The sequence below is a fragment of the Nicotiana sylvestris genome, chromosome 3, assembly GCF_000393655.2.
Source record: "Nicotiana sylvestris chromosome 3, ASM39365v2, whole genome shotgun sequence".
Taxonomy (NCBI): Eukaryota; Viridiplantae; Streptophyta; class Magnoliopsida; order Solanales; family Solanaceae; genus Nicotiana; species Nicotiana sylvestris.
Window position 1 is genome coordinate 217,397,860 of NC_091059.1, and position 72,089 is coordinate 217,469,948.

At 35.8% G+C, this 72,089-nt stretch overlaps 4 protein-coding genes and 1 long non-coding RNA gene across 5 annotated transcripts in view; 2 read left to right on the forward strand and 3 right to left on the reverse strand.

Annotated features, from left to right (window-relative positions):
* The first annotated feature begins 5,048 nt into the window (after window positions 1-5,048).
* LOC104213386 (probable xyloglucan 6-xylosyltransferase 5) lies at window positions 5,049-8,392 on the forward strand. The gene is made up of 2 exons (XM_009762883.2): window positions 5,049-6,748; window positions 7,929-8,392. Exon 1 carries the CDS (start codon window positions 5,351-5,353, stop codon window positions 6,710-6,712), a length of 1,362 nt encoding a protein of 453 aa, XP_009761185.1. The 5' UTR covers window positions 5,049-5,350; the 3' UTR covers window positions 6,713-6,748; window positions 7,929-8,392.
* A 785-nt stretch (window positions 8,393-9,177) lies between these two features.
* On the reverse strand, window positions 9,178-10,339 carry LOC104213385 (uncharacterized). Its single transcript, XM_009762882.2, has 2 exons — window positions 9,607-10,339; window positions 9,178-9,493 (listed from the first exon to the last, which is right to left on the reverse strand). Exons 1-2 carry the CDS (start codon window positions 10,255-10,257, stop codon window positions 9,410-9,412), a joined length of 735 nt encoding a protein of 244 aa, XP_009761184.1. The 5' UTR covers window positions 10,258-10,339; the 3' UTR covers window positions 9,178-9,409.
* A 6,878-nt stretch (window positions 10,340-17,217) lies between these two features.
* LOC138888682 (uncharacterized) lies at window positions 17,218-19,269 on the reverse strand. The gene is made up of 4 exons (XM_070170587.1): window positions 18,686-19,269; window positions 17,907-18,460; window positions 17,572-17,726; window positions 17,218-17,523 (listed from the first exon to the last, which is right to left on the reverse strand). Exons 1-4 carry the CDS (start codon window positions 19,267-19,269, stop codon window positions 17,218-17,220), a joined length of 1,599 nt encoding a protein of 532 aa, XP_070026688.1.
* Window positions 19,270-50,036: 30,767 nt separating this feature from the next.
* LOC104211599 (uncharacterized) lies at window positions 50,037-50,584 on the reverse strand. The gene is made up of 3 exons (XR_707187.2): window positions 50,500-50,584; window positions 50,343-50,412; window positions 50,037-50,264 (listed from the first exon to the last, which is right to left on the reverse strand). It is a non-coding gene; the product is annotated as an uncharacterized lncRNA (long non-coding RNA).
* An 8,433-nt stretch (window positions 50,585-59,017) lies between these two features.
* LOC104211655 (probable receptor-like protein kinase At5g61350) overlaps window positions 59,018-72,089 on the forward strand; it is a 14,566-nt gene continuing 1,494 nt past the window's right edge. The window contains exons 1-19 of the mRNA XM_070170588.1: window positions 59,018-59,223; window positions 59,343-59,444; window positions 60,887-60,969; window positions 61,138-61,222; window positions 61,312-61,398; window positions 61,768-61,829; window positions 61,959-62,140; window positions 62,255-62,315; window positions 62,666-62,843; window positions 63,358-63,396; window positions 63,483-63,544; window positions 63,662-63,698; window positions 64,244-64,293; window positions 64,866-64,935; window positions 65,398-65,470; window positions 65,947-66,023; window positions 66,108-66,176; window positions 67,659-67,711; window positions 70,831-72,089. The exon at window positions 70,831-72,089 is cut by the window's right edge and continues 1,494 nt beyond it. Of these exons, the coding sequence (XP_070026689.1) occupies window positions 59,143-59,223; window positions 59,343-59,444; window positions 60,887-60,969; window positions 61,138-61,222; window positions 61,312-61,398; window positions 61,768-61,829; window positions 61,959-62,140; window positions 62,255-62,315; window positions 62,666-62,843; window positions 63,358-63,396; window positions 63,483-63,544; window positions 63,662-63,698; window positions 64,244-64,293; window positions 64,866-64,935; window positions 65,398-65,470; window positions 65,947-66,023; window positions 66,108-66,176; window positions 67,659-67,711; window positions 70,831-72,089 (2,710 nt within the window). The 5' untranslated portion in view covers window positions 59,018-59,142. The remainder of the gene's footprint in view (window positions 59,224-59,342; window positions 59,445-60,886; window positions 60,970-61,137; window positions 61,223-61,311; window positions 61,399-61,767; window positions 61,830-61,958; window positions 62,141-62,254; window positions 62,316-62,665; window positions 62,844-63,357; window positions 63,397-63,482; window positions 63,545-63,661; window positions 63,699-64,243; window positions 64,294-64,865; window positions 64,936-65,397; window positions 65,471-65,946; window positions 66,024-66,107; window positions 66,177-67,658; window positions 67,712-70,830) is intronic.

Below are 72,089 nucleotides of genomic sequence, written 5' to 3' on the forward strand. Positions count from 1 at the left end.
TATAAATAACTATGTACATCCCAATATTTTTTTTGTAAGTTCTTAATGAGGCATATTATCTTACATGGACATCCAAGGGGAAGTGTTATGAATAGTTTGTACATTGGATGCTACATTGGATGTCCATGTTGGGAATAACTTAAAGATTAAATCTCCTACTTTATATCCATCCTCTTTACTTTTTATGCCTATAAAAGGCCATGTAATTGCAATGGAAAGATACACCAAAGTGAAAGAAGAAAACACTCCTCCCTTCTTTCTATCTCTTCTTATTTACATTTTACTATATTGCTTTTATTTTATAACAAAATAATTGTTTTAAAGATTGAATTTTCTTTCAAATAGTAATTAACAGGAATATAGGTAACAAATCGGCCACTCAGGATAATTCAACATATTATAAGACATTATTTTTTATTTATTTTAAGTTACTACTAAGCAATACTTATTAATATAGAGTTAATTGTAATTGCTTTTTTCATCACATGATTGTGTAAATATTTCATATTTTGTAATTCACAGAACTTAAGTTCATTTTAAATAATTTAGGGATTATTAATCTCAGTATTATAACTAAAAGATTGTAATCTCAATATAACTTCATCTGCGAATCAAACGAGCCTGAATAGTGTAAAGAAATATATGAAGATTTTCCATTAATAGATTAGAAAACCCCCCTTACAAATTCTTAAAGGTTAGGTTACTCCTTGCTTTTACGAAAGAGGTTTATTTTGTACCATCCGGAGGCTATATAGATTGGAATCCGAAGCGTTAAGAGCGAAAAGGTTGGTGTGACCACAGCTACAACTACTGGCGCTTGAAAACAGGGTGAAATTCAAAAGTAGCCAGATTTACAAGTGGTAATTGAAAAATAACCATAGTTTCAAAAGTAATCGAAATTTAGTCACTTTTCATGTAAAGATAAATCTGAATGAAAACACTATTCAATATTCGAAATATATTTCAGCATAATAACTGGAGTTCCAACATAATATACTGGTCCAGTATTATATGCTGGAAGTTCATACACAGGTGCTTCAATCTCCAGTATATTATGCTGGAACTTTCCGTGTGTTGGAGTTCCAGCATAATATGCTAGAAGTTCATACAGAGGTGCATCAATCTCCAGTATATTATGATGGAACTTTCCGTGTTGCAGCAAAATAATGGCTATTTTTAATGACTTTGCAAACGCTAGTTATTTTTAAATTATCAGTCCGAAAACTGACTAGCCCGTGCTATTTTCACTTGAAAACATTATACTTTGACTTGATATAAGGTTGTACACATCTCTTGCTAAGCTGTCTTGTGGACCCGAATCAGCCCAAGTATCATACATCGGCTGTTGGACCCACCTACAATCACTAATGTAACCACTTTTAATCTTACTACTATTCAGGTGCTATTTTGTAAAGATTTATCTACCGGCTAGGTCGCTATCGAATTAAGACATGGGAAAGAAAAAAAATTAACACATGAAATTTTGGTTTTAGATAATTCTGTAAATTAGAAACAAATTGGTGGTTTTGAGATTATTATTCCTGTAAAATAGAAAGTACAAGCACTTTGTAAAAATGATTGTAGGAGATGTTTTCAATTAGGGATGTTCATTCGGATCGGATATCCGAAATCCGAACCGATCCATTCAATTTTGGATTTTGGATTTTGGATTTCGGATTTCGGATTTCGGATTTCGGATTGTGTTTATTAAAATTTCGGATTTCGGATTGGATTCGGATTGGTATATTTTAATCCGATCCGATCCGAAATTCGAAATTATTAGGGCATATATAAATACTACATTTTAATTTCGGATAATCAGTACTTCATTTACATCAACCTCCAAGTTATTACCTTTACAATTGTTAGACTTAGCTATATTGGCACTATAGTACTCTCATAATTGCATAAACATGAATTTTTCTTAATGTATTGCCTCTTTTACAAAGAAAATATACATATTAGTTTAACTTTGAGGCATAATAATATGATCCGAAATCCGATCCGATCCAAACTTTAAAATCCGATATAATTCGGATCGGATTCGGATTGTATTTTTTAGAATTCGAAATCCGAAATTCGAATCTGAAATGTGCTAAATCCGATCCGATCCGATCCGTGCACAACCATATTTTCAATTGCGCATTCACAGGTTTTAAATGTTTTCTTTAAGTAGTATAGTAGTACGAGAACAGTGTTTTCTAATTACTGCGTTCCAGGTGGTCCTTGTTGTCCTATAACTTTTTATATAAAATGGTGAAGTACAAGTACACACATATTTTTCAAACCTACCTTCACCTTTATTTGGCAAGAGTTTAATGATTATTTCCTTTTGTCGAGAGAGTGGTCAACATGACTGCAATATATCCACAAAGATTTTTTATTAAGGGACGTTAAAATATAAAGAATTTAATATACAAACATGTTAAGGTAATTCATTACCGTATATATATATATATATATATATATATATATATATATATTTTACCTTATTTGCACGGTATAATATTCTAATGAAAAGAGTGTAATTGTAACCCGTCGGAAAATGGTGGCTCCGCCACTAAATTCATCGCTTAAAGCACCAACAAAAAAAAAATCATAGTACTAACTAAAATTAAGTACGCTAATCAATGAATTATATTATCACTACTATTATCATCAATCTAAGTACTTCTAGGATCGCCGTAATGAGAGTTAAATAATTCCATCTGATCTTACCTTTTAGGTCATAACTGCAGTATAATTATTTACTTTCGATTAATTGACTTTTGGCACCAATTTTACAGTATATATAATATGAGGCCAATCTTGCTGCGAGAACTTGTTTTCTTTCTTCCATTAGCTATAAGTCTATCACCAGTGGCGAAGCCAGAAAATTTAATAAGGGTGTTTGAAGATGTTCAAAAATCTATTTTTAATCAATAACAAGTACTACTAATTTTTACCTTATACGTAATATAATTTTTCGACGAACGGTGATCGGTTGACCATCCTTCACTTCCTTTGGCTTATGCTTTCTCCAATATATTAGTGTGATGTGATATCAGACTATTTATTGTCAAAAAGAAAATTTTAAGAATCTCGACAGTTAACGTGCATAAAAACAATATTATTTTTTTTGTACTTGGATGGGATCTAAATGGTAGTTTGGGCACATCGCACATGGTAAATGAGGCAGGCCGCCGGCAAGATCTAAATGAATATGAGGGTTCATCAAGTTCTAGAGCTAATATCTCCGAGCCTACAAGTATTTTCGACGCAAATAATTAATTTATTTGTAAAAATTTATTAAAATTATAACAAACAAATATGAATCCATAAATATTGAACTTATAGAACTTAAATTATGGATCGAACTTCTGTTTTGTTGATGATTTAATTGCCGAAAGCTGCGATCTTTCATTACAAGGTATTAAAATCAGACGTAAATCGTAATAACATAACAAAGACAACGAATCACTATTTTTGATTGAATCACATTATTAATGAGCCTTATGAGTATTATATGATTGTTAGATTGAGAGCTTTTTAGTTTTTCCTCTACTAGTAAAGCTCCTCTTGATAATTGTGACTCTGAACGACTAACATTTGAAATTCTATGTTTCTCTCATTCTTAAAGGGCCGTTTGGTCATACAATTTTTTCACTTTTTAAAAAAAAATTACTTTATTCGAAATCAACATTTGATCATGAAATTTTCAATTTTCACTTGAAAATAAATTTTGAAATTTTTCGAAAATTTGAAAGATTCTAAAATATTGTTTTTTAAAATTTCACTTCAAATCACTTGCAAAAATTCAAAAACAACCCAAAAATATATTCATGTTCAATCACAACCTGTTTGGACATAAGAATTTTTTCATTTTTTTTCGAAAAATTTTCACTTTTTTTTGAAATTAGTGTTTGGCTATAAAATTTCCAATTTTCACTTGAAGATGAATTTTGGAATATTTTGAAAATTTGAAAAACCTCAAAAAGCTGTTTTTCAAAACTTTCACTCAGATCACTCACTAAAATTCAAAAACAACGCAAAACTATATTCATGTCCAAACACAACTCTAATTTTCAAATATCATTTTTACTTTTTTTTGGGAATTTTATAATTCTTATGTCCAAACGCCCACTAACTTTCATATACCATTTTCACTTGAAATAAAAAAAAAATCCAAATTTTATAATTGGTATGTCCAAATGCCCACTTAGTTTCGTCAGAATAGGTCAAAAGTGCTTCTATTCTCAAAATGGCAATGTGTCCAATAGCACTTTGTCACTTCCTTTCAACTTGTCACACAAAATTCAAAAGAGAGAAAAGATAAGTAGAAAAGAGGTAGGACTTCTTTCGTCATTTGAAAAACGTGGAGGGGTGAAATCGGTATTTGAGCAAACTTGAAAGGAGACTGGTATGACTGTTTTTAAATGTTAGTTGAACAAATGGGAGGAAGAAGAACATGGGCTTCATAATAACGCGTTAAATCCAGCCCGCAAACAGCGGGATTTTTGTAAAATATTCACCTTACTTCATCAAACCACGGGTGGGGTCTGGTGAGGGTAATATGTACGCAGACCTTACCCCTACCCTGAAGGGTAGAGAGACTGTTTGCAGGAAACCCTCGGCTCAAAAAAGCAACAGAGGCCGATATATTAATACCATAAAAATGCATAATAAAATAACCGCAATATAAGAGATATTAAATACAGAATACGAAATACAAAATATATGGCTGGTATAGTAAAACTAGCAGGTAAAGCCCTACATCAATAGACGACCAATGACATTCTTAGTCTAACTCCTAACTGGCTAGTCTCACTCTATTGTGCTGTAAAAATATTCACAACTTTCCCCTAACCTACAACCTTAATGCTCGACCTCCATAATCCCCCGTCAAGGGTCATGTCCTCAGTAATCCTAAGTCGCGTCATGTCCTGTCTGATCACCTCTCCCCAGTACTTCTTAGGTCGCCCTCTACCTCTCCGCGTGTCCACCACAGTCACTCGCTCACAACTCCTCTAGCTTACTTTATCAAACTATAAACAAAACTCATAGCAGACAAAAGCTAAATTAAGGAAATAAATCATTACAGTACTATATTATTATAGTACTAATAATACTCAAATATATTTACTGTAGTTTACTTCACCAGAAAACTACAGTCCATCGTCGGTGCTTGTCTCTTCCATTCGTTCTTCTTCCCATCTGTCGTCTATTCTATTCTTTTCTCTCTTTCTCACGTAATTACACGCATTTGACTCCCATGGTACTATCTTTTCCTCTCCTGTAAAACCCCCAATTTCTTCTTCTTGACAGAAAGAGGAGCTGAAATTGGGCGCTCCATTTAGCGGCGCCATACATAATGGGTCCAGACAGCAGTTTCACAGCACAGAAAAGAGGTGGTGGAGCACTACCTACCACCGCCACTCCCAACGGCGGTCGGCCCAGTTCCGTCTTACCTCGCGGCCGACAGATCCAACGTACTTTCAACAATATTAAGATAACTATTCTTTGCGGCTTCGTCACTATCCTTGTCTTACGTGGCACCATTGGTTTCGGAAACCTTGCATCCTCCGGAAGTGATGCTGAGAATGCGAATCTTATTGAGGAGACTAACCGGATCCTCGACGAGATCCGATCGGACGCGGACCTGGATGACCCGGATGACCCCTCCGATACTTTTTTCCACCATAATTCAACCTACAGTTTAGGCCCGAAGATTACTACTTGGGATGCCGACCGCAAATTCTGGCTTCAGAAAAACCCTGATTTCCCTAATTTTATCCATGGTAAGCCTCGTGTTTTGCTAGTAACTGGCTCTCCCCCAAACCCTTGTGATAATCCAATTGGGGATCATTACTTGTTGAAGGTTATAAAGAACAAAATTGATTATTGTAGGATCCATGGGATTGAAATCGTTTATAACTTAGCTCATTTGGAAAAGGAAATGGCTGGGTACTGGGCTAAATTGCCCTTGATTCGTAAGCTAATGTTGTCTCACCCTGAAGTAGAATGGATTTGGTGGATGGACAGTGATGCCTTATTCACTGATATGGTTTTTGAGATCCCTTTTTCAAAGTACAATGATCACAATCTTGTTATTCATGGCTACCCTGATCTATTGTTTGATCAGAAATCATGGATTGCATTGAACACTGGTAGTTTTCTAATTAGGAATTGCCAGTGGTCTCTTGATTTGTTGGATGTGTGGGCGCCAATGGGGCCTAAAGGTCCTGTTCGTGAAGAAGCCGGCAAGGTTTTGACGGCTAATTTAAAGGGTAGACCAGCATTTGAAGCGGATGACCAGTCTGCGTTAATATACTTGCTGATGTCACAGAAGGATCAGTGGATGGACCAGGTGTTCATAGAGAATTCTTACTATCTACATGGATATTGGGCAGGGTTAGTTGATAGGTATGAGGAGATGATTGAGAAATACCATCCAGGTTTGGGGGATGAGAGATGGCCATTTGTGACACATTTTGTGGGATGCAAGCCATGTGGGAGTTATGGAGATTACCCTGTTGAGAGGTGCATGAAAAGTATGGAGAGGGCTTTCAATTTTGCAGATAATCAAGTGCTTAAGTTGTATGGGTTTAGACATAAGGGCTTGTTGAGCCCTAACATCAAAAGGATTAGGAATGAAACTGATAATCCGCTGCAGTATGTAGATCAGTTAGATCTTCGACATGCAAAGCATGAGAGCACAGGACCTCAGACCTAGTGACTTCACCATCTTTCTGCACAGAAGAATCTGCAGGTATAAGAGATATCATTCTGGTTTCTTGAATTTGTTGGTTAGGTCTGTAATGGACTCTGAATTGTAAACACGTCATAGCTTTTAGTTTTCTCATTAGTTTATTGTTTACCATCACCATTGAATTGTTAATGCTCCGTTGCTATGGTTCATTTCTTTTCTTTCAAAGACTTTTTTGTGAGTGGAAGCCCCTATCTTCATTAGATTGTTGAGCTTAATACATGAAAACTCCTATTTGGCTTGTTAGTTGAATGTCCGACATTAGCTTTTATGCTGTGTATACTGTTTTTCTGTAGGGCTTTACCATCTAGTTAAAAGGGTGTTAATTGGCATAACTCTAGCTCTACATTCTAGCAGGGACTCTTTGCAAAGATATTAGACCTTTTAGCTTAGCCTGCATCTTTAGGCCATAAAAGAAAAAGAGGAAAATGTGTTGAAACGTAATTTCTGTAGAATATGCTTGTCGTTTGATGTCGGACATATACTTGTTGGTTTTTTTCTCTTTTGAAACTCTACCATGTTTAAGAGTTGGGTAGTACATCAAGACATCCACCAGAAAGTCTCGGGGTTTAGCTTTCTAATCCAACTCACCTTGTAGTAGTCACCGTAACATCGTGCTGATTAAAGTATTTCCTTTGATATACAAATAGAGAGGCGGCGTATGTGTCTTGGATATCATTGTTCATCTAGCAGAATGGTCTAATCATGTGTGAAAATCTATGCAATGATGTTCTCACGGTCACTTATTTAATAAATAAAGGGTTTACATGCATAGTTGATTTCCTCTATTTGCTGTCCAAATAATATATGTGAGGAATTTCTAGTGAATGTAAAACCACAGATTGGTTGGGATGATGTAGGTTTTAAGACATTGCATATTTGATATTCACTGTCATGCAAAAAGAGACTGAATATACTGCAAGTTGCACCAACTGTTGAAGCTAACCTGAAATCTGTGTGTAGACTTCCTATTCCAAAGTCATTCTCCTGCGGGATGATTTAAAGAAGCATTGTGCATCAGGGAAAAAAACAATGCCTTCTCAAATAAAAAGAAGCATTGTGCATCACATCTAACAATTGAATATCATTATTTACATACTCTATTTGTCCTCCATGTTTAAATATTTTCCAGAGTTTCTTGACCCTTTTTCCTTCCATAATAAGTATTTCTGATCTTCTGCAGGGTGCAACTAAGGTTTTGATCTGTCTTGGATGAGAATGGCACTCTTGGAATGAGGTGCGAGTGCTTCATCTGGTTGTTATACTTGGCTGGTGAAGCCTTGCATCATGGGGATTAAATATGCCTTTTATTTGTTCTCCCAAGGAGGAAGTTTGTGTTAGTTTTATTTATTTAGCAACATTTTAGTTTCTGAGAAAGATGACGTTTGAGCTGTATGAAATGATGTACTTGGAAAGGAACAGCTGGAATCAAATAGAATGAATAGAATTTGTCTAGATAGAGCTTCAACATAAGTTACTCATTCTTAACCTCCAGGACTAGGAGGTTTAAGATGTGATCACACTTGTATAATTGCAATTCTTGGTTGTTTTTAGAATTTATGATTTTTTGGGTATGTCAAAGTCGATCATAAAGAAGTTATTTGAACTTGGAAATGAACCAGTATCAATACATCTTTCATTCTTCAATCTTCAGTCTCTTTGTGAAAGTTTGATCGGTCCCATTATATTGATAACTTGTCCAAGCATATGATTGTTTGAGGGCCATGAAAACAGTGCATGTCTTTCTATAAGCTCTGCACAAATTATCATTTACAATGCCATTACATAAAATCGTTGAAGCAAGCTATTCACAGAGATCATCCAGCCAATATGATTTTATGATTCTATCATACATCTTGCAGTTGATAGATGTTTGACTAATGAACAGCAAATCTCTTTCAATTTTTCCTCCATCATGGTCGGGAATTCAGAACATTTAGTTACTGATGATGATCTCTAATAAGATAGTTAGAAATGAGACATTTCCATGTAGTACTTTTTACGTGTCTCAGTTATATTTGGGGAAAACAGAGAGTGGAGGGAAGGAAAATAACTGAAAAATCAAATCACCACCTGACATTTGAAACTACTGAATTTGACACCGAAGAACCAAATTGAGGCCATTCACTTTGGGATAGATGCTTTTTCTTTGCTGGTGGTGGTGTAGGATTCCCTTTAACAAATGGATTCGCGGTAAAAAAAATTCTTCCTTGTTGTTTCTTCAAGCTTGAAAGGAATGGATAAGCATAGGCTTTTTAGTGAATGCAGACCGCTGCTTATAGATATGAGATCAATGACTTGTTTTGGTCGTAGGTGTTATTTCATATCTCTGGATAACAGGACCCCCTAAGCCTAATTAGTAGTCACGTCGTTTGCATATCTGTAAACTTTATAAGATTCAAAGATCTTAAATGAAAGCGAGCAGGAGTATCTGGACAAACAATGAAGCTTCTATTCTACCATTTTATAGATAATTTGTAACAACTGCGCTCCAAACTACAGTACAGTATATGTCAATGGATTTCGGCCATCCTCATAAATGCCAATCATCATTCTACAGAAAGCGCAGTCCATTTGAGCATGATGAGTGTGTGCCTATCATGACTAGAGTAGGTAATGACCATTATCCCTCGACTGCACAATACTACATACTACTAATTTCAGCTAATTCTTGGACAGATTACCTTTGTGCATAGCCACCAATACCTGATTCATCTCTGCTATTTGACTTAAAAGTTGATTTATCCTCTGCACAAGAAAAACAAGCGAGAATTATAAACTCAATAATGTAGGTAAAACCGATTGTAAAACTTTTTAACATGGGAATTTTTGCAAACACAAGAAGGCCAAAATTAACAGACCTCATCTTTCTCTGTAATGGTGCGTCTCAGCTGTTCGCCACTCTGTCTTGTAACCAATCTCCGTCTCAAACGAAAATACGCAAACAACACAAACATTGCCGCTACTCCATAAGGGGAGAGCATACTCGTAACAGCCCTTCGAGCTGAAGTGAAAAACCAGCGAAACATAGCAATGCCGTTGACTCTAGAAAACAGCACTTGCAGTCCCAAATTCCACCATTTTCCTCCATAACCATCTACTCTGGCTGGGGGTCGAGGACTACCTGGTACAGATTTTGGCGGATCCACGGCATTAGCATCTGAGGCGGTAAATGAGTAGGACGAATCATCGTTATCTCGATTGGAAGGTGAAAATGAGGATGACGATGACGACGACAGCGACGGGGATGACGGGAACGGCGGCGACGATGATTGGCTATGAGTTTTCCCAACGAAATTTGTGGATATGTAAAGGTTCTCGTGGTTGACCGGAGGAAAGACGGCGAATTCGCCGGCAATTTTATGGATTGAGAAGTCTCGGATCGCGACCAGAGAGCGAGTGGCTGGTGGTGGATCGGAAAGAGATTGCGAATTCCTTATACGTTCCCATTTCTTAAGCTTTTCAAGCTGGGCTTCCGTTATTGCGGCTTCTCCTTCTTCTACATCCGCCATCACACCATTACAGGCGCGCTTCACTAATCACTGACGGCCACTTTCCATTTTCCAATGGGAAGGAGTAGAGTGCAGTGCACTACTTCCAAATTTTAACTGGACATTCCATGGCCCAATATGTTCGGCTTCGGTTGAATTCCCTATTTCTTTTCTGGCCCGACCCGAAACTAACTGAAATGAAAATCTTTGCAATTTTTTAGCAACTAGTTTTATTTAAAAAAAAAAAAAATCCTTTAAGGGATCATTATAGAGAAATTTTCAGAAATCACTATTGTTTAGTGGCAATTAACTTCAGATAGCTATTATTTAGTTGTTACGATAATGTATTTGTTGTATTCATGCTACTGGATTCATGAATACAGTGGCAAAAGTCGCCTAAACAACAGGGGGTTACAGTTGTACGTGACTGTATTCACATATATTCACGTCATGTATTCATGAATACAGTAACAATAATCACCTTAAAAATAGGTCTGTCCGGATGTCTAATAACGGAAAGAGGATCAATTAGCGTGATATACTCCTAATATAATTCAACAAAATCAATTCTAACACGCCTCATTATCAACCCAATTAATTAGAATAATTTTTCAGACGCTAAACACAAAAAATAGAGCGTTGCATATTCAATTTCAACATAACACAATCTACAGTTCAGAGGTTCAGTCAATTTTTTTCTGATATAGTTCGAGGTTTTGATTTGACCGTCATTAATAGGAACTTTTTCAATTGTAATCAACCTACTGCATGTATTCAGTTGTATATAACTATTGTATTTAGTGTGTTTTCATATTTATTTTTTTACTGTTGCATTCGTTAAATTCAATGTTTGTATTTACTGCATTCACTATTTTATATTCGGTGTATTCAGATGTATTTGTATTAACAGTATTTTAGTTATGAAGAAATTACATCATATATCAGTTGGGCCATACAGCCCATTCGAAAATAACCCATATTTGAAGCCCTTACCTGGTTTAGCCCAGGTTGTATATGTTATGAAATTTAGTTTTCATCTGGTAGCCCACAACTTAAAACAACGGTTTTAATATTTTAAATTTCAATTTCTCTGTTTTTTTTCACTCTCTTCCTCACGCTTTTTTTAGAGACGAAGGTAACCGACCTCCATTGTGGGGTTCAAGTACTTTTTCGAGCTTTCACTCTTATTTTCAGGTAATTTTCGTTTCATTTTATGCTTTTACCACAGTTTTGGTTTTGAATTTTGTTTTAATTTTAATTTTTTTGCTTTTCTGATTATGCCTATTTTCTTTACAATGTTGTTGTATTTTTCGTTTGATTTTGTGTTCCTTCTATCTTCATTCTGGGCTTAAAGTTGATTTTTCGGTTTGCATGCTTTGTTATTTTAACTTTTAGAATAAAATTTTTTATTTTTTGAATTTTGTTACAATTTGGGAAAATTGGCCTCTGCTTTGTGTTCATGACCTTTATTTTTGGTTTGATTTTTGTGTTTTCCTTCACTTGTTTTCACTTTTGTTAAAGCTTCGTTTGTTTGTTTTATTGTAGAAAAATACGTTCAAAAATACCTGTTTCTAAAAGCAAAATGAAGGTTGCTGGAAAAGGCGTTAAGTTCGATTATGCGAAAAGATTGAGGGACTTGCCCTCAAGCCCTGATTCTGAAGCTAATGTGCATGTCCAGGCCCCAGATGATGATGATTTTGAGTCTCTTGCTCCTCCTAAAAACTCGCAACAAGAGAGCAGTCGAATGACTCGTTCGCAAACGAGGAATACTACCACTCCAGTTAAATCATCGAGGAACTTGCCCTCAACCCCTGCTTCTGAAGCGAATACGCATGTCTAGGCTCCAGATGATGATGATTTTGAGTCTCCTGCTCCTACAAAAAAGTTGCAACAAGAGAGTAGTCGAATGACTCGTTTGCAAATGAGTAATACTCCTACTCCGGTTAACATCATTAGAATAAGGAGTAAGAAATGTGGGAGACCTGAAAAATCAAAAGAAATGCTGAAAGTTGATTTGGTTAATGAAGATGATGTAGGCCCCAGTGTTAAACCGAAAAGGAGAAAGATCAAGGACGATGGTGACAGTGGTCTTGATTGCATATCGAAAGAACAAAGGTTTGCTATTCGCTGCAAATTGAATGAGAGAAAAGCTAAGCTGAAGGTATTCCCTGTGTTGTTATTAATTTTATACATGCTTGTACAATTTCATACAAAGTTATACAGCTGTTTATACATCTTTATACAAGTATTGCTACACTGATTTATACATATTTATACAATATTTTAGTATAGTTTTTGTTCCTGATCTATTTCTTGTTATTTTTTCATATGCAAGATTGGGGACTTCTATATACAACCAGTTGATTATTTCCACAACAGGATTAGTTCCCATACCAAGACTGATATTGTGAGCATTTTGAAGCAATGTTTGATTGACACGCAGCTTCAAATGTTCCGCGCTATTTGTTTTGGGTACTTCTTGGACCTCCCTCAATTAAAAATTAAAAATCAACTTATTCATTGTATACTATTGAGGGAAGTCGTCCCAGGACGGGAAAGGGAGTTGTGGGTGAAAATTAATGGTTGTTTGCTGCGTTTTGGCATTGGAGAGTTTGCTGTTATCACTAGTTTGAAGTGTGTAGAAGACGACGCCACTTTTTATGACAAACCATATGTTAATAGGTTGCTAAAAGAGTATTTCTCAGGAGATGGAAAAGGGCTATAACGAGGGGACAGCTTCTTGATTGCTTCAAGAAAAAAGACTGGAAGTCGGACGAAGATGCGTTCAAGATGGCCTTGATGGTGTTTGTCCATCATTTTATATTCTCAGATGCAAATAATCATGGTATCAACAAAGATGATTTTGATATCATTGAAAGTGGTCAATATCAGACGTATGCTTGGGGAAAAAAGTCATTTGAAGATATTTTAAAGACAATGAGGGACAGACAGTGTGACTATTTGACAATGCATAGGCTTGGAGGTTTGGCACTTGCATTACAAATATGGTTTTTTGAGTGTTGCTCTACGGTTGACAAGCATCTAGGTGTTCGCGTTAGCACAAATGTGTCACGCATTCTTAATTGGAAAGTCACTGAAACTCCAACATATGCGGATTTGACTGGCGGGGTGATCATGTATAGTATCGACAAGGTAAACATTTTGTACTATAATATTTCTTCATATATGATTTCAGTTTTTCTGTAAGTATGTATATTTATGAATATGTCACAATTTCTTTTTTCTACTATTATAATCTAGTTTTTCTTCTTGTAGTTGAACTATAGGAACATTTCCCCTACTCGTGAAGAGATGTCAACTCTGAATATCAACACGCTTTTTGAAGTAATGCCGATGATGTTGCATCAGGGGAGGTGCCTGCCTTTCACACTAATGATTCTATCGTTGCATCTCCACATTGTCCTCAGAATATGGAGCAACAGTCTAAACGACCTTATCCTCAGAATACGGAGCAACAGTCTAAACGACCTTTTCCTCAGAATATGGATCGACAGCCTAACCCGAGTTATGATCCTTTGGTGCGCATTGATCTGTTGAATGCTGAAGTTGAGAAGTTGAGGAGTGCTGTTGGAAAGGTACTGGAGCTTTAGCTTTTCTGTAGTTTATCGGTACTTTTTGTATATATATGATTTTTTGGTTATAAACATGGTTGTTGATTTACTTTTGCTGTTTTTGTTTTTTTTGTTATAGTTGACTGATACAGTTACGACACTCAACAATTATGTAGTTTCTTCCTTTAAAAAAAATGTTCAGTTTTCTGAATATGAAGGAAACCAAGCAAACGAGGGAGGATGTTACTGATTCTAAGGTAATTTTTTACTGATAAAACCAAATCACTCAACAGTTATGCCTTCTCTGAATCATCACTCAACATGTCTTCTCTTTCTATTATTTTTTATTAGATTCGTCAGTGCGTGTCTGATGACAATACATCTGGTCTCGGTGAATTTGATGGCTATCAATATGATGTTGTTCCTGACTTTGTCGATCAAGTGAATCAAGATAACGTGCTAGCTGATGAGGGAGTTACTGATGGTGTTGACTATGGTATTCGTTCTGCATTTTATCTTTTTTTGTCTGATTTTTCATTTCTTCATTTTGAAAGTTTTTTATTATTGGTTTTCTCTGTCTAAGGGGCAGCAGGTGATGTCAAGGGTGACACATTTTGGGATGACATTGGCGATGAAGATTTAGCTGCGCTACAGATATCCCAAATTGTGCTTCACAAACCATCCATCATAGACGTGGAAGATGATTACATTTCTCCTGAATAGTCAGTTCGATAGAAAATACCAGGAAAATATGCCAAATCTCCATATTTGCCAGTTTTTTATTCGGGGGCATCATGATCGGCGCACAAGCTCATTTTTTATATCAAGCATCCTTTCAGGATCAAAATTGATGATTTTGATCCATTGTCGCCATTGGCTAAAGAGTTTTGCGCATTTGTTGATAATGGGATAGATACGAGGCGAAGGTATCTTTACTTTCTTTAATCTTTTATGTTCTGATTTTATACTTGTCAATGAAGGTAGTTCTGATTACTTTTTATTTTTTGTGATTTGAAGTGCCAAAAATATATATATCGATGAAGTAAATAAGCTTGCAGAAGCTTTTACTTTTGGCTCGTGTCATGTGACCACGAAGGATTGGCTCCACTCACTTGCGTATTATGGTCGACCTTTGATTGACACGATATTTAATAACTTTATGTTCTAATGCCTTTTTTTATTTGTTGCATATCTTTATTGTTTGAGACCCCCATAGTGTATACATAGCTTTGTATAATTATAGTATAATATTGTATAACCTTGTATAAATATGTATACCTATATATAATAATATATAAATTTCTATATTTAAAAAATCTGGTAGTGATGGTTGTTCTGTTTTATTTCTTGTCTCAGCACTTGGATGTCCACTTTTATTATTTGAGGAAGAGGAGAAAATATGGGCTGAGTGTTGCCATGCGGTTTACTACAACCGACTTTGCCTTTGGTAATAAAATCAACTCCATGTATAAAGATTTCAAAGTGAATCAAGATCCTTTAGTGATTCCTGAAGGGCATGAGATAGAAGAGTACATTAGAGGATATTATTGTGATGCAAATGTACAGTGGCACACTGTTGACCACGTCTTATTCCATATCTATGTGAAGCGCGGAAAAGCAAAATTGGGTCATTGGGTTTTGGGGTTGTTTACGTTCATAGATAGGTGCATCCACATCTATGACTCTAACCGTGGAGCTATTAATGATAGACTTGCTTTGGATGCTGCATTACCTTATGCAATTCTGATACCTTACTTCTTGAAAAGTTCTGATTTTTATGTCGAGAAGAAGGGTATTGATTGGAACAATGGTGCTTATACCGATAAATCCCATTCTGATGTTTTGCAGATTAATCTGGTTAATAATGTGCCCCAACAGATCAAATGGTAGGTTTATCTCAATTGTTTTACTATTTTACTATTAGTGTACCTATTTGAATCTGATTTGTTTCTTTTTAATTACAGTGATTGTGGTGCTTTTGTTGGTGGCTTTGCTGAGTATTTCATCCTTGGTAAGGAAATTCGAAAATATAATTTTGACATTGAGACACTTCGCACCAAGTGTGGATCTCTGTTGTGGGATTATGGAAGGAAAAAACAACAGTCCGGTGCAATTAGTGGTGATGAAATCACAGGGAGACTTTTCAGGAAGAGGAATAGGGGACGACCGAGAAAGTAGTTCTGTTTTTTCCATTTTACTGTAGTTTTTCTATGTATCAGGAGTTGTTGCTTAGTTTTATCTAAGTACTATTCTGCTACTTGTGAGATAACCTTAAAGGATATTATAGATATTTTTATTTTTGTGTAATTTGTGGTAGTCATTACACATTGTGGCTGTGAATGAATTACATTTTAATGAATATTACAGTTGCTTTTGTCCTTTAACAAAGTATGTATTTTTATTATGGTTGCAGTTTTGTTAATGTAGCCGAGTTTATACATATGTATATAATAATATACATAGTTATACAAATTTATACAAACTTATACTCTCATTTATACATCTGTATACATATAATACCATTGATTGTTTGCAGTTCTATTTTATATTTGTACAATCTATCAATATATTTAGCACCATTAAAAACAGCAAGACACTATTATTGGATAATCAAAACATGTAGAATGAAACATCTCAATTGCTTGTGAAACTTAACTACTCAACATTTGTAACTCTATTATTTGTGAAACTTAACTACTCAACATGGCAACAAATGTAATATGAAGTGTTATGTTTCCAACTATTTATTTTGGTCGATTCCTACATGTTTTTCTATTGTGACCACCTTGTCCACATATAGAACATGATAACGCCCTCTTAGTCTCTTTCTCTGAAGCAGGTTTGAGTCTTTCCTTTCTTGGCCTTCCTGCATTCCTTCTCCCTTTAGGTGGTAGGACCACATCTTCCAGCACCTCTATTGAGATTACCCATAAACTCTCATCTGGCATCGGATTCACTGGAAATTCATAAGTTCTAAGGAGTATATCCTTCTTGTAGTAAAAAGACCAATACTGGCCAAGTTTCAGCTGTTGGTTCTTCAAAAACCGCCCAAGCATGCGGACATGGAAGTTCTATCCATTTGAAATTTTCCGCAACTGCATGTTCCCTCTTCAAGGTACACTATGTTTCACCTTACCCCTTCAAACACAGTATATAACTGCTCCGTAGCAGGCCTTACCTGCAAAAGTTTTTTTTTTAAAAAAAGTTAAAGAACATTATACATTATTATACATAGTTATACATCCTTAGACAGATAGTAAAATGCAAGTCAACAGTGCCAAGCATCATTATATTTGATTCATTTTATCGTCATTTGCTCCGATGCAATCAGATTTTCCCGAAGGAGTTTGTTGTACTTTTCGCCAAGCTCTGTAGATGTCTCCATTGCATTTTTTCTATTTTTGTTGTTTCACTGTTGTAGCAAATTTGTCATGTACTCCAGCAATTGCATTACTGGTAACTCTTTAGCATTCGTGTTTGCTGCATTAATTGACTCTGCAATATTGGAAGTCATTACCATCGACCTTTTTACTTTGGAATATGCCCTAGACCACCTTTCGTAGCCAATTTTGAACAAGTAAAGCTGCAACCTCGGATCAATTTTGCACATCTCTGTCATATGGTACTCAAACTTCTCTATCGTGGAAGCTCTAGCCAAAGCAAAGAAGATATCCTTCAACTGTTTGTGATGTTTCTTGAATGTGCGCTTTGCATGCTGTCACAAGTGAAACATGCAAATACAATGTGGTACTTATGGGTACACAGCTTTTGTGGCATTGAAGATGCTTTCGTTTCTATCTGAAACTATACACATCCCTTCCCTAACACCAAAAGTACCCTTTATCTGGACAAAGAACCACTCCCAAGATTTGTTATTCTCTGAATCTACAATTGCATATGCAAGTGGAGGGATTTTTCCTATTTATACAAAATAGATATTAGGATTCAGACAATTATACAAATCTTATACACAATTATACAACTTTATACAAACTGCAAATTTTATAAAAACAGCAGCTGTGAAATCCTATACACTTTTATACATGAAACTACAACTTTATACAAATTGCAGAAACAAGGTAGATGCAGTCAACTCACCAGCTCCATCCCGTGTGCAAGCAATCAATATGGTACCCTTATATGCTGCTTTAAGGAAACTTCCGTCAACAACCATTATCGGTCTGCAATGCTCCCAGCCCTTGATAGGTGCATATAGCGAAACATATGCATAAAGAAAGTATCCATCTTCTGATTTGTGTAACTTTGTAACCGTTCCTGTATTTGTATGCTCCAACATATAAAAATACTTCGACAACTCCTTATATGAATCAATCGGACTCCCTCTTATCATTGTCGTTGCTATCTCTTTAGCTCTCCATGCTTTCATGTAGCTCACTTCAATCCCATGTTGCTTTTGTATGTCCTCTATTATATCATTTGCGGTGTAAACTTTTTTGGGATTAACATACTTGTCCTTGACTATACTAGCAATTACACCCAAAGTAGCTTGACGTTGTGTTAAGTATCTTTCACCATAGCCGCATGTGTGATTATTATTGTAACTTCTCACTTTGAATATGTTTGCGTTGAAAACGACAGAAGAAGATTTGAAGCTCCAAGCACAATTGTCATCCACACATATAAGGTGATACCTAGGATTAAAGATTATTCAACTTCTAAATACACTTGTATACAAAAACATAACTAGATATATACTAATTTTAATACCTATATACAAATATATACTACTTTATACATATTTATACACACACACACACACACACACACATATATATATATATATATATATATATATATATATATATATATATATATATATATATATATATATATATAATATACAATTATTGACATACTTTGTTGCGCTTGATCTCTTCATCTTGAATTGGAACCTCTCGCGTACATCCAAGTTCTTCATCACATTCATAACTGTCTCTTTATCTTTATAAACTTGATCATCCTCAACAAATTCGTTCAACATATTATCTATTATACCCATGTTTTCACTAAGTTTCGTGTTTTCAATCAATTCGATATCAGGCATAATCTCAGTGCTATCAATTGTGGATACATCTATAGAATTGGAACTTGTAGCAACCAAACAACTGGAACTTGTAGAAACCAAACGATTATCATAAATCTCTTTCACTGTCACAAACAAGGGGTATTCAGTGAAATTCAAGTTTTTCTTCTTTAATTCGATATACACCTTAACACCTGTATCGTTGTAAATCAGGATCGATGGCAAACCATCATTTGGGAGAAAGTTAATCTCTATTGTGTTTAACTCAGTATCGATCCTAATCTGTTCCGAAATAGCTGCAACTAAATTGTTGTAGTTGAATGTCGACTCGATTATTACACAATCGCTGACGAAATTGATAAACTTGTTTTCTTCCCATTCACCGCTATGAAGAACGTAAACTGGAAAAAGCTCCATCGAACAAAAAGTTGAAATCAAAATTGCAGCAAAAATGAAAATTGCACTGATTTGCAGGGAAAAAAATTAACTTTTCGTGTTTGATTTGCTGTTAATTCGAGATGAAGAAGAATTTATAGGGTTTTTGAAGATGCATTGATCGCAAGATCTCGTTTTTGTAGATTTGGGGAAGAAGAATGGAAAGAATGAGAGAAAATCTCACTAAAAGATACAAAATCCCGCTTCTGACTCCCAAGAAACTGAAACAACGCCCTTTTTATCGGATATGGGCCTCTTATTTTTGTGCTACTCAATTGTAAATTGAAATATGGGCTATAAAGTTGAAAAGGAGGCAGCCTAGTTGTTTTAATATGAAATTTTCCCTTTAGTTATTCCTAATACATATTATTACCGCTGTATTCAGTATATTTCATTGGTTGTATTGTATTCAGTTTATTTTGTTGTATTGCACTATATTTTAAAATTAAATATATTCACTATTTATATTTTGTTTTATTTCAATGTTTGTATTTAGTGTATTTCAATTTTTATATCATGTATTCATGCATATTGTATGTACTCCATGTATTCATGGACCAATACATATTTTGTACATATGTCCAAAACTTATGTTTATCCGTTTGATGTAGATTGTACCATCGACTGAACACTTACGCATAGTGAATGGTAAAAGAAGGCATTACACTAAAATGTTGTTAATATAACTATATTTGATTACATTATTTTTAGCACTTTTAAAAAATAGTAAAATTAAAATGGATTCATGTATCATTAGAATTTGAATACAAAAGTATATTAAAATAATGAATGTGTCATGATCCCGGTTCGCCCTCCGTGAACCATCGTGACGGCACCTAGTCTCTACGATTAGGTAAGCCTAAATTGCGGAAGAAAACCAAATTTGCAAAAATAAAATAATTTAAAACATAAATAATATAATAAAACAGTGTTTTAAAGTGCCGCTCGGCATACAAAATATAACTCTCAAATCTAATATATATCTCTCCCAAATCCCGGAACCCATGAATCACAAGTTAAGGATCACGACACGGTACTCTAACTCCAGAATATCTAACAAGGAAAAGAAATACAGAAGGACAAATGTTTAAAAGCTAGAATAGAAAGGGACTTCTCAGTCTGCGGACGCGGCAGATATACCTCGAAGTCGCTGGAGCAGTCGCCTCGCCTCAAGGGTGATAGGACTGAGTCGTAGTACCTGGATCTGCACATGAAAAACATGTGCAGAAAGGGCATGAGTACACCACAGCGGTACTCAGTAAGTGCCAAGCCTAACCTCGGTCGGGTAGTGATGAGGAAGGTCAGGGCCCTACTAAGATAAAATAATGAATATAAGACATGATAGTATAAGATAAGCAGTACAGTTGAAAAATAACGATAAGAATTTAATACAGGAAAACAAGAAATTCAATAACTGAAACAGAGGCGAAAACAATCACAAGGAAATAACCGAGGATCTCTTAGTACCCTCAATATATGCCAGTGATCTCTTGGTATCCCGAAGATCTCTCGGTATCCTCAATATATGCTAGGGATCTCTTGGTATCCCGATGATCTCTCGTTATCCTCAATATATGCTAGGGATCTCTTGGTATCCCGAGGATCTCTTGGTATCTTCAATATAAGTGTCGGGGATCTCTCGGTATCCCGCACCTTAGTTCAAATCATAAATACGTAGAGGGGATCTCCTGGAATACCGTTCCGTAGTCCCAAAGTAAAACACACAGCAACAACACAAGAATACTCAATTAAACTCAATTTCATATCAAGTAAACAAGTAATTCTAATTTAACATGCTTCACCTAGGCAGTTTAAGCAAATAAACAGTTAAGTCAATTAGACATACTTTTTCTCAGTAACAGCAGATTTAAATTGCAAGTAAAATGAAACAGGAAAAGGAACACAGTTGAAATTACTTAAAGAAAACCGAAATTTCAACAATTAGCTCAAGTACGCCCTCGTCACCCACGTACAAGGCATTTCAAATATCAAATATACCGAATCCTGAGGGGAAGGTCCCCCATACAAGGTTAGACAAGCCACTTACCTCGAACCGACTCAAAACCAACCTGAAACCACGCTATTGCCACGAGTTCTCGACTCTAAATGGCTCAAATCTATTCAATTTAATCGCATAATGTAAATAACACTTCAAATAACTGATTCTACAAAGATATTCTAAGCTAATGCGCGAATTTTGAAAAAATGACCAAAACGCCCCTCGGGCCCACGTCTTGAAATCGGGTAAAATTTATATTTTCAGAATCCTCACACTCTCCCGAGTTTATGCATACCAAAATTATCCAAATCTAAGGTCAAATTCCTAATCAAAAGTCAAATTCTAGGTCTAAGAACTTTCTTCCAACTTTTTCCCCAATTTTCATCTCCAATCCAAAATTAAATGATGAAACTAACTATAGATTGATGGAATATAACTAGAAAGGGTCAAAGAATTGTTACCCAATGATCTCCTCTTCAATTTCCTCTCAAAATTGCCCTCTCCCGAGCTCCAAATCGAATTTCCAACTTTTGAAACTAAACCTTCAAAATTTCATATTTTTGCCCAGCTATTTCTGCATATGCGATCCTGCATTTGCGGAACAATGGTCGCATCTGCGACTTTTCACTTAGGGCCCAGATTCCACATCTACGACTCTCCATCCGCAGATGCGGTACCGCTCATGCGGAAATTCCACCGCTTTTGCGGTTCCTGTTGAACTCTCCAAATTCCGGTTCTGCGGTTAATCCGCCGCTTCTGCGGCTCCGCGCCTGCGGTCCCACGCTCGCAGGTGCGGTTATGATAGCAGAACAGCTGAAACTGCAACTCAAATTCCAAAAATCTTTCCATCAACCATCCGAAATCATCCCGAGGTCCCCGAGACCTCAACCAAACCTACCAACATATTCCATAACTTCATTTGAACTTGTGCCAACCTTCGGAACGCTCAAAACAACATCAAAGCACCTATTTTTCATCGGATTCAAACCTAAGAATTTCAAAAACTCTAAAAATACGCTTTCGATCAAAAAGTCTATCAAACCTCGTCTGAATGACCTAAAATTTTGCACACACGTCACATTCAACACTACATAGCTACTCCAACTTCTGGAATTTCATTCCGAACCTCAGATTAAAATCTCACTATCGAACCGGAAACTTCAAAAAAATTCAACTTTCGGCATTTCAAGCCTAAATTAGCTACGGACCTCCAAAATACAATCTGAACACGCACCTAAGCCCGAAATCACCCAACGGAGTTAAAGGAACCATCGGATTTCTATTTCGAGGTTGTCTTCATACCGTTCCAACTACGATTAGCTTTCCAACACTTAAGCTCTTATTTAAGGACTAAGTGTCCCAAAACTCTCCGAAACTCAAAACCGAACATCCCGGCAAATCAAAATAGCAGAAATAAACTTGGGAAAAGCAGTTAATAGGGTATCGGGGCATTAATTCTTAAGACAACCGGCCAGGTCATCATAGAATGCATTCAGAATAACAATTGCAGTAAGACAAAAACACATTCATGTATTCTAAACAAAAAGGTTGCATAAAACTATGATCAATTCAGTAATAAGCTTAAACTACAATCTGTAAAATAGAAAACTATTCTATAACTATCTTCACAAAATTATCTGATTATGTGATTTGCCTAACAATCTTTATCGGTGCTTGTTGGGACCAAACAGACACGCAAGTATACGTGGTCGTCAAGTAATAAAGTGACTCAAAAGTCGGATGTCGAACCCACAGAGACTTAGATTAACCGTTAACTAAGCAAACTAAAATCAATTTAATGTCCGAGATAATAAAAATTATTATTTTTCTATTACAACTACTATTGCAAAATTTAAACATATAACCAAGGGAGATATAGATTTTTGGGGTTGTGGTTAGTTTATCAATTTTATTGAGTTCGTAATTACACCTGTTACTCCAAAATATCTATGATTGCTAGTTGACCGGATCGTTTATAAAAATAGCATGTTCCCACAATATTATCCGTCTATCGATAATATATTAACCATATATTCTTATGGTCTTGAATCTATCATGAACGAATATAATATGGTATTCAACTAAGCAAAACTGTTAGGTATATTCCTATCATAGCCGCGAAATTTTTCCCTGAGCCACGGGTTCAGAAACAAGCTCTCTCTAATTCTACTCTAATCTAAACACGGCTTTTCCAAGCATAGCATAGATAGTAAATAGAACTCTACTGCTGGCCAAACAATTAAGCAATTATGCACAAAATTAAAGAAACAACCAAAGATGATAACTCAAATTAACGTGATGTAATTAATAACCTTCAATATTCGTGTCAACCACAAACCTAGAATGCAAAGTTGAGCTCCACATAGACATGGTAGCAAAACAACAAATCATCAAAAAAAAGTAAAGAATACTAATAGCCCGTTTGGGAAAGCTTCTAAAATCAGCTTATTTTGAGAAGTGTTTTTCTCAAAAGTACTTTTTAAAAAAAATACTTTTGAAAAAGTACTTTTGGTGAGAAGCAGTTTGTGTTTGGCTAATTAATTTGAAAAGCACTTTTGAGCAGTAATTAGTATTTGGCCAAGCTTTTGAAAACTGTTTCTAATTATATTTTTCTCAAAAGTGCTTCTCAGAGAAGTGCTTTTGGAGAGAAGCTACTTTTTTCTGTTTCTCCTCAAAAGCACTTTTTTTCCCTTCCAAAAGCTTGGCCAAACACCACAATTTTTGGCCAAAAGTGCTTTTGGCCAAAAAAAGTATTTTTGGCCCAAAAAAATACTTGGCCAAACAGGCTATAAGTTAGATGGAAGAAATATGGAATCTGATGAATTCCGACTTCCACGGCGGCTCTGTGCTCTCCCTTCGTCCAAACTTGTGTAAAAATAGTGTTTAAAGACTATTTATAGGCGTGAGGAAAGGCCTAGACGAAATAACCAAGTCCAAAATCAAAAAGGAGACAAAATAACTTCGAAACCCGGACCACGCGTCACCACGTGGAATGCGTGTTAGTAAACTGTATTTGTAAAATAATTCTGGAAAATATAAATGAACATAAACATAAATGAAAAACAGAATTTTAATCCGAGCCCACTGAATTCACAGTATTTCCTTAAGGAATTTAATCCCCTCGTAGTGCCCAGTTTGTGGATTATTTCCTCCTAGGATTGAACGACTTACACACTGGTGTAGTGGTACTTCAAACACAAAGTTCGGTAGCAAATCACACTTACTGTTGCTTTGTTTGATGTTAAAAGTATGCAGAAGAAGGATGACAAACTCAGAAAATCATATGAATTCTGAGCAGAATAATCTTGTATTTATATCCAAAGTTGGGCTGAAGTCTGAAGAGGTGCAACTCTTCAGAATGGTTTTTTTATGCAAAACGGCCACAACATAAATGTCATAACATAAATGGCTATTTACTCAGCAATAAAGAGGGAAAATAAAGAGGAAAAATTGAAGAGGGTAATTTAATTTTCAATTATACAATTGAAAAACGGATTGGATTTAATATTAATATTTATTTTAATATTAATATTCTATTATTAAAATAAATATTTAATAAATCCGAATCTGAATCCGAAGCTGAAGCTGAAGCCGAAGCCGAGTGACGACGACGACGGTGCGAGACTTGCCTTTTTCTCAACTCTTTAAGAGTTAGAAGAAGAACAATTACTTATATATACATAAAAAAACCTCTACCTCTTCCAATATGGGACAATATCCCTTTGTCAAAGGGGGAAAATTAAAATTTCACTTAAAATATTCATTTCCCTCCATTTCCCATTCACCCTAATTTAAGCATATCATATACTTAAAATCCCAACCCTATTTTAAGCATATCATATACTTAAAATCCCAACAATCCCCCATATGAATGGAGAATGGCTATATCACGGAAATATGCATGAAAAACTATGTGATTCGCAAGCAAGGATTGATTGTATATGGATAAGTAGGGTTCCCTTTGAACTTTTCGTAGTGAACTTATGTCGGATATACTCGGTCAATCGGTGGATTTGATATCTTTGAACTGTCGAGCTTTGGTGTATACCTATACAACCAACCCTTAACCGTCTTTGGTTCTCATTGTTGTATTCGTTTCAGCCATGAACACCGCATGGTTTCATAAGTGTGTAGAGAACTAGCTTTACAAAGTTCTCCTTAAAGCTGCTAACACTTCACACTTACATAGGTGATTCTTAAACGTGTCATCCCGTAGATACACTAATTGATATACCCCATATCAAATTTAGAAATCATTAAAAAACCTTAATGTTTTATCCTTGGTACTGAACATTGTATCATCACGAGAATGGACCAAAAGTTTAGTTGACAATGTTGAACCGTCATTAATGAGTTTGTTTGATCTCCTTGAACCTAGATCTTGGGATCTTCAGTCTTCTAGGTAGAGTTACCGCCACTATGTCTTGTTCTCGGCCACAGTCCCATTTCCCTTGATGATTTCTCAACTACCTCTCTAGTTAGGCCTTTTGTAAATGGATCCGACACATTATCACTTGACTTTACATAATCAATCGTGATAATTCCTCTAGAGAGTAATTGCCTAACAGTTTTATGTCTTTGTCGTATATGACAAGATTTACCGTTATACATAACGCTCCCAACCCTTCTAATTGCCGCTTGACTATCGCAATGTATGCATATTGGTGCCAACGGTTTGGGCCAAAATGGAATATCTTCCAAGAAATTCCGGAGCCATTCAACTTTTTCACCGGTTTTATCTAAGGCTATGAATTCAGCCTCAATTATAGAGCGGGCAATACAAGTTTGTTCGGACGACTTCCAAGATACCGTTCCTCTACCAATAGTGAATACATATCCACTTGTGGACTTGGAATCAGTTGATACGGTGATCTAATTTGCATCACAGTATCCCTCAATGACCGCAGGATATTTACTGTAGTGCAAAGCAAAGTCCTGGGTATATACTAAATACCCCAAAACTCGTTTCATGGCCATCCAATGAGATTGACCTGAATTGCTCGTACATCGACTCAATTTACTTATAGCACAAGCTATATCTGGTCGTGTACAATTCATGATGTACATTAAGTAACCCAACACACGAGCATAATCCAATTGTGATATGCTTTGGCCTGTGTTCTTTGCTAATGCAAGATTCACGTCAATTGGAGTCTTTGCAACTTTAAAGCCCAAGTATTTGAATTTTTCAAGTACTGTCTTAATATAATGAGATTGTTACAATGCCAGACCTTGAGAAGTCTTATGGATCTTAATTCCTAGAATTAAATCCTAGAATTAAATCAGCAACTCTCAAGTCTTTCATATCAAAGTCTTCAGTTAGCATGCGCTTAGTCGCATTTATGTTGGCAATGTCATTACTCATTATCAACATATCATCCACATATAAGCGAACAATGACTATGTGATTTGGAATATTTTTAATGTACAACATTTATCACATTCATTTATTTAAAACCATTTGACAACATTGTTTGGTCAAATTTCGCATGCCATTGTTTGAATGCTTGTTTTAGTCCGTAAAGGGACTTAACAAGTCTACATACTTTTTTTTCTTTACCTGGAACCACAAACCCTTCAGTAGGGATGGCAAGCGGTGTGGTGCGGTTGCGGGGCAAACCCGCAAAGATCTCAACCCGCCACGCCCCGCCTCGCATAGTATTTTCACCCGCGTATACCCGTCCCCACACAGACCCGCGTCCATCCGCCCTGCCCCGCCTCGCATAATTTTTTTCTTCTTTTCATTTTGTTTGCTTATTTCCTTTTTATATTTTGGATGGAATTCAATATAATCAACCAAAAAAATTTTTTTTAAAAAATTGTTTCTTTAAGTACTCTAATACTATTTCTAATACTCCTTTATGAATGTCTTTGCATCACAATTCAGTGGAGCACTTTATCCAAAAATTCACATTCATATGCTTAAACCCGCATAGACCCGCAACCCTTATTCATGTTTGCTTCCTGCCTCAAGTTTAGTGTGGAGATCCCAGGCACTATTAGGTTTTGCAATCTTTAAACAAAAAAATTGCTAAATACTAGTTCTGTTTATATTTAAAATTAACAAAAAAAATGTGAAGAGAGGAGGCATGCAAAGATTTCAGTACTGTACAATCAATGGTAATAATTTGTAGGTAAATATCCTCCTATACAGTTCCATCCGCAGGCAACTATATAAAAAATAATACTACTGGGCTATATTTTGCTGCCCCTAGCTCAACTACGTGCATATAAGAACTCTATAGGCTTAAACTAGACATTTTCAACAGCAACTGTTAAGTTGTGCAAGTGATAATAGGAAACTCATAAGAAGAAAAATCCTCACACCTGCATAAACCCGCAACCCGTCCCGCCCCGCATCAGTTTTTTATGAAAAGTATTTCAACCCGCCCCGCCCCGCCGCGCATAGCTTTAAACTCGCACCACCTCGCACCTGCACCGCCCCGTTTGTCATCCCTACCCTTGAGGTTGTTCCATGTAAATTTTTTCCTCCAACTCTCTATTTAAAAAGGTTGTCTTAACATCCATTTGATGAATTTCAAGACCATAAAATGTAGCTAACGCTACTAACGTTCATATGAACGTAATTCTTGTAATTGGAGAGTATATATCGAAATAGTCAAGACCTTCTCGTTGTATATACCCTTTGACCACAAGTTTTGCCTTAAATTTGTCAATAGTGCCATCATCTTTCATTTTCCTCTTAAAGATCCATTTAGAACCCAACGGTTTATTTTCAGGAGGATGATCAACCAATTCCCATGTATGGTTGTTCAGTATGGATTCTATTTCACTATTGACTGCCTCTTTCCAAAACAATGATTCTGAAGAAGACATAACTTCTCTAAATGTTTGAGGCTCATTTTCCAATAAGAAAGTCACAAAATCTGGTCCAAATGAAGTAGATGTTCTTTGACGTTTACTACGTCTTGGATCCTCTTGATTAAGTATACTTTAAAAAGTTCTTCCCGAGGTCGTTTAGATCCTTCACCAATCGACTCACATTCCTTTTTATACGGATATATATTTTCAAAGAACTAAGCATTATCTGATTCTATAACTGTATTATTATGAATGTCGGGATTTTCTGATTTATGAAGCAGAAATCGATATGCTTTACTATTAGTTGCATATCCTATGAAAACACAATCAACGGTTTTCGGTCCTAAAAGAAGAACAATTGCTTATATACCCATAAAAAACCTCTTTCTCTTCCACTATGGGATAATGTCCCTTTGTCAAAGAGGGAAACTTAAAATTTCACTTAAAAATTTCATTTCCCTCCATTTCTCATTCACTCTATTTTAAGCATATCATATACTTAAAATTCAACCCTATTTTAAGCATATCATATGCTTAAAATTCCAACAACGCGCGATGAACCTCGCACCGGACCTCGCCTCGCGAGCTTAAACGCGAGATGAGAGACTTGCGTCGCCTGCGACTGTTTCGTTTTCAATTTGAAGCCAAACTTTTGCCTTACTTTCTCGTTTCTTTTCCTTTGCAATTGTTTCTTTTTATCTTCGATCATTGTCTAATTATGTCATTATATAATATTTTTAATCAATAAGTAATCATGAACCATTCTTGTAGTGTATAAAATACACATAAACTTTTTATTTTATTCGCAATTTCATCTGCAAAGTACCTACACATAAAAGAAATTCAATTAAACATAAATATGATACACTAAAAATTATAAAATTATAGCCAAACATCAGCGCTTCATTATCGCTTATTGTATCGGTGTCTAACTTCAGGATAGCATATGTGACGACCCGGCCGGTCGTCTTAAGAATTAACGCCCCGATCCCCTATTAATTGCTTTCCCGAGTTTATTTCTGCTATTTTGATTTGTCGGGATGTTCGACTTTGAGTTTCGGGGAGTTATGGGACACTTAGTCCCAGAATGAGAGCTTAAGTATTGGAAAGTTGACCGTAGTCGGAACAGTATGAAGACGGCCTCGGAATGGAAATCTGACGATTCCGTTAGCTCCGTTGGATGATTTCGGGCTTTGAGGCGTGATCGGATTGTGTTTTGGAGTTCCGTAGCTAATTTAGGCTTGAAATGGCGAGAGTCAAATTTTTGAAGTTTCCGGTCCAATAGTGAGATTTTGATCTAAGGGTCGGAATGGAATTCCGAAAATTGGAGTAGCTCCGTAGTGTTGAATGTGACGTGCTTGCAAAATTTCAGGTCGTTCGGATGAGATTTGATAGACTTTTTGATCCAAAGCATAAATTAAGAGTTCTTGGAGTTCTTAGGCTTGAATCCTATGTTAAATTGGTGATTTAATGTTGTTGTGAGCGTTCCGAAGTTTGAACAAGTTTGAACGATATCATGGGATGTGTTGGTACAATTGGTTTGAAGTCCCGGGGACTCAGGTGAGTTCCGGGTAGGTTCCGGAATGTTTTAGGCCGAAAATCATAGCTGTTACAGGTCCAGAAGAGTTGCAGGCCTCAGAACCCACCGGTGTGGTCCGCACAAAGTCCAGTGCATCCGCGGTGGGGGCTGTGCAGTCCGCGGTGAGGAAAATTTCATTGGTCCTACTTTGGAAGCTCATATCTTTTGATCTACAAGGAATTTTGGGATGATTCAAAAACGAAAGTTGTAGCCCTTCGTGTCTAGTTTTCAGAAAGATAAAGAAATCACAATTTGGACAAATGTAGAAAAAGTTATGGCCACAATACTAAAGTCTGTCACTACAGTCAAAACCTGTGAGGATAGCACTCGTTTTTGTGCGGACCGCACTGGTTTTGTGCGGACAACACTCATTTTTGTGCGGTCCGTAGTGGTGGAAATCCGGGGAGTGCTCTATAAATACGAGGTTTTGGGTTTTATTTCATATTTTGACCTAGAGAGCTCGGATTTTGGCGATTTTTTGAAGGTTTTTTAAGAAATTCATCGGGGTAAGTAATTCTAACTCAGATTTGGCTAGAGTACATGAATCCATCATTGAATTCATCATTTAATTCGTGATTTGGGATGGAATTTGGGAAGAAAACTGTGAAATCTTTCAAAAATGTAAAACGATGATTTGAAGGACCAAATGGTATCAGAATTGGATAATTTTGGTATGGTTAGACGCGTGAGGGTATGAGGATTCTAAAAATGTAAATTTTACATGATTCTGAGGTGTTTTCCCAAGGGGCATTTTGGTCATTTTATATAATTACGCGTATTATCTTAGAATTTAATTTTAGAATCAGTTACTTGAAGTGTTATTTACATTATGCAATTGAATTGAATAGATTTGGGCCATTTGTAGTCGAGTACTCGTGAAAAATACGCGGTGTTAGGTTGATTTTGAGCCAGTTCGAGGTAAGTGGATTGTCTAACCTTGTGTGGGGGACCTTCCCCTTAGGATCGATATATTTTGTAATTGAAATGCCTTGTACGTAAGGTGACGAGTGCATACTTGTGCTAATTGTTGGAAATTCGGTTTTCTTTAAGTACTTACTAGTATGTTTCCTTTCCTCTTTCTATTACTTACACTATTAAGCTTATTGTTAGCTTAGGAAAGCATGTCTAAGTGACTTAATTGCTTCATTTGGTTTAACCTGCCTTACTTGAATTATGTGCAGCATGCTAGGCTAGAATGACTTGTTGTCTTAATATGAATTTTTATATTTCTGTTTATCTTTCTGCTGCTGCTGTGTATTTATTTTGGGACTACGTGTCACACCTCCTTTTTACCGCGCCCGCGGGGCGCGTGGGGAGTTTTCTCCAATTGAAGGACAGTCGAAACGGGATTTGTTTATTTGTTTCAGAGTCGCCACCTGGGAATTTTAAGGCGTCCCAAGTCACCACTTTTAATCCCTGAATCGAGGAGAATATGACTCTGTTTATTATTCTGCGAACCAGAAATCCTGAGTAAGGAATTCTGTTAATCCGGAAGAAGGTGTTAGGCATTTCCGAATTCCGTGGTTCTAGCACGGTCGCTTAACTGTTTTTATTATTGGCTTAATTATCTTGATTTTTATTAAATACTTTTTGTTACGTGATTTTTCTACCGCTTTTACTTATTGTGATTAAGGACCCTTCTTTGAATCGAATTACGCGTACGTATATTCGTGTTATAAATTTAAAAATGCGGAATTGTGTCACGCGTACATGTACACAATAACTTTTGATAATATATTTATTAAGCAATCATTTTTTCGAAATTGTGTTGAATCAAGAATATTTGTTTTTCTTAAATATTGAACCGCACATCGCGGGTTTTTATTAAATTAATTTAACGCCTTTGAAAAAATCCTTTTATTAAATATTCGCTCGAAATTGCGCGTACGCATAATCCGAATTTTTGCTTTTGAAAATATAATCAGGGTACGCGAACGTATCCCTAATTGCGCAAAATATTTGTAATGATATTAGGGATTTTTTCACAAATTGTTTGTTGTATCTACACATTTTATATGAAAATACTGAGAAATTCGTATTCAAGGGATGTCTTTAAATTCTTTTAAAAGAAATTCACAATTTTTAAATATTGCCCGTTGACTATAATTTCCGAGTATTAATTATGTTCATCCTAAGACTATTCAAATTCATAGTGAAAGGATAAAAATTTGATTTTTAGCAAATACAACATATATATGTATGCCAAAGAATGAATTGTATATGAAACTAACAAATTCTATTTCTAATTACCATTGATATGAAGTGTTGCAATTGGTGCTTATACATCTCGTTTCATCTCATATACTCGCTTTTAATCTATAGGCCCAATTATTTGGTCAATTTGTTTTATGAAGGTAGATAGGCATCGAGTTTATAGTGTAAGCACGTGATTTTTGCTTCACGGACTATCGCTCCAAAAGAAAATAAAAATAGTGGCAAAAGACTTCGCTGTACAATTTTTCGATCTTTCCGTGACATGTGTTGTTAGTCGTTTGTGAGTCTGTCCATTTTGCATCTAGTCATTATCAAACAAAAATACAAAAAATATATGTGGCGTTAAAAGAAAATTCAAAATATAAATATATGTGCATCGTCCGTTTTAGGTTGTGATTTAACTTACTTGGTATGATAATTATGTTGAAATGCCATATTGTTATTTGTGTTAATTTCATTTGTTTTATTTGTTATTTTTATTTTTTTTCTTTAAATGGGAAAACAAAAGAAAGTTGAAATCAATTTGGGCCAAAAAAAAAATAAGACAAAAACAGGCCCAAACCAACGATCTGACCCAGTCCGAGTCCGGCTGCCCAGGCCTCTTCTGAAACGACGCCGTTTCAGGCAAATCAATCTGGGCCGTTCAAACTCTCGATCCAACGGCTCAGGACCTCTATCAAGTAACCCGCTTCAAAACCCGACCCAAATAACCAGCCTGACCCAACCCCTCACTTAAATCAAACGACCCCGTTTAACTACCAAACGACCCCGTCTCATTTCTCAGCATCAGATCCAAGCCGTTGAGATCATCTGATCTAACGGCTCAGATCCAATCCCATAGACCATATATAAACCTTCTCTTACACCCACGCCCCCTATACCAACACCCCACCCCTTCGTCCCCAAGCTCAAAGCCGGACCTCCCATTAGAAACCCTAGCCGCCCCCGTCTCCCTCGCCATTAAAGCCGGCGGCATGGACGCCGGTGGCCACCTCCTGAACACCCTAAGCCCCCCTCACTCTCCTGAACATGGATCTGTTACTCCCTAGACTCGAATCACTTTCCTTCGACTCGAATCTTCATTTGAAGATTTGAGTCGAACCTGGACCTATGCCAAACCACCCCATCTTCATACTAGACACTCTCCTGACCTTCCTCGTGACCAAACCAAGCTTGGTTTGGTCCGAATCTACCCACAACTCCTAAAAATCCAGATCTAGGAAATCCAGAACTTGAAACACATGCACCTGGGGGACCCGGCCAGTTTCGACAAGGGTTTGAGGTCTAATAGACCTTAATCAAGGTGTTCTCATGTGAGAACACCCTGATTAAAGTTTGTTCGGCCTCAAAAGTTCGAAGTTGAATCTGATTTGGGTCCGTTTTGATTTCAAACTCTTTTGGTAAGTTTTCCTTTCTTTTGTTTTAGTTCTAATTAAGTTGTCAGCATGTTTCGTGGTGTTTGTTTGTTATGTTGTTATTTTTATTTCGGATTTCTTCCATCTCTGTTAAAGGCCTTTTATTTGGTCGATTGTCTTCTGTTTGTTCTGAATACTCTCTGTGATAAACATGATCGTCAGTTAGATTAATCGTCAAATGAACTAATTCATATAGGCCCAGTAATTTAACAAAAGTTGTCTGATACCCCTTAGGTCCCTGAACGTATTGTTTATGCGAGCGACTGATTATTACCTGCTATAATTAGTATAGTCGACTCGATAAATGTCGTCGATTAGTTTTCTATAACTAATGAATCGAATGAGCTAATAATGTCGCATGACTAATGAGCCTGTATTGTGATTTGAATGTTGGGCATTACCCATGAATGGTAGTTTGTAACTACATTGTAAACAATTAAAGGCCAGGTTGGGGCAGTTCTGAAATCGAATGTTCAAAGCCCAAAGTGCCCTGATGCTGCAATAGGCAGGGCAGTAATAATCCAGGGTTAACAAGGGCATTCTGGGGTGTTGAAAAAGACAGAAAAGATTAGTATAAATGGGCTGACAAGTAGGGTACTAAATTAGGATTAAACTAATACCAATGGGGGGACAAGACACAAGAGTATGGGTTTAAAATGAATAAATAAAACGAGCCCATAACTCTTGATTAAACAAAGACCAGGCGTGGGGAACAAAGGGGCTGGCACCAAAGATGCTTAGGCATGGGTTTAAAGGGTATGGGCATTCTGCCAATTGGCAGGGCAGGCAGCTCAGCTGTACTGGTTCATTTGGCCTATAAATAGGCCATTTGATAACTTAAACAGGGCTGGACTTTTAGTCTTCAGAAAAAGAGAAAACAAAAAGGGGGAAATTTTCAGAACACTTTAACCAATCACTGCCCAAAACTGCACGAGGAGCTAAATTGGTTGGGCTATCCTGGCCAAGCCAGTTATTCTAACTAGGGTCATTACTGTTCCATTAAGAGAAAGGCTGTGTGTTTTCTGCTGTGATTGTTACTATACTGAGTTTTCTGTGGGCTGTGGTTCGAGTCTTAGTCTTCCTGATTGCTGGAACTGTATCGGGTATTAGCTGAGCTTTGGGGTTATTGGGTTTTCTGTTGCTGTCACATTTGGTATCTTGGATTTTCTACTGGTTCATTACTCTTTTTCTGGGATTGTTTGTTTGGGCCTCGACCATCTGTGGTTTCTGTTGTTCTGGAAACTGTTGCTATTTGTCTGTTGGACTGTGGAGAGCATTTGTGGCTGTTGGTTTGTTGTTGAGTTGTTACTGTTTGGTTGTTGTTGCTGTGTTTGTTGCATACCACTCAGCTGATCATTTTCTCCCTCCTGTTGTCCTCTATACCAGGTACACAAATATATTACCAATGTAACTTGAAAAGTTTGAGCATGAATGGAGAAGATCTGCAGATGTCTATATATACATAGAATATTATGTTAGACCTCATATAATGTATAATAGTTTACCTTCTTGTTTTGGATACTGAAGTTAGCTTACAGTCCTAGTAAACTGTCAATGAATGGTAGTTGAATGTTAGATTGTGTATATAGGATGGTGATAAGAGTATGCCCAAGGCAGTGAGTTGTATCTCAGATTTAATGCAATAGTGTAGTATAAACAAGTAATGTATGCGAAGCATGAAAATCGTACACTATAAATTAATTTCTTTCCTTTCCAATACATGTTCCGTATATAACCGCTAAAACCTTTTTTTTTTAGATAAAGAACACGGTTTACAATCTCAACCCCACGAGAAGTCGAGCCCGGGTCAAAACAGACCCGGCAGGCTCGCATCGAACAAGCAGTGGCCCGGGTCTGGCCAATCATGCTTGGGCTGGATTTGGGCCCGTGGTTACTGGATCGGCTGACTGTGTATGCAGCCCCGTTTCGGATTTTTAAGCCTTTCTGAATGTTGTTACAACATCTTCAAACATGTAATTAATTAGGACTTTCTACTGTTTTCAATTGATAGAGACAAACACGACAAGAAACGTAGTTGCTATAAGATATCCCTTTAAAATAAGAACGAGATGAGCCTCGATGAAATAAACAAAACGCGCAGATGCGGGGCCCTTGTTAAATGTATATTATTGAAGCATTTAGTTTCCAGGACGGGTTGCTTAGCAAATCTCGCAACCTTCCTGAAATGACAACACGTTAGTCTCTTTAGGATACGCTTTAATAAACTTTACCTTCTTAAACTCGGGTGCACATTTATGTGACCCAAATCCAAATCTCGACGGATTCGAAATGCCTTTCTAATCACGGGTACATTGACTGTGACGTGGTTCGAGATGCATGTCCATGACGTTGCAAATTCATTAAAAATAAAGAACGAGATGAGCCTCGCCAAATAAAATACAAATTGCGGGGCCCTCAATAAATATTGCTTTAAAAATTGTTTAGACTTCGGGATGGACCGTTTAGTAAAATTTCACGGTCCTACCCAAAATAAATACGCTAGTCGCTTTAGGCGCGCCTTTAATAATTTAATTTCCTTAAACTCGGGTGCACATTGATGTGACCCAAATCCAAATCTCAACGGAGTCAAAGCGTGTCGATGACCACGGGTACATTGATTGTAACGTGGTTCGAGATACATTTTATAACGTTGCAATTCTTGATAAAAATAACGGTAAATGATAAAAGCGGTTGAAAGATAAAATTTGCACATAAGTTCGTATTGTATTTAAAATCAGATAATCAAGCCGAATATAACAGTTGAGCGACCGTGCTAGAACCACGGAATTCGGGAATGCCTAACACCTTCTCCCGGGTTAACAGAATTCCTTATCCGGATTTCTGGTACGCAGACTGTAATATAGAGTCATCATTTTCCTCGCTTCGGGATTAAAATTGGTGACTTGGGACACCCTAAATCTCCCAAGTGGCGACTCTGAAATAAATAAATAAATCCCGTTTCGATTGTCCTTTAATTGGAAAAAACTCCCCTGTGCCCCCTCGGGCGCGGAAAAAGGGAGGTGTGACATATAGGAAAGGAGTTATTATACAAATTAATTCAATAAAATTACCTTACATGCAACCTAACTGTATGTCGTAAACATTCATAACGTTTTAACATCGTAACAAGCTATATCATATCACCTTTCACCAACGTTTATACACACATCTATTATCTTTATAAAAATATACCATCAATACCATCTTAACCTTATTTAACAACAAGAGTTAGTAATGTAGTTTTCTTGATATTTCTACATTACTCTTTACTTAACTAACAACACCATAAAATTTAAATAACGGCCCACTTTATGCCATGTTTCCTACCTTGACCATCTTAATCACAACTATACTTTAATGAAAATTTAGAAAATTAACCTTGTTACAACACTTATACAGTCTTCAATAAAAGATATTTAACTTACAGTCATCCTATCAACATATACTACTTATTTGATCCAGAAACAAAACTGAATTTTTAATTAAAGAGCTCAAATGAATAAAGATATTATTACAATTCAAGCTTCATTTATCCGTCATACTGAATCTCTTTCCAACATAGAATTTAAAAGGATATGTACCTGGAAATGGAGGTAGAAGAAGTAAGTTTCAGCAGTTGCAGCAGTAATAAAACAGCAAAATACCAGTATTCCCATAGATTCGAGCAATAACAAGACCCGAGGAACCCAAATGCACAGTGACAGTACTTTTAAGAAATTTCAGATTTTTAACTGAACAATGATATCGAACAAATCCGGACAGATTAAATACAAAGAGTAATATTTCTGATTTTTGAGACTTAAAACAAAGTAGACTGAAAAAGCTTTCAATTTCAAAACACAGAATCAGCTTCAATACTAACTTCCGATGTAGAATTCTGTTTAATATTTCTGTTTCCTTTCTTTCTATCTTCGTTTTTCAGATTTCTGTTTCTGCTTGATTTTCCTTTCTCAAATTTTATATTTCTTCTCTATATGTCTCTCTCTCTCTCTGAAAACTCTTAAAGTCTCCTAAATTCTGTTTTCTGTCTCACTGATAAATCAGATTTTTTCTTTCAAAATCTCTCCAAACTCTCTTTTTCTGAAACTGATCCCCTTCCTTTTAAATCTGTCCTTGTATTTATACAGGTATGCCCCCTTTTTTTTAGTGCTGCCTGGACTCTTTCTCTCTTTTTTTAAAAAAATCAGAAAAGTTCCATTAAAACTACTTTTGAATACTTTAAATCTAAGTGCCCTTATCCTGATTTTCAGCAGCCCCATTACTCTTTGTTTCCCATTATCACTTTAAATAATAGCCACTAACTTTTCACTTTCAGCATATTGCTATTAACATATTATCCTCATTGTTTTATCCCAGAAATGTCCAGATTTACTGTTTTCTACTGGTATTACTGCCTTAAATTCAGCATCTTAACAATACAGATTTTAAAATCTGTATAAGCCTGATTATTAATCTGATTTACAACAGCTACAAACCAATCCTAAAGTTTGGACTGAATCCTGACTAAGAATGTAACCCCCTAACACAATTATATCCAATCAACATTTGTAAACTTGAATTCAAACTTGACATTACAACAATATTACACTGAGTTCAGCATAATAATTCAAACTGATCTTCAAATTGAACTAAGATCAAACATACACAGGAGCATTGTCAATATACTGACAATGCCCTGTTTAGAAAACAACATATACAGCATACATTTGAATTCACCGATTCACAAACAAACATGATTTATTTGACGAGTATTAATCAGTTGACTATTTACAACATTTGTCCATAATCAGTCTAAAACAATAGAAGCAGACTGTTTCAGTCAACATTTTCAGAAATGAAAATTCGTAATATAACTAATCGACGAACTTAAACGAGTCGATTACACACATTGTAAACAATCACAACCAACAGAAATAATTCACATTTGGAATCAAGTAGACGAGTAGGGGACAGTGTAACAAAATTGACTAGAAAATTATATAGAAAATCAAACAAACTAATGAAACGAACATAGAATACACATAGAATGCACATAAGAAACAGAAATTACCTCTGAACCTTTAAATTCAACTGAACTCAACTCGACTTGGATTTGGACTTTGTTTGAAATCAAACAGACCTTAGTCGAAGTATTTTCCACTGAAAATACTTCGACTAAGGTCGATTAAACCTCAATCTTTATTCAATCTGGACAGAATCCAAAAGTCTGGTATTTTTAGGGTTCTTGAAAGTTCGATTTGGGATTTACTCATTTCTGGTTAGATTCGAGGGAAACCAAAGATGTTCTAGGCACGAGGGAGGTCAGGGGGGTAACTGGTGTGAGTTTGAAGTAGGTTGGGATAAGGTCAGGTTGTACTCGAATCTTCAAATGAAGATTCGAGTAGTTCCAGTATGATTCGAACCATGCAACTAACAGATCCGTGATGAGGGTATCTAGGGGAAGTTGTGGTGTTATTTTGGAAGCCATCGGAGAAGGTAAGGTTTTCAGGCCAACCTTCGATTTAAGATTCGAAGAGTTGGGACCTGATTCGAAGGAAACCAATGTTAGATTTGTGTAGAGGATGTTCAGGGGATTCTATGGTGTTATTTTGGTGACCGGCGGCGTTGATGCCGTCAGGTTTCAGGCGGTGGGATCCTAGGGCGGCTAGGGTTAGGAGTGGGGGTTTGGGGGACGATGATGAACAGTGTAGGAAGGGGGGGTGTTCAGTTAGGGGCTGGGGTAAGGGCTTGGGACTTATATAGGGGTGGGGTGGATTGATAGTGTCCGTCCGATCAAGTAAGATGAAGGGCCAGGATCAATTCATTAAACCAAACGATGTCGTTTGGTTTAATGCCAGGGTCGGCTGAGTCGGGTCACTGGATCGGGTTATGGGTTACGGGTAAAGGGGGTGAGATCTTGACCGTTGGTTGGATTTGATCCAACGGTTTCTGAGAAGCCACGACCAAACGCTGTCGTTTTGGTTCGTCTGGTTTGGACCGGACCTGGGCTAAAGGATTGGGCTGTGGGGGGTTAAGGGTAAATTGATGCCTGGATTTTAATCCAGGTCCAATTTTTACAACTTGTATGTATTTTTATTTTCTAATTTCATTATTAATTAATAAAATCCTAATCAAAAATTATAAAAACAAAATTATCATTACAATAATATTAACTATCTTTTAATAACCATTAACGCGTAGATGAAACATTAATCACACAGTGGAATAGAACAAAAATGCATATTTTGGTGATTTTATTTAAATTATCTTTCAAATACATAATTAAATCCTATATGCATGCAACGTATATTTTATTTTAATTTTCATTTTATTATGACAAAGTAAACACTTACGGACATAACACAAATATTTAACACCACGCAAATTCAAAAATTATACAGTAAAAGAAATTTTTTTTTTTGATTTATTTTGGAGTAGTTTTTCGTAAGGCAAAAATCACGTGCTCACAGCTGCCCCTCTTTGTGCGGAAACTCGAAGAGTTTTCGTGCAAAGATAAAGTGAGCGGATACGAGCGATTTTTGCCCGTTCGAATACTCCGTGGGAAGCATTTTTAGAAAGATTTGACCGAACCTCTGCTTCAAAGGTTTCCTACATATCCTTGGCTATAAAGGAATCAGGTCAATGTAGTTCGGGAATTTTGGGTAGCTGGGACTACCGTGGGACTGTGATGTTACTGCTGCTTCATGCCGTTTTTACTGCTTGCTGACCTCCTTATTACACCTTACTTCAAAGGTAATACAAAAAAGTTAAACTAGACTATGGTACATGAATTATAAAAATCTTATCTAGGTCATGCCCTTGCGTTTCTTGTTGTCTTAATATCTTGGTGACTCTTGGGCATTTGGCTTATTCCGTATTCCTTTCATTGTGTCCCGTATTTTCTTTTGGGACTCTTGTTGTTTCTTGCTGGGGATTTTGTTGGACTCCTCTGCTTTATGGGTTCTAAGTGTGCTCCTTTTTCATATGAGCGGGCTTTTGATTTCAACACTTCAATTTCATTCCCTCGTTCTTCAGGTGGGTGCCTTGACTGCTTCTTTTCTTTCTTCATCCTCATTCTCCAGGTGGACGCCTGACTTCTTTTTTTCTTCATCCTCATTCTCCAGGTGGACGCCTGACTTCTTTTTCTCATCCTCATTCTCCAGGTGGACGCCTGACTTCTTCTTTTCTTCATCCTCATTCTCCAGGTGGACGTCTGACTTCTTTAATTCTCATCCTCATTCTCCAGGTGGACGCCTGACTTCTTCAATTCTTCATCCTCATTCTCCAGGTGGACGTCTGACTTCTTTTAATTCTCATCCTCATTCTCCAGGTGGACGCCTGACTTCTTTAATTCTTCATCCTCATTCTCCAGGTGGACGCCTGACTTCTTTAATTCTTCATCCTTATTCTCCAGGTGGACGCCTGACTTCTTTAATTCTCATCCTCATTCTCCAGGTGGACGCCTGACTTCTTCTTTTCTTTGTCCTCATTCTCCAGGTGGACGCCTGACTTCTTCAATTCTCATCCTCATTCTCCAGGTGGACGCCTGACTTCTTCAATTCTCATCCTCATTCTCCAGGTGGACGCCTGACTTCTTCTTTTCTTTGTCCTCATTCTCCAGGTGGACGCCTGACTTCTTCAATTCTCATCCTCATTCTCCAGGTGGACGCCTGACTTCTTCAATTCTCATCCTCATTCTCCAGGTGGACGCTTGACTTCTTCTTTTCTTCCTCATTCTCCAGGTGGACGCCTGACTTCTTCTTTTCTTTGTCCTCATTCTCCAAGTGGACGCCTGACTTCTTCAATTCTCATCCTCATTCTCCAGGTGGACGCCTGACTTCTTTAATTCTCATCCTCATTCTCCAGGTGGACGCCTGACTTCTTTAATTCTTCATCCTCATTCTCCAGGTGGACGCCTGACTTCTTCTTTTTCTCATCCTCATTCTCCAGGTGGACGCCTGACTTCTTCTTTTTCTCATCCTCATTCTCCAGGTGGACGCCTGACTTCTTCTTTTCTCATCCTCATTCTCCAGGTGGACGCCTGACTTCTTCAATTCTCATCCTCATTCTCCAGGTGGACGCCTGACTTCTTCTTTTCTTTGTCCTCATTCTCCAGGTGGACGCCTGACTTCTTCAATTCTCATCCTCATTCTCCAGGTGGACGCCTGACTTCTTCAATTCTTCATCCTCATTCTCCAGGTGGACGCCTGACTTCTTTAATTCTTCATCCAGGTATTTCCTGACACAAATATTGTATTTGCCCCTGTTTTAAATCAAAGAAAACTTCGTTAGTTTAAAGCAGGGTGGTTGACTGGGGTATTCTTGCCGATGGTGATGCTTCTCTTCGTTTCTCTTTGTTGCCTTGGAATGGTTGAAAAGACTGTTTTGTCCTTGTAATTGATCCTTGACTATAGGATTCCCCTCTGTATGTTTTCCTTCAAACCCTTTTAACTGTAATCATATGTCCCTTCTGACTTTGCTGATCCACTTTCGATTTCACCTTTCTTATACCCATATCTTTTATCTCCCACCTTTCGTGGCCGTATTTTGTAACCTTGAATCTTGGTAGTATACCTTGACATTCCTTCTTATTTGTTTGGAATAAAACTTATATCAAAGCTTTTAGAAAAGTAAGATTATTAGTGACGAAACACGCTGATTTCGACAATTATAGAATGAAAAGAAAAATCCAAGTTTGGATGACTGTTGGAGAAAGAATAAAAACTTATCTGATTGGAGTTACTGGCACCAATGATCAGGGTATGCATTTCGGATTAATCAACCCAGTCTTTTAATCAATCTCCTTTCAATTGTCTCATTTTTGTTTTTGCCAAAATTCCCATAATCCAAACTCATTTTTCATTTCACAGACCTGTTGGACTCGCAACGTTTCAAAGAGTTTTCACCGATAAACTTTCCTCATTTGTTCATTTCTCACTTCCTTTTCGCCTTATGGTGCCCACGAAGGTTTTCACCAATAAGACTCTCTCATTTTACTTTTCTCTCAACTTCCGTCGCCTTATGGTGCCCGTGTGGGTTTTCACCTATAAGACTCTCTCATTTTTACTTTCTTTTCTTGTTTGTACCAGAGTATTATGAACCATCTTCATTTGCTTGACTCAGCATTTTTCTAAGATTGGTCGAAAGGTCTTTCTGGTATGGGGTTAGAAATGGAAAAGGTATTAAAAGCTAAACAGTTTTGGTATGTGTTTAAAATTACAACTCTTGGAATCTTTTTCTTATTTCTAATACAATTCTTGCCCCAGTTCCTTGATTGGGGTCGCTTGATGTTTCTTTTTGTGCACATTTTATGTATATTGTGCACCCTATGACCGAGCCGTGAGGCGCCTACGTATCCTTCTTTGAGGAATCAGGTCAAACGTAGTTCACTAAATAATAGTGATTTTTTTTTATTTTTTTTTTTATTACTTATTTCATACTTGATTTTTTATTGATTCCAAGAGAGGGTAGGAAAGAAACCAGTATGGCTCAAAGGGGAAGCAAATGGTATAGTGTTTGGATAGCAGAATAAATTGCCTTTGTCATTCCAATCTTCGAAATAATGCTAAATACAAACACTCAAAAAGTTATGCATAATATCTCTTTACCGCGTCAGAATTGATCGCCATATCTATGCATTTGCCTTCAATGTCTGTTAAGCATAGTGCACCATTTGATAATACTCTGGTCACAATGAATGGTCCTTGCCAATTCGGGGCAAATTTGCCTTTTGCTTCAACCTGATGTGGAAGAATACGTTTCAGCACATGCTGACCTACTTCAAACTTCCGAGGACGCACCTTTTTGTTGTATGCTCTTTCTATTCTTCTTTGATATAATTGACCATGGCATACTGCGGTCAATCGTTTTTCATCAATCAAGTTTAACTGTTCCAGACGGGTTTTGACCCATTCATCATCATCAATCTTTGCTTCAGCGATGATCCGAAGGGAAGGAATCTCAACTTCTGCAGGAATTACTGCTTCAGTGCCATATACCAACAAATAAGGAGTTGCTCCTACTGAAGTGCGAACAGTAGTGCGGTATCCCAATAATGCAAATGGTAATTTTTCATGCCATTGTTTTGAACCTTCTATCATTTTCCGAAGTATCTTCTTTATGTTTTTGTTGGCTGCTTCTACTGCTCCATTCGCCTTGGGCCGATATGGGGTAGAGTTGCGATGTGTAATCTTAAACTGTTGACATACTTCCTTCATTAGGTTGCTGTTAAGATTAGCACCGTTATCTGTGATGATCACCTTCGGGATTCCGAATCGACATATGATATTTGAGTGGACAAAATCGACCACAGCTTTCTTGGTCACTGATTTGAATGTCTTGGCCTCAACCCATTTGGTAAAATAATCAATAGCTACCAGAATGAACCTGTGCCCATTGGATGCTGCCGGCTCAATTGGTCCAATTACATCCATGCCCCAGGCAACGAAGGGCCATGGTGCCGACATTGTGTGCAACTCGGATGGTGGAGAATGAATCAAATCTCCGTGTATTTGGCATTGATGACACTTGCGCACAAAACTGATACAATCTCGCTCCATGGTAAGCCAATAGTAACCAGCTCGGAGGATTTTCTTTGCCAATACATATCCACTCATGTAGGGTCCGCAAACTCCTGAATATACTTCAGACATGACAGTTGTAGCTTGTCTGGCATCTATGCATCTTAATAATCCAAAATCTGGTGTTCTTTTATACAAAACTCCTCCGCTTAAGAAGAATCCATTTGCCAATCGCCTAATGGTCCTCTTTTGGTCTCCTGTGGCTTGTGCGGGATATATCCTCATCCTGATATACTCCTTGATGTCGTGGAACCATGGTTCACCATCAAATTCTTCCTCAACCATATTGCAATAAGCGTGCTGATCGTGGACTTGAATATGTATTGGATCTACATAAGCTTTGTCCGGATGGTGCAACATCGATGCCAGGGTAGCCAATGCATCGGCAACCTCATTATGGATTCTTGGAATATGTTGGAATTCCACTGATTGAAACCGCTGACAAAGATCATGTAGACATTGTCGGTATGGGATGAGCTTCAAGTCTCGGGTTTCCCATTCTCCTTGAATTTGATGTACCAAAAGATCCGAATCTCCCATGACTAAGATTTCTCGGATACCCATGTCTGCAGCTAGCCTTAACCCCAAAATGCAAGCTTCATATTCAGCCATATTATTGGTGCAATAAAATCGCAATTGAGCCGTAACAGGATAGTGATGCCCTGTTTCAGAAATGATTACAGCTCTTATTCTCACTCCTTTCATGTTAGCGGCTCCATCAAAGAAAAGTTTCCAACCAGGCTTTTCAATTCGCTCTACCTTGTCGATATGCATTGTTTCTTCGTCAGGAAAATAAGTTTTCAATGGCTCATATTCCTCATCGACCGGTTTTCGGCCAAATGATCGGCCAGCGCTTGAGCCTTCATTGCAGTTCGAGTCACATAGATGATGTCAAATTCTGTGAGCAATATCTGCCACTTTGCAAGTCTTCCCGTTGGCATAGGCTTTTGAAAAATGTATTTCAATGGATCCAACCGAGAAATGAGGTAAGTAGTGTAGGATGACAAATAGTGTTTCAATTTTTGAGCTACCCATGTTAGGGCGCAACATGTCTTTTCCAGATGGGTATACTTAACCTCATAAGCTGTGAACTTCTTGCTAAGGTAGTAAATGGCCTGTTCTTTCCTGCCAGTGAGGTCATGTTGCCCCAATACGCAACCAAATGAATTTTCCAAAACCGTCAAGTAAAGAATCAAAGGTCTTCCTGGCTCTGGCGGACCAACACGGGTGGATTTGACAAGTACCCTTTTATTTTATCGAACGCTTCTTGACACTCATCGGTCCATTTGACCGCAGCATCCTTTTTTAACAATTTGAAAATTGGCTCACAGGTTGTTGTGAGCTGAGCAATAAACCTGCTGATGTAATTTAACCTCCCCAACAAACTCATTACTTCAGTTTTATTTCTTGGAGGTGGCAGTTCTTGGATGGCTTTAATCTTTGAGGGGTCTAGCTCGATGCCTCGTCGACTGACTATGAATCCCAGCAACTTTCCAGATGGAACTCCAAATGCGCACTTGGCAGGGTTAAGCTTGAGGTTGTACCTGCGAAGTCTTAAGAAGAACTTCCTCAAATCCCCAACGTGGTTGGCCTGATGCTTTGATTTTATGATCACATCATCCACGTATACCTCAATTTCCTTGTGTATCATATCATGAAACACTGTGGTCATTGCTCTCATATAGGTTGCTCCGGCGTTCTTTAGACCGAATGGCATTACCCGGTAGCAATAAGTTCCCCATGGTGTGATGAATGCCGTCTTTTCCGCATCTTCTTCATCCATTAGAATTTGATGATACCCGGCATAACAATCCATGAAAGACCCTATATCATGCTTGGCACAATTGTCGATCAAAATATGGATATTGGGTAATGGGAAATTATCCTTTGGACTTGCTTTGTTGAGATTGCGATAGTCGACGCATACTCTAATTTTGCCATCTTTCTTTGGCACAGGAACGACATTAGCTAACCAAACAGGATATCGAGTGACTCGAATGACCTTTGCTTCCAATTGTTTGGTGATTTCTTCCTTAATTCTCACACTCATATCAGGCTTGAATTTTCTCAGCCTCTGCTTGACAGGAGGCACCGTTGGATCGGTGGGCAATTTGTGGACCACTAAATCAGTGCTCAAGCCCGGCATGTCGTCATACGACCATGCAAAAACATCTTTGAATTCTATGAGTGCTTTAATTAACTCCTCTCGGATCTTTGGTTCGAGATGGACACTTATTTTAGTTTCCCGGACATTACTCGTGTCCCCTATATTGACGTCCTCGGTATCACTCAAGTTAGGTTTGATTTTTTCCTCAAAGTGAATTAACTCTTTACTAATCTCTTCAAAAACCTCATATTCATCATATTCTGATTCATAATCACAATATATTTCTTGAATTATTATTTCGGAACCAGATTGATTTTTAAGACTGGGTTGAGGATTCCTCATGCATGCCATATCACTAGAGCCAGCGTAAAAGGAACTGTACAGGAAAGAAGAAAAAGAAAAGAAAGCTATTAGGAATGATAATAAAAAGGAAATTGCTTTTTATTGGATGATGAAAGATAACAAGGTTTGCACACTTCACACAAACTGTAAGATAAGCTTTGGGATTACAACCCTGAAGTAACCCAAACAAACTGAAAGAAAATCAAAATAGACTACCAAGACTCCTTTCGAATTGGGAGAGGAGTGGCTTTCCAATTATTGAGCTTTGTTTCTGGCCCAACGAATTGAACTTCTGCGTTGCTACACCCTTCTCTGCTTTCCAACATGTTTACATCACTAAACAATTTCTCGAATCTTTCAATTAATTCCTCCTCAGGATTGATCCGGGATTTAGGAATTGTTGTTATCGGGCGATTTTTAGCACCGGTCTTGACAAAAGACTTTGACAGATGTGGTACTGGTTTTGGAAGAACCCATGCTTGGTGTTTCAACTTCTTGGCCTTTATCACGTCATTGGCGGTGGGTATGAACCCCAATGTTAAATTGGTGATTTGATGTTGTTATGAGCATTCCGAAGTTTTGAACAAGTTTGAACGATGTCATGGGATGTGTTGGTACAATTGGTTTGAAGTCCCGGGGACTCGGGTGAGTTCCGGGTAGGTTTCGGGATGTTTTAGGCCGAAAATCATAGCTGTTGTAGGTCCAGAAGAGTTGCAGGCCTCGGAACCCACCAGTGCGGTCCGCACAAAGTCCAGTGCGTCCGGGGTGGGGGCTGTGCGGCCGCACAAAATGCAGTGCGATCCGCGGTGAGGAAACTTTCACTGGTCATATTTTGGAAGCTCATATCTTTTGATGTACAAGGAATTTTGGGATGACTCAAAAACGAAAGTTGTAGACCTTCATGTCTAATTTCCAGAAAGGTAAAGAAATCACAATTTGGATATATGTAGAGAAAGTTATGGCCAAAATACTAAAGTCTGTCACTGCAGTCAAAACATGTGCGGACAACACTCATTTTTGTGTGGACCGCACTGGTTTTGTGCGGACAACACTCGTTTTTGTGCGGTCTGCAGTGGTGGAAATCCGGGAAGTGCTCTATAAATACGAGGTTTTGGGTTTTATTTCATATTTTGACCTAGAGAGCTCGGATTTTGGCGATTTTTCGAAGGTTTTCAAGAAATTCATAGGGGTAAGTGATTCTAACTCAGATTTGGCTAGAGTACATGAGTCCATCATTGAATTCATCATTTAATTCGTGATTTGGGATGGAATTTGGGAAGAAAACTTGTGAAATCTTTCAAAAATGTAAAATGATGATTTGAAGAACCAAATGATATCGGAATTGGATAATTTTGGTATGGTTAGACTCGTGAGGGTATGAGGATTCTGAAAATGTAAATTTTACCCGATTCCGAGATGTGGGCCCGGGGGAATTTTGGTCATTTTATATAATTTCGCGTATTAGTTTAGAATTTAATTGTAGAATCAGTTATTTGAAGTATTATTTACATTATGCAATTGAATTGAATAGATTTGGGCCATTTGTAGTCGAGTACTCATGGCAAAGATGTGGTGTTGGGTTGATTTTGAGCCGGTTCGAGGTAAGTGGCTTGTCTAATCTTGTGTGGGGGACCTTCCCCTTAGGATTGATATATTTTGTAATTGAAATGCCTTGTACGTGAGGTGACGAGTGCGTACTTGTGCTAATTGTTGGAAATCCTGTTTTCTTTAAGTATTTACTAGTATGTTTCCTTTCCTGTTTCTATTACTTACACTATTAAGCTTATTGTTAGCTTTGGAAAGCATGTCTAAGTGACTTAATTGCTTCATTTGGTTTAACCTGCCTTACTTGAATTATGTGCAACATGCTAGGCTAAAATTACTTATTGCCTTAATATGATTTTGCTATTTCTGTTTATCTTCCTGCTGCTGCTGCTGTGTATTTATTTTGGGACTACGGATGTGGGATTCCGGTAGCTCCCCCTTGTCTATTTACTTTGGGACTACGGGTTAGAATCCTGGTAGATCCCCTTGCACATTTACTTTGGAACTACGGGTTAGATTCCCGGTAGATCCCCCTGTACAGTTATATGGAACTACAAGAATGCACCTGGTAGATTCCCCCAGTACTGGGTATTTATATTTGGGACTACGGATCGGGAATTCGGTAGATCCCCGCGCACTGATAGTTGGACTACGGGACAGGATCCCGGGAGATCCACTGGACAGTTGTAATTGGGACTACAGGACGGTATCTTGGAAGGTGCCCCGGTTGTTATCTCTATGTTAAGCTGTATTTCTTTCCGCGGCTTGTTTTGTCTCTGTTCTAGTTGTTGTTGTTCTGTCAATTCTATGTTATTTCTTACTGTTGCACTTATTTATACTATTTTATTCCACACTGTTAACCCTTATATTGTATTTAACCTCAGTAGGGCCCTGACCTTCCTCGTCACTACCCAACCGAGGTTAGGCTTGGCACTTACTGAGTACCGCTATGGTGTACTCATGCCTCTTCTGCGCATGTTTTTCATGTGCAGATCCAGGTACTTCTACTCAGGCCTACCATCCTTGAGGGAGGCGACTACCTAGAGACTTTGAGGTACATCTGTTGCGTCCGCAGACCGAGAAGTCTCTTTCTATTCCTGCCTTTTAGTATTTAGCCCTTCTGTACTTTCTTTCTTATTAGACAAATTCCGGAGTTAGAGCTATGTAGTATTTCTTTTTTCTTAGCTTGTGATTCGTGGGTTTTCGGGTCTTGGATTTGGATATTGATTTTGCGATTTATATATGGTGTATGTCGAGCGGCACATTTAAACATTGTTACTACTTTATTTCTATTTTAAATTGTCTACTTCCGCAAATTTTGGTTTTTCTTCCGCAAATTAGGCTTACCTAGTCGTAGAGACTAGGTGCCGTCACGACGGTTCACGGAGGGCAAACCGGGGTCGTGACAGCATAGTCCCAAAGGAGTGCACTATATCTTAGCCAGAATAAATTAGGATCAAAAGTTGTTTGTGGAACCAATTCACAAGTGCTCAAATACTCTGCATATGCTGCGACATACAACCCACAATCCTTGAAAAAAAGTAGATTAAGAACAATTACATATATATATATATATATATATATATGAATGATTATAAATGATATAAGAATAAAAAAAAAAAGAATTGAACACATACATGCTCCTAGATCTTTGTTGTGGCACATTTGAAACAAATACATATCAAAAGCGTCAGTTTGTGCCGTGTAATTGTATGCTGATTCCCAGGACCATTCTATGCCTTGTTTATCTCTGTAAAAATCATTAATCAATAGGAGTCAAGCTTAGCAAGCTTGAAACTACAGATGAATATAGCTAGGTTGGTATATTACTTTAATTGTTTTTAATGTAGGTTATTTATGAGTTCATATACATATAAATACATGTATATATGAAATACATTATTTTCATTCTATACAAATTCGGTACATACAAAACAGTGATTACATGAATACAGAACAAAGTCATGAATTCATCAAAATACACTGATTATGACAAAAAATAATTTTGAGTTATGGCAATAATGATAGGACTGTTGGTGTATTTAAAATTGTTGTTATCTGAACTCAAATACATCTAAATACATCTAAATACAAAAAAGAAAAATCATTGTACAAACTAAAATCAGTGTATGGAGAGTCAAATACATATAAATACATCTACAAAGCCTTTCTCTTTCCGTGTTTCCGAGCTACTTGCTTTAGCAATCTTTTTTTCCCTTGCTCCCAGAAGCAACATCGGTAAGTTTTTTTCTCTTTTCCACATTTAAGTTTTGTAGAGAAACTTGAGGAACATCAGGAATTGTTGATTCTTTCGAATATTTCTCATCTTGACCTTATTTCATAGAGTCATTACGTATTTTTGTTCGCCTTTCAGCTTCCATGATTGTTGATGAACCTGCAAATACAAATACCTCTTGAGTGATTCGCAAATCGAAAGATGGACCATCAAATTTAAGTGCTTTAGTAGGTATACCTCGTATAACCCTCTTCGGAGTTGTTGAATCAGCCATTGAGGACGATATTTGAAGTTTTCCGCTGAAAACCTAACAATGGTAAAAAAAATTAAATAAAAAAAGAACATCAAAGAGAAAAAGAAGAAGCGTGAACCGGCCAAAAACTATAACACTTACCACGAATTTTTGAAGCAAAACCGTTGAATGTGAGAGAGAATCGTGCTTCAACAATCAGCATAATCTTGTTGTGAGAGAGAGATCGTGGAGAGAGAGATTTTGAGAGAGAAACGTTGATCGTGGAAATTTTGAGAGAAGATAACTGAAGGAAAGAGAGAGAAAAATATAAATAGCGTGTTTAATGACTTGACGGTAGTGTATACCATAAATAACTATTTTGTTGTAAAAAATAAAAAGTAGTTATAGAAAATAATATTTTAAAATAATTTTGGTTTATAATAAATAAGGTGTATACCTTTGCTATAGGAGGTAAAATTTCCATCATTATACTAGTAGTCGAGCTTTTCTTCTACTCCCTCCGTTCCAGTTTATGTGAACCTATTTTCTTTTTGGTACGTTCCAAAAAGAATGACCCATTTCTAAATTTGGTAACAATTTAGCTTAAACTTACAATTCTACCCTTAATGAGAAGTTTTTATAACCACACAAATACTCTGGTCCCCTTTTTGACTTATTTAGGACCACAAATTTCAAAAGTCTTCATTTTTTCTTAAACATCGTGCTCAGTCAAATATGTTCGCATCAATTAGAACGGAGGGAGTATTATTTTTGGAAATTAACAAGTAACACCATTAACCATAAGAATATTATCAGGTCACACCCTTTTATTTCAATTTATTTCAACTAGTGCTCAGTCAAATACTCCTTTTATTTTAATTTATGTGAACCTATTTCCTTTTTGGTCCGTTAAAAAAAAGACCCATTTTTAAATTTGGTAACAATTTAGCTTAAACTTACAATTATACCCTTAATGAGAAGCTCTTATAACCACACAAATACTCTGAGCCCCTTTTTAACCTGTATAGGACCACAAATTCCAAAAAACTTCATTTTCTTTAAATTTTATGTCCAATTAAATAGATTCACATAAATCAAAACGGACGGAGTAATATGAATGCCACTAAGGAAATTGGATCAAAAACTGTTTTTTTTTCTTTATTCGTGAAAATTGCCGATTTGACAGTCTTGAGAGGCATTTCCATCCATAAATCGGGTGGATGAAATTGGGCAATTGCTGGCCCTATCTCGGACTTGTGCTCTTGCAAAATGCTTGATTTGACATTCAAAAACAAACAAAAGTCGACTCATTTTTTAAATTCATTCCCAGTAACTACAACAGTCATTAACAAATCGCAATTAAAGGATTAGCCAAATATCCGAGTTGGTATTTTCTTTTCAGCTACGCTGGCCGGAATTGGAAATTAAAATTGCTGGAGTACTGTGTTTAGCGCATTCCGCGTTTTTTGTTTTTTACTTCTCAGTAGGGTTTTTCATTTGGATCGGATATTCTAAATCTGAACCGATTCACTCAATTTTAGATTTCGGATTTCGAATTTTAGATTTCGGATATTTGAATCGGATTTCGGATTGTGTTTATTAAAATTTCGAATATTCGGATCGGATTCAGATTGGTATAATTGCAACCCGACCCGATCAGAAATTCGAAATTATTAGGGCATGTATAAATATTAAACTTTAATTTCGGATAGTCAGTAGGATTTAGCTATATTGACACCATAGTACTCTCATAATTGCAGAAAAATGAATTTTTCTTACTGTATTGCCTCTTTTACAAAGAAAATATACATATGAGTTTGCAACTTTGAGGCATAATAATCCAATCCGATCCAAACTTTAAAATCCGATCCGATCCGATATTAATTCGAATTAGATTCGAATTGCATTTTGAAGAATCCGAAATCCGAATCCGAAATGTGCTAATTAATCATGTTTTCCCCGTTTCAACCTACTTTTAGAAGGAAAAAAAAAACATTACTCTATTCGTCCCGGAGAGAGTAACACGAAAATTACTAAGGTTAACTCACTTAATTTTCTTTGTGCATTTGATCATTGATTTCTTACAATAACAACAACAACCTAGTATAATCCCATTTAGTGGGGTCTGGGGAGGGTAGTGTGTACGCAGACCTTACCCCTACCCTGGGGTAGAGAGACTGTTTCCAAATAGACCATCGGCATCCTTCCCTCCAAGAACTTACCACCTTGCTCTTGGGTAGACTCGAACTCACAACCTCTTGGTTGGAAGTGGAGGTTGATTACCATCAGAACAACCCCATTGATTTCTTAACTTTTTGAAATAGAATTGATGAATCTTTGAAAATATGGAAAAATGCTATAGATCACAAAAGAAATAAAAAATTGAAAGATCTTTGCACAAAAAAAAAAATATTTTTCAGATAATAATAGTGTCAAACGGGATAAAACTTAAAAGAGAGTAGTTGACAGTTGATGCTCTGACCAAAAAATGTCAGATTGACAATTCTTTCCTTTTATTCTGCTCTCAATAGTTTAGTTTCATTGTTTCTGTGAGTTAGAGATTTCGGTATTTTTTTTTTTTTTGGCCATTTTCGTCAAATTGGATTTTACTTTTTTTTTTAAACAATAAATTATGTCAAGAAAAACAATTGTATTTTATTAGTTTGAAGAATTCTTCCACTAAAATGTTACAACCAACCAGTTGGAATGAATTTCTTTCATGAAACTTTAATGCACTTGAAGTTGCGTCCACAAGTTAGTAGAGGTGGGGTTGCATGTTTAATCCACCACAAAAAAAGAGAAAGGCACGTCAAAAGTTGTTTGTCAATTTTTACTATATATAGGTAACATTTTATGGAAATTTAATTTCCAAGTTTAGATGTGTTACGTCTTCACCATTATGTCAATTTTTAGTATGTCATTTTTTTAATTAGTTGCATTTGATGTATGCAATTAGACTTAACAGGGAAAGAATTTAGCATAATTAACTCAAATAATCGCACACTTAACCACTTAAACTAAAAATAGCCACTGAAAGTATAATATATACATAATTTATGTATTTTGCGTGTATAATAAATATATATGACTAAAAAAAGTAAATAAATGACTCGGTATTTATGTAAAATCTCAAGAATTTATTAGTTCTTAATGTACCCCTATTCTTATGGCGTAAAAAAAAATGAAAGAAAGGCTGGTAATACTCGAAAAGAGATTAGAGAAAATGGAAAATGACAAGAAAATCAATTTCTAAAACTTATGGCAATTATGTCAAAATAACTTTTATTGAAAGTTGAACTTATAAATATTTAACTACCAAATTATTTTCAATGCATTTGGTCTTTTAGCTAGAACAAAAAATTATTAATTTTGTATCATTTTGCTATCTGATTTAGGGGTCGTTTGGTATGAGGTATAAGACAAGAGGGGTTGCTCTGATGGTAAGCAACCCCCACTTCCAACCGAGAGGTTGTGAGTTCGAGTCTCCCCAAGAGCAAGGTGGGAAGTTCTTGGAGGAAAGGATGTCGGGGGTCTATTTGGAAATAGTCTCTCTACCCTAGGGTAGGGGTAATGATTGCGTACACACTACCCTCCCCAGACCCCACTAAGTGAGATTATACTGGGTTGTTGTTGTTGTTGTTGTTGTTGTTGTTGGTATGAGGTATAAGAAAGTATAGTAGTGGTATAAAAATTTAATACCACCTTAGTACTCTGTTTGGTTAGCAACCAAGTATAAGTTATCCCGGGATTAAAATTAACATCGGGATAACTTATAACTCATAAAAGGTAGCACCGAAATAACTTATACCTTCTTCTTACAAATTATCCAATTATTATTTTTAATACAATATACCAAACAATAAATAAAAAATAATCCCAATATAACTAATCTCAACCTAACTTATCCTGACATAAGCCGTATTCAAACTAAACGACTCCTATAGCTTATTAAGAAGGGAGTAAAAGGAAGTAATTAAGCTCTACTTGGCCAGAAGACAAAATGAATTGAATGGACACCACAAGGAAGTTATTGATAACAAAGACAAGATTGTAGAAAATGCCTGTTTTGGTAACAAAACAAGCCTTGACAAGCCAAACTCCTAAACTAACTCTAAAAATGCTTTTGACACAAGTTATAAAGTAAAGTACTATGTACATATTTTCATTGCTTTCGTTGTCTCGACAAAACTTATTTGTGACTGTCCTCTCTATTAGGTAGCACAATTCAATCTGTATAAAGTTTGTCCAATTTAGCTTAAAATATACTTATGTATATATGTTTTTTTGTCAAGCTTAAATATTTGCATGAGTTCACGTTTAAACTACGGAAAAAGGTTCAAAATGCCCCAAAACTATTGAAAAAGGTTTAAAAATATACTTTATCCACCTATTGGGCTAAGAATACCCCTCCATATACCTTTTTGATTTACTTATGCCTTTTGATCGTTAGGTCAATGCTGAATTAAAAATAATTATTATTCTTTTTATAAAACTTAAAGAAAATATTTTACAAAATATTTTTATTTTTTTAAACTAATGCACCAATAGCCCACTAATTTAGTAAAATTTTCTTCTTCTTCTTCTTCTTCTTCTTCTTCTTCTTCTTTCAATTTTTACAAAAAATAATTTAGTTTTTACAAAAAAAAATCATTTTTTCAGTTTTTTAAAGCATTTTTTTTGTAAAAACTGAAAAAAATGTTTTTAATAAAATATTTTTGTTCTTTAAAAATTGAAAAAATATTTTGTAATATTTTTGTTTTTGAAAAATATTTTTTTTTCATTTTTTCAATTTTTTTTTTTAAAAAACAAAAATATTTTTTCTTTAAAAAAAACTGAAAAACGAAAATAAAATGAAATGCTTTAAAAAAACTGGAAAAAAAATATTTTCAAAAACGAAAACATTTTGTTGAAAATATTTTTTTTCAGTTTTTAAAAAACGAAAATATTTTATTAAAAACATTTTTTTCTGTTTTTACAAAAAAATTCTTTAAAAAGACTGGAAAAAAATATTTTTTTGTAAAAACTGAAAAAAAGAAGACTTTGCTAAATTAGTGGACTATTGGTACATTAGTTTTAAAAAAATGAAAATATTTTGCAAATTCTTTTTAAATTTTACAAAAAGAATAATAATTATTTTTAATTTAGCATTGACCTAACGGTCAAAGGGCATAAGTGAACCAAAAAAGTGGATGGAGGGGTATTTTTAGCCCAATAAATGGGTGAATGGTATTTTTAAGTATTTTCCTATAATTTAGGGGCATTTTGAATCATTTTCAGTTTAAACTATCTTAGGAATGCCAAATTGATCCGTAAGACAACTTAGATTTAGTGCGTTTATGTTTGTTTTTCTAATACAACCTTGTTAGTTTGGTTGGTGATTAGATGTTAATACAGCCTAGGTCATGATTCTTTCATAAACTCAATTTATTTTAACCTGCTGAAGTTTGATCCAATTCGATTATAATACACGACTAACAACCCAGTATAATCCCATTTAGTGGGGTCTGGGGAGGGTAGTGTGTACGTAGACCTTACCCCTACCCTGAGGTAGAGAGGCTGTTTCCAAATAGAAACCCGACATCCTTCCCTTCAAGAACTTCCCAGAGGCTGTTTCCAAATAGACCCCCGGCATCCTTCCCTCCAAGAACTTCCCACCTTACTTTTGGGGAGACTCGAACTCACAACCTCTTGGTTGGAAGTGGAGGTTGCTTACCATCCGTTCATCTTCAATCTTGATCTAAATAAACTAATAAGAAAAGGTTAATTTATAGAGGGGAAGGACTCTATATGTGCATTTTTGTACATCCATATTAATTTTCCATGTTTTTTGTTCACCATATGGTGTTTCGAAAGATACATAAGATTATGTCGTTTCCTTTTTATTTTATGTTATGTGAGACAAACGATTTTTGATTTGTGGTATTTGTTGTTGTGTTTTCCCAAGTATTCATGGCCAGTATGATCATCAATAGCTTATCCAATGTTTCGATGGATCCAACTCATCCTTTACTACTTGACAAACAATACTAAAGTTAGTGCTTGTTCTATTTGGAAAATGTTAGTTTACCTTAAAAACGTGACACGAATAACATGTCAAATCCTATGCCCATATTCGGTATTTTTTATTTATTTATTCAAAGAAAATAAGAGTATTATCACTTTTAGCTCGCGTCAGAAATTATTTATATTTGGTAGCCGAAAAAGTATATAAAATTTCTATAATTTTTGTATATAACATACATAATGTATGTGTGTGTACAAAATATACATAAAATATATATTTTTCCGGCTATTATTTTAAGAGCGGCTATACAATATCATTTTTCTAAGAAAATATTGAGTCAATTACTCAAATGATCACTCAACTATCCCAAATTATCTCCTAAAGTCACTTTTCTTTCGTTTGTAACAACAAAGTCACTGAACAATGCCTATTGCACTAAGAAGATCACTCAACTAGATTTTTCAAATTTTGGATTGTCAAATACCTATTTTACCCTCTAAATTATAAACATTTATCTTCTTTTTATTTTTTTTAAACATAGTTATGTCACCGGAAAGCAGGGGAACTATCTGTATAGGATAAAATATGCTATGTTAAGTCGTGGATGAAATATATATAATATAATTGAGCATAATTTTCAAGAATGTATAATATATATTATAAAAATACCTTTATCTAAATAATTATTTTTATATTACGTGCATGGAATATATATTTTAAAACCTTTATTTTCTTTCATTCTGAATTGTGTAAATAAATTTTTGAATTTTTGTTGTTAATACTAAAATTATTATTACTAACAAATTATTCTAATTAATATTTTTTACTATTCTCATTATTTTATTATTCCAGTATTATATATGTTTAAATACTTTTTATTTTTTTAATTTATAAATAATATTTATTTATTCTATAGGTAAGTCCATAATGTAAATTAAAAAGAGAAAAATTATAATATTAAAAAGTTTTTTTTTTTAAAAAAGAAGATAAATATTTATAATTTAGAGGGTAAAATAGGTATTTGGCAATCCAAAATTTGGAAAATTTAGTTGAGTGACCTTTTGAATGCAATAGGCATTGTTCAGTGTCTTTGTTGTTACAAACGAAAGAAAAGTGACTTTAGGAAATAATTTGGGATAGTTGAGTGACCATTTGAGTAATGAACTCGAAAATATTCATTCTAATTAATATTATCGGTCTTTTAAAGTTTTTTATGTTCCTTTTAAAAGTTTTCTAAATAATTTCTAGATGATATGAATTTAAACAGATATTTCCTAATTACAAAACAACCAGAATATTTACTTAACGATATTCTTTATCGCGTTCAAAAGGTAAATGAAATATACTAGTAATAGTAATAGGATGGCAAGTTTGGTTGATGCTTCCAAGAGAAAAAACAAAAAGCAAAATACACAAATATGAAACAGTTCTCTATTATTTACATCATGCTCCTGTCATATATCAATCACCTGCTGATGATTACTCCCTCTTACATATTTTAACATTATATTATCATTAATCAGGTAAGTAAATTATTTTATGAATTTTAAAAATCAAAAACGTGTTTTACACTGTTAAATATTTAAAGAGAATTAAAATATTACATTTAAAATGACGATTAAAATTAAACTACTTACTCCTTCTATTTTAATTTATGTAAAGCAGGTTGATATGGAACGTAATTTTAAAAGGTAAGAAAGACTTTTGAAATTTGCAATCACAATGTGCAATAATATTTGTATAGTTATAAAATAAATTTTACTATGAGAAAAAAAAATATATTATCCTTTTTAAACAATTGCTAATAAAATACTAAGTGGGCGTTTGGACATAAGAATTGTAAAATTCAAAAAAAAAGTGAAAAGAAATTTCAAGTGAAAATGAGAGTTGTGTTTGGATATGAATATAATTTTGGGTTGTTTTTGAAGTTTTGTGAGTGATCTGAGTAAATTTTTTGAAAAATAGCTTTTTGAAGTTTTTAAAATTTTCGAAAAATTTCAAAATGCATCTTTAAGTGAAAATTGAAAATTTTATGAACAAACGCTGATTTCGGAAAAAAGTGAAAATCTTTTGGAAAAAAAATGAAAAAATTCCTTATGTCCAAACGGGCTCTAAGTATCACATAAGAGTCGTTTGGTTGGAATACGATTTATACCGGTATAAGTTATGCCGGTATAAGGTATATTGAGATAAGTTATGTTGGGATTAGTTATGCTTGGATTGTTGTTTATTTATTGTTTGGTATGTTGTGTTAAGAATGGCAATTGCATAATTTCTAAGAAAAATGTATAAATTATACCAATGCTAATTACTCACCTTCTATAAAGTATAAGTTATTTCGATATTAAAATTTACTAATCAAACAGAGTATTAAGGTGTTATTAAATTTTTATACGAGCCTTGTACTTTCTTGTACCCCATAACCCCTAAGAGTACTTTCATTGTCTTTTTCAGCGAATGGTGCAATTTGTGGCCTATAAATATGAAGGGAAGACTTTACCCCTGAATGCTTTTTTCCCCAAGTGAAAAAAAATTGGGGGTCCTTTATTCTTGAGAACGAAAGCTCTCTCAATAACGCCAGATTGAAAAAGTTTGTAGAGAGAGAGAAGATCAAGAAGAGGATAGAGAGAGTGAAGGACCACGTAAACGAATACAGTCCATGTATGTAATGAAGGATTCTTGGGAGAACACGATACAACTACTACAATTCGCTTTTATACCCTTCTTCACCTGCAAATAAGTTTCTTCAGTTCAATAGTAGTACTTCTTCTTTTACAGCTCTCCTCATTTTCTCGCCTACAATGTCCGGCGACGCTTCTGCTTCTGTTTCTTCTTCTGGGTTTTGTTTAGAGGGGCTTGATGATGTTCAAGATTATCCATGGGTCAGTTTTTTTTTTCCTCTCTCAATCCCAATTACAAGTCCACCGTTCTTGGGCTTTATTTCTTTTAGTGGAGTCACTTAGATTCTGATACTTGTTCTGGAATTTTCTGATGAATGTAGGCGAATGAAGGAGAGCCATCTATGTCGTGGGACAGGTATAGTCAACTATACGATGTTGTAAAAACGGGCAACGAAGCATATCGTGAGAATAGATGGGACGAGGTAAATTTTCATTTTCTTGATAAATATTTTTCTTTAGTCGATGTACCTGTGTTACTCAGTAACGTTGTCTATTAAAGAATTGAGAACTGAAGATTTGGAACCAATAAATAAAAAAAAGTTAACGTGCAATTTAACTGCCTTCGATTTGATCGCTTTTCAGAAATATTGCAATTGGTGAATCCCAAGAACATGACTTGTTTCCAGGGGGTAACTTTAAATGGAATTGATTGATCACATATATTTGAAACCATTATATTCATCTCTAGTAATCTTGCCAATGTTAGTACTGATCTCATGAATCTTGCCTGTATCTTCTCATTGCTAGAGGAAGTTTCTGCTTTTTGTATCATACCCCCACAAGGGCGGTTTGATACGGAGGAACATGTTTCCCGTGAAAAATGTATTCACCTTGGAAATTCATCTTTTGAACCAATTCTACCATTTGGTTGGGTATAAGTAGGTGGCATATGTTAAGCATACAAGGTGGATGATAGGGCATGAGAACAGTATTTTGGTGATATTTTTAGCATTAACGATCGAAACAGTGTTTAGATGTTGGTTGAAGCAAGTGATATGGAGTATGACTGTGTGATACTTGGAAAGGAAACCGACTCCCGTCCATAATTTTGTGAAAATATTGTTTGGTAACTGAACGCTAGAAAATGGTTCATCATGGAAATTATTTTTCTCCATAGCAAAACACACCCTTGTCCTTTCATTTTTCATCTTCTTTTTATGAGGTGTGATACCTTTCTGTATTCTGTAACTCAAAATATTTATTTTGTTAGCAAATCAAAAGTTTATCTTAGGCATTAGAAAGATGCATAAGATGTAAGCCGAAGTGTTTATGAACTCACTTTCTCATGGTTTATGAAGAATGAGCTAGCTCTTTTTTTTATCTTGTTGTTATTCCTACCTGCTGCAATTACCTTTTCTTTTTCAGTTGTTATCTAGCAGAGGGTCTATCGGAAACAACCTCTCTGTCGTTCCAGGGGTAGGAGTAAGGCTGCATACATCTTAACCTTCCTAGACCCCACTTGTGGGAAACTACTGGGTTTGTTGTTGTTATTGTTATGTTTCTTGAGGAGGTGAAATTTCTTGGGCAGTTCGATAATCTAAAGATTTGGAGAAATTCTTGAGACTTAGGGATTTGAATTTAGTGTGTGTGGTCCAATATCCTTCTATAACTACATGACACAGGTAATTCAAGGTGGTTGAGGGGCTCTGGTTTGAAGTAATGTTCTTGATGTTGTTTTGATAACATACCAGTGCCTAGTATAGTGATCAACATTTTTCTTTAATGTTTACCTCAAAAACTAGCTCCTTCACAAGAATGATTTTCAGGGTATAATGTGTTATTTGATCATGATATAAAGGGCTTGTGTTCTTGCATAGTTGCGTTTATTTTCTTGTGTTCTCAATAAGTTTATTTCCTTGGTCAGGCTATCAATTCTTACACAAGAGCTAACAACACTAGGCCAAATGATCCTATCATTCTTAGCAACAGATGCGCTTCATACCTCAGGTAAAGTTTAATTTATGCCTGGTATTTCTGATGCATATTGAATGTTTAACTTCCATTTTGATTCGTCTCTGTTGACTTTGCCATCTGTACTCTGTGTTCTCTATTTGACTACTTGCCAGTTCCCAAGTAGCTGAACTTAGTTTTTTTTTATAACTGAATTTCGTCCAGGTTTAGCCAATTTCTGAAAAGTAGAACTGCATCAGATTCAGAATACAGGCCATTGAGTGGGTTGGATCCTACAACGCTTGCTGGGGTATGTCTGTTTTTTGATATAGTCTATGATTTCAACCTTCTTAGTACGAGGTTTTGCAGCAAATTTAAATTGTTTTACTTCAATGTCAGCTTGCGTTAAAGGATGCTGAGAAGGTGATGCATCTGCAGAACAATTCAGTAAACTCATATATTCTGAAGGCAAACTCACTCATTTTGGTAAGGACGTTGTATGTCATGCATCATTAACTTGAAAGCACATGGTTTCAACATGGGTGGCATTTGGAACATAGCCTAATTTTCTATTTTCTTATTTTGTTGTTTCCTGAACTCTTTATACTTTGTGGTGGGGGAAATAACTAATTTGGGTTTGTCCTAGTGTATTAGGACCACGTAATATTCATTGTTCTATCATGAGAGCGGCATATGCTTCAATTGTTATCTCATCAAATGCTTATTACTTTTCTGGTGAACTTGTTTGTTGTAATTGTTTGAATGAAGGAGATTCCCATAGTTCCAATCTCTTGTTAAATATTTGGTTGGCTGATAATCTTTTTGACACTCTTCTCAAATTTCTTGAATTGCCAGTTAGAAAAAAATGAGCTAGCCCAAGATGTAATCCGTTCAGGCCTTCAGGTGAATCCCCTAAGGTAAAGCAAATTATGGTAATAAGCATAACTACAGCATGCTTTCTCATATTAGTTTCTGTTACCCAGAAGCATTGTGGTAAAGTTTGATTATGTGGCGAGTTCTTAATTGCTGTTTCTTCTGCGATGTAGCAATCCCCTTCTAAATTTGGAGAAATCGATCACAGCTACACTTGGAATGAGAAGCCATGGGAGACCAGAACGCAGTGATGATTTTGACTGTACCCTGTGCTTAAAGCTATTATATGAACCTATAACAACTCCTTGTGGACATTCTTTTTGCCGTGCATGCCTCTTCCAATCAATGGACCGATGTAAGTTTTATTTGCCTACCTATCTACCCCAGCTTCTTTGAATATATTGAATTACGACCACCGTATTCTCTTCTTCTTACTCTTGTTTTGCCCTTTGGATTAACTTTTTTCTAGATAACAGATGCCCATTGTGCCGAACAGTTCTTTTCATTAGTCCCAGAACATGTGCAATCAGGTTAGTTGCTTATGGTACATCCTCTGTACTTGTTTTACACTTTACTGCTGAGACTACAGCCTCTCTATTTTTGTTTTTCTTTTTATGATAGTAATTGATCCTACTGGTCATTCAGTCACATGCTTCGTTGCTTCCTCTCTTTTAATGCTATAAAAGAGATTGATTGTCTGGACCAAAAGTCTTCCTGCAAAAGGAATAAAATATCGTGTTTGTACCTTTACACTCCTTGATGACTGTTCTCACTAATATTAATGAGTTAATTGAACACATTTTGCCATGTGACTGAGATTACCTTATCTATATTTTGTCTTGTGTGGCTACTGCCTCATTCTTATTTTGCACTTTTTCAGTGTAACATTGAATAACATAATAGAAAAGAATTTTCCTGAGGAATATGCTGAAAGGAAGGCTGAGAATGACAGTCTGATAAACCTTGGTGTTGACTTGCTGCCTCTTTTTGTCATGGACGTTATTCTACCATGCGAGAAGCTTGCACTTAACATTTTTGAACCTCGTTACAGACTTATGGTGAGTGCTACTTAACTATTATATTCTTGAGTATTAGTGTAGAATGCAGTTTTGCCTCTTTCGCATGGTTGTCACAACCTAGGTGAATCATCATTATTGTATTTCTATATCTTTTCTTCTCAAAAAAAAAAAAAAATTCAATTACCTATGGCCCCAATCATTGTGTCTTAGTTTACTAGATATATAGATTAAGAAGAAAAATGTTTGAACGAAAATTTACTTTCGTGCTACTTTGACATAACAATAAGATGAGGTAAAAAATGTGCGGACGATTGAAACTTGTCACCAATAGTAGAAGTTCTAATTATTATAAAAAGTTGGGTTATCCTATTTTGCTCCCCCTCCCCCCCCCCCCCCCCAAAAAAAAAAAAAAAAAAAAAAAAAAACAATGAGAACTGCTCAATCTGTGAGGCCTGCTTACTTTTGCAAGAGATAGCCTCCCTATTTTATTCAACAGCAATGGATCCTATTTCGTTCTTCTTTCAAAAGTTCACAAATTGTTTTGTTGAAACAGGTTAGGAGGATAATGGAAGGAAATCGTCGAATGGGAATGGTAGTTTCCTTTGATTTTCTCCTCAGTTGTTATTATTGGTTTTGCAGTCTTCACTTTTGGCTGAGGCTTCACCGTTAATCATGCAGGCTGTTGTTGATCCTACGACGGGTTCGATAGCTGATTATGCTTGTGAAGTGGAGATTATAGAGTAGGTGTTTTGCGAGCAGTTCAGATTTTGGGGATATCTTTTACGGTTATTCTTCTAAAGATTCCATCCTTTTATTCTTGTTTTATAGAAATTGATAACCTGCATCTCTTCGTGTAGATGTGAGCCACTTCCAGACGGGCGTTTCTATCTGGAGGTGAATATCAGCTCTCTGTCTCATCCCATTATCTACTTTTTCTTTTTGTACCATGAGCCTTTCTATTAGCATCGCTTATTTACTACTTACGAGTTCATTAATATTTACGAGTTCATTAATATATGGGTGCAAACTGCTATATGAGGACTTTTAAGTGTGAAATAGTCAAGGTTCTTCACCACACAAAAAAGCATGTGTACTTTTGCATCCATGTACAATATCCTCGGTGCACCTGAGCGTTTGTGTCAAAGTGAACACTATAGCTACTTTTGTGCCCCTAAGCAAGTGAAAATGTTCTTCTTGAACACTTTGACCAACTTTCCCTTCAGCAAGTTGAGAATTCTATTTCTTTGCCAAATGAATCCGAGTTTTGGTTGTTTCTCTCTTAAGGATGAATTCAAAAAGCTGTTATTTCAATCCAGAGGTGGTGTCATGTCTATATGTCCCACCATAAGAAAGCCGGAATTCTGCTGAATCTTTTCTTTCCTCTTACAAATCTTCAAAGTTCTTTCAACTTGTGTCTGATTTATCACAAATTTATGCAGGTTGAAAGTCGACGTAGATGCCGCATTGTACGATATTGGGATCAAGACGGGTTAGTTCAATTACCAATTCTTTATTGGTAGAGATGGAAATAGGTAATTAAGTTTAAAAAGAAGTAAGAAGGGCACAGAAACGTAGATTCAGGTACCATTTGGTTGCCAAAGTAAAAGGAATTACAGAAAAGTAACTTCTGACTTTTTCTGTGCGTTTATAAGCAGGTTTGTAGGAAAAGCAGTTCAAAAGGTTCACAAGAAAAAAGTTTTCTCCATAATAAGTCCTGGCAAAAGTGTAGGGAACTTGAAGGAATTAGTTTCCTCTTGTTTGGACTTTCCTTTTTTGTACAAACGTTTTGAATAAATTGTTTTTTCTAAATTTATTTTTCAAAAGTAAATCTTCTAATAACTTTCTTATAAAAGAAGCCAAGCCGTGAAGTTTTTCAAAGGAGGGGATGTAAGAAACCTCTGGATTGGTCCTTTTGTTGCTTTGCAGTGAGTCAGGAGGTTGGATCCAATGCCATCCCAAAATATTAGGCACCTATGCGATTATTTTTCTATTTTTCTGCTATTTTATGCTTCCTTAAGCTTGCTTTTTTTTTTTTTTTTTTCCCCGGCCATTATTATGAAGGTATCGTGTTGCTGAGGTTGAATGGATACATGATATATGCCCAGCCGAAGGAACAAGAGAGAGGCATGAAGTAAGTTGTACTGCAATTCCTCTGAGAGAGATTTGTTGATCCATTTTATGTGCAATCCCGATTTTTGTGGCATATTAATCTTTTCTTATTTACCTCCTAAAAGAAAGATACTTGCTTCTTGTGCTTTCTGTTTGAGGATTTTTGGGCAAAATGTTTCTTTGGGATTCCTCTAAAATTCAACTAGATTACTGACAGCCTTATACTTCATATGAGATAATTTTTCCTTTCTCTTATTGACCATGTAGATTATGCTTTTCAACTCTTTTATGTGCTTACTTGTGTATACTGTGTGCTGTGTGCGCATTTGTGTGTGTACTTGTATTTGTATACTGCATGTGTTTTGTGCCTTGCTGCACGCGGATCTAATTCACTGCCAAGCGCTTAATGCTTTTCAAACTCTAGCTTGTCGCTCAAGTGTCTTAGTTTATAAATGTTCAATTGTAATTTGTCAATTGCTGATAGTTACTGGAGATGGCAAATAAGGCGGCAGCATTTGCTCAACGGTGGTTGAGGAACGCACAAGAAGTAGCAGGAGGTAAAGTCATTAATAGAGTTTTCCCTTTCTTGCTCCTTTGTGTTAAATGATTGTAATAGATCCATTTGTAGGATGGGATTTTATGTCTTTTGATCCTCCAATGCATAAGCTACAACACTTTCGTAGATAGGTTTTGAAAGTGGAAGTACCACTTTCGTAGATAGGTTCGAAAGTAGAAGTACCACTTGTAGGATGAGATTCCATGTCTTTTGATCCTTCAAATGCATGCTACCACCTTATTGGTGTGATATCAATGAAACCTTTTAAATAATTAAAAAAAAGTTAGTTTTATCAATCCCAATCGGTGAACACGACCTGGAAAACTTGTCGTCCCTGTCAATCTAGTAATATATTGGATGGCTTCAGGCAGAGAGCTGACCTTAGTGTTTCTGCTTTGTCTAGTTTAGTACAGCTTAAATATTCTTTTGGTTAATATCCTTTCGGTATAAAAATCATGACCTACACTTTGCCTGCAGATCGTAGACGTGCAGAACTCTTCAAAGCGGAAGGATTGATGCCATCACCACAGGATCCTGAGCGCTTAAGTTTTTGGGTAACACTTAAATCCTTATTCAAGTTAAAAACAAGTAGTAGACATGAATTAGTAATTTATGTTTTGGCGCATGAATGAATGCAGCTTACAACTTTGACCAGTCATAGACCAACAGAGAAATTAGACCTGCTTCAGATAAGAGATACACATGAGGTATTTGTTCTTTACCACTTCATTTAAATTATCTTTTTCTTGAACTCATTTCTTCAAAAATAAGGTCTCGTCACACAATGGAGGTTTCTTGTAGCACGTCATGGGCACTAGGCTAAAGGGTAGTTGAGCAACTAAAGGGAATTGCCTTACTTATTCTAACATAGGACAAGAAGGTTTAGAAACGTACATGTAGAATGTAGATACAGTCAAAAGCCAAGGGTGGATCTAGTGTTCGACATTGAGTTCTTCTTAACCCAGTATTTTCGACGGGGAGTAATGATTTTTATGTGAAAATTCACAAACTTTTAACAAATATTTGAAATCTTGAATCCGCCTCAAGAGGGGGATCCACGATTTTAATACCATGGGTTCACCACCGATTTTAACGTAAAATTGATGCTTGTCATAATGTCGAGTGATGTGAAAAACTTTAGTAATTTATGACTTATTATTAATTTTGCACATTAACCAAAGCGATAAATTATACTCTTTTAAGTCTAAATTTGTGTTTTAGTTCATTAGTTTTATCAGTTATAATCTGTATAATTATTGAATAATATTATCTTACATCTTTTTAGTTCTTACCTTCAATATTCAAAACAAAAGAGGAACGTAAAATAGTAATGATAATTTAATGCCGTAAAATCTGAAATTTGGGCAAATTTTAGCACGAAAATATCAAAAAGTTTGAGAGCTCATGATTAATTCTGTTTATGTGAATTGCTTACCATAAATAGAAAATTATATATCGTATTAAAGAAATTGGATATAAAGTTAAATAAATTGATTGGGACAATCTCATCATGTAAAATTATATTTCATCACGTAACTTAGATCTTATAGTCACATAAAGTATTTCTAATGAAACAAATACATATTGGTTCAAAGTAGAGACAAATCTCAATTTGAAGTAATCAATAGCTAATCTCCGAATCCTTAATTTTTTGTATACCATGAAGTCTCGGAGAATTATCAGGCCGGATGCAATAAAGAAGAGAAATAAAAGGAAGTCAAAAGAAAGAAATAGAAAAAAAATATAACGGAATGCCGACTAAATTTGGTGTCTCGAACTTTGTTGCTCGGACTCTCCTAAAATGTGGCCGGGTGCGTGTCGGATCCTAAACGTAGTACATTTTTGGAGGATCCGATACGGGTGTGGCAGCATTTTGGAGAGTCCGCGCAACATAGGTCTCGAACCACGGCACCAAGCACCAAACTTTGAGCATGGGTGCCAACTGCTCTATATAGCAAAACTTTCAGGAAATCATACAGGAAATTGACATTATTTGCAAGAAGGATGGGTTCACGTGCACTGCATCCTTCAATGTAGATCTGCCAATGCCCGCCTCTGTCAAAAGCCATGTTTCATAGGCACTAATAACCCCAGAATTACTCGAGGAATGTTCTATATCTTTTTCTCTCTGATTCTTTCTTGATTAGTCGCTTTAATTAATTGTTGATTGTGCTTAATTTATTCTGCAGAGGATAAGGCGAGGACTCCTATACATGAAAGCAGAAGAACAAGGATGCAGACTGCAATAATATTTGGTGAACATGTAATAGTTTCTTTACATGAAAGCAGGAGGACAAGGCTGCCGGCTGCAATGAATTTTTGGTCGATATGTAATTAATTCAATTATTTTGTAATATATGATTGATTGTTGTGTAAAGCTCATATATATAGGCTTATTTGATTTCAACATTTTTTTATCCTCATTTCCAATAGTGGAAAAGGGCCTAAAATGCCCTTTTACTATATGAAATAGGACAGGCTAGCCCTCCGTTAAAAGTTGGTCTCTATTCTGCCCTTGCCGTCAACAAATGGGCTCATATATGCCCTCCATCACTAACGGAAGACTCATAAAGTCACGTGGAATATATGTGAGGGCAAGTTAGACGTAGTTCGAATTGTATAGGGGCATATATAAGTCAGTTATAATAGTCATTTCTCAAACACTTCATAGCTCCATATCAGTTTACTTAGACACCTATTTGATAACACCTAACTAATTATCATAGCAAATAAACTCAGTCATAGACACAACAAATGAACGATAATGACTTTATTAAATCCTTGTATAAAAACATAAAGCTTCATTACATAATAAAAGACAACAATTAAGCTACAATAACACTAACATTACATATCATTTCGCACTAATCCAAAGAACATAACAAGACATTCCAATATCTCACACATGAAAATCCACATCTTCTTTCGAAATTTAGCATCAAACACAACTGAGTACTCTAAATCGATCACTTTCTTTATTAGAACATTTCTTTCCAATTCCAAGGCTTTTATTCCTCCATGATCGACGAGCATCATAATATTCTCAAGATGAATATTTTAGCTTCATTATCTCAAGAATGGATCTCCATTCAGTTGACTAGCAATACTATCCATATTGTAGTGCTTACTCCTCCCATATGCATATCTTGTTGTTTCTCCCGCGATACATACAGTAAAACTAGACTATGAATATTTTAGCTTCATTATCTCAAGAATAAATCTCCATTCAGTTGACTAGCAATACCATCCATATTATAGTGCTTACTCCTCTCAAATGCATATCTTGTTGTTTCTTTCTAATAGTTGTAGTGGTAAAAGTTGGTGCTACTTACTTTTTGCTCTTTGCTCAGCTCTTGCTGCTACTTGTATCAATGTCTCTGAATTTCACTCCTTTGGAAGCTTATTCAAGATCGTCAATAAGATATTTACACTTTACATTGTCTATTTTTCTGTCTTTATTCTGATTACTCTGTACTTATGTTGCTTGTAGCAAGTAGCGGAGTGAAGGCAGAATTTTCATCAAGAAAGCAAAGAGGATTTAACATATAATATAATATATATATATATATATATATATATATATATATATGACAAGAGGGATTATAGATATACATGTAGATGGTCAAAAGTCATGTTTCTTAGGTACTAATATCCCTTGAATTACTTGAGGAGCTATAACGAGTATAGTGTCCTAGTATTTCTTTTTCTGTTTTCTTGATTAGTACTCCCTCCGGTCCAAAATAAGTGATTTCTTGGCCTTTTTTTGTGGTCCAAAATAAGTGATTTTTCCAGATTCAAAAAAGAATTAATTGTTTTTTCCTACATTGCCCTTGGAGTAAATAGTGTTGGAGTATGTGTTAGGAGTATTTATGTGAAGAGATAGTAAATGTTAATATGGTCAATTTCATTGTTAATTAATGTTAAAAGGTGAATTTCTTAATTTGTGTGAAAACAGCTAAAAAATCACTTATTTTGGATCGGAGAGAGTAGCTTTAATTATTTGTTATTGTGCTTAATTTATCTGTAACGGATAAGGCGAGGACTCCTTTACATGAAAGCACAAGGACAAGGCTATGAATTTTTTGGTCGATATGTAATTAATTCCACTATTTATGCTATATGATTGATATTTTTTATTTATTGAAAAAATGATTGATATTGTTTAAAGTTCATTTATATAAGGCCTATTTGATTTCAATAGTTTTAACTCTTATCACTGCATAATATAGACAGTAAAAATTCATATACTCGATCATTAATTTACTTGAAATTCATATACTCGATCATTAATTTACTTGAAATTGAGGTATAGTTGTTGTTGTCATTTTTCTTCATGGCATACAAGGATGAATGTAATTTTATTCCATTAAGTGTTCGCAAATGGACTTGTTGCTATGTTCATTCCAGCTATAAATTTTAGCGTGCAAGAAAGCAATTACCTTTCAAGTCTCTTACTTTTTTCTCATCACTTTGTTTGATTAGATCAATAATCGTTTAATAGAATATAATCACCCAAGAAAATGAGTTGATTAATGAATTAAGAACCATAAGAGAAGTAAGAAATTCAAAAATAGTCAGATTTGTAAGTGGTAATTGAAAAATAGTCACAGTTTTCAAAGTATTCGAAATTTAGTCACTTTTCATGTAAAGATAAATCAGAATGAAAACACTATTCAAAATCCGAAAAATATTCCAGCATAATATACTGGATTTCGAATTTTTTACATGTGAACTTCCAGCATAATATATGGGAGTTCCAACATATTATTTATACACGGGTGCTCCAATCTCCAGTATATTATGTTGGAACTTTCCGTGTGCTGGAGTTCCAACATAATATGTTGGAAGTTCATATACAGGTGCACCAATCTCCAGTATATTATGCTGAAACTTTCCGTGTTGCAGCAAAATAGTGACTATTTTTCAATTATCCGTCCGAAAACTGGCTAGCCCGTGCTATTTTCACTAAGAGAACCATAATCCCAACTTAAAAAAAATCCCAACTTACTTAACTGACGTTAATGAAGATAAATTAAAATTCCTAAATCTTGGGTGTTTGGTCCCACAACTTGGCATAACCTAAGGCAGATTATCTGATTCTGCTATTGATGGTAGCCATTTCCCTTTTAAGGTCAACTAATTAACAATCTTTTCTTTAAGCATTATATTCCCAGCTGGATACGCGCTATTGGACTTTTGTGTTTGTTGTTAGTTAATCAAATCATTTTAAAATTTAAGGACTTAACAGAAAAAGCTCTCAAATACTAATTCTTCTCAGAAAAAGTCTACATTTTCAAACAACAATACAGGAAGGCACGTTCTATACAAACATGTTAACAACTAATGTTCTTTCTCTTTTAGCCATTTCATTAAACTCACAATATTCTTCTTGACCTTTACAAACATAAACGTGCTACTCTTACACTATTTGCTATCCTTATGTCTATTCAAAAATTCTACTAGTAATTCTAACATCAAGAATCTTGCTCTCATACAACAAAAGATGAGAGGAAGAAAACACTATTTTGTCATTTTTGCTTTTCTTGTACTGTTTTTTGCAAATATAGCCACTTCAACTTCTAAAGGAAAATTTACACCAGCTGATACTTATCTGATCAATTGTGGATCCCCTGATACCACATTGCTTGATGATGGAAGGACTTTTAAGTCTGATCCTCAATCTGCTTCTTACTTGTCTACTGATCAGACTATTTTAGCTTCTGTTAAATCTTTACAAGAAAAGGTTTCTTTTTCATCTGAATCTTTGTTGTATCAAACAGCAAGAATATTTGAAAGTGAATCTATGTATAGATTTCTTGTTTTTCAACCGGGCAGACATTGGGTGCGTTTGTATTTTTATCCTCTTTCACATCCAAATTACAGTCTAACAAGTGCTATGTTCAGTGTTTCTTGTGATAGTATTGTTTTACTACATGATTTTTCAGTGAAGGATACTAGTAAAACAGTGTTCAAAGAGTATCTTATTAATATTACTTCATCTCAATTTACCCTCAAATTTTCACCTCAGAAGAAATCTTTTGCGTTTATCAATGCTATTGAGTTTGTCTCAGCACCAGATGATCTCATTCCTGATTCAGCTGCTGCAGTTTCCCCTGTTGGTGATTTCAATGGCTTGTCTCAGTTCGCGTTTGAAGTAAGTTATCGGCTAAATATTGGAGGATCAATTGTCACACCTAAAAATGATACATTGTGGAGGACATGGTTGCCTGATGATCAGTACATGGTATTTCCACAAGGAGCTCAAAATGTGTCGGTTCCTCCTGAGACGATCAAATATCCGGATGGAGGTGCAACGCCTTTGATTGCTCCACGTTGGGTTTATGCAACGGCTGATAGGATGGCTGATGCTGGGGTTGCAAACTCGAATTTTATGCTAACGTGGGAGATGAACGTTGATCCGAGTTTTTCTTACTTGATCAGAATGCATTTCTGTGATATTGTGAGCCAAGGCCTAAATGAGTTGTACTTCAATGTCTATATTAATGAGATAGCGGGGGTTTCTAGTCTTGACCTCTCAACACTCACTTCAGATTTGGCCACCCCTTATTACAAAGACTTTGTGCTCAATGCCACAGCCATAACCAACGGCTCAATCATCG

Excerpts from the sequence above, each read along its gene's own strand:
- LOC104213386 (XM_009762883.2), top strand. The coding sequence starts at position 5,351 with ATGGGTCCAGACAGCAGTTTCACAGCACAGAAAAGAGGTGGTGGAGCA.
- LOC104213385 (XM_009762882.2), bottom strand. The coding sequence starts at position 10,257 with ATGGCGGATGTAGAAGAAGGAGAAGCCGCAATAACGGAAGCCCAGCTT. Across the intron at positions 9,494-9,606 it reads CCATTACAGAGAAAGATGAG|AGGATAAATCAACTTTTAAG; the intron begins GTCTGTTAATTT and ends TTTCTTGTGCAG.
- LOC138888682 (XM_070170587.1), bottom strand. The coding sequence starts at position 19,269 with ATGGAGCTTTTTCCAGTTTACGTTCTTCATAGCGGTGAATGGGAAGAA. Across the intron at positions 17,727-17,906 it reads TTGCACACGGGATGGAGCTG|GAAAAATCCCTCCACTTGCA; the intron begins GTGAGTTGACTG and ends TTGTATAAATAG. Across the intron at positions 17,524-17,571 it reads TCTTCAATGCCACAAAAGCT|CATGCAAAGCGCACATTCAA; the intron begins GTGTACCCATAA and ends CACTTGTGACAG.